The sequence below is a fragment of the Martes martes genome (genome assembly GCF_963455335.1).
Source record: "Martes martes genome assembly, chromosome: 15".
Lineage (NCBI taxonomy): Eukaryota > Metazoa > Chordata > Mammalia > Carnivora > Mustelidae > Martes > Martes martes.
This window is the reverse complement of record NC_137903.1, coordinates 25914234-25975181: the sequence shown is the minus strand read 5'-3', so window position 1 is coordinate 25975181 and position 60948 is coordinate 25914234. Positions and strand designations below refer to the sequence as shown.

General features: G+C 40.9%; 1 protein-coding gene across 4 annotated transcripts; it reads left to right on the top strand.

Moving 5' to 3' along the window:
* Window positions 1-6912: 6912 nt before the first annotated feature.
* On the top strand, window positions 6913-48047 carry MDM4 (MDM4 regulator of p53). 4 transcript variants are annotated; one of them, XM_080824368.1, is made up of 11 exons: window positions 6913-7055; window positions 25246-25358; window positions 26873-26947; window positions 30910-31043; window positions 32096-32151; window positions 36662-36729; window positions 37462-37555; window positions 39965-40125; window positions 41800-41949; window positions 43832-43912; window positions 45889-48047. In XM_080824368.1, exons 2-11 carry the CDS (start codon window positions 25281-25283, stop codon window positions 46462-46464), a joined length of 1473 nt encoding a protein of 490 aa, XP_080680494.1. In that variant the 5' UTR covers window positions 6913-7055; window positions 25246-25280; the 3' UTR covers window positions 46465-48047. The 4 variants fall into 4 exon arrangements, 2 of the variants coding, with proteins under 2 accessions (XP_080680494.1, XP_080680495.1); XR_013968018.1 differs by having other exon boundaries at window positions 6914-7055; window positions 36691-36729; XR_013968017.1 differs by lacking the exon at window positions 36662-36729.
* The last annotated feature ends 12901 nt before the right edge of the window (window positions 48048-60948 follow it).

Below are 60948 nucleotides of genomic sequence, written 5' to 3'. Positions count from 1 at the left end.
CTTCCACGCTTACTGTTTTCCTTCCCACTGTGCCTAGTTTACTGCTGTAGAAATAGTAGGTACCATATATCAATAGATCAATAGACGTTTGTTGAGTTAAATCATTCCTTCGTGTTGCATTTTGAGTCTGTTCCTTCTAATCTTATTCACAGTGGGAAAAGTAATAGCATGGTAAAACTTCCGATTTAGAAGGTATCTTACAGGTCAACCAATCAATTCCCTCATTTTATAGATGTGGAAACCCAGGCCTGCTCAGGGTCACATAATGTGTTGGTCTTCGTTTTAAAAGAATCAGACAATTGTAGGAAAGAAATCCCTCCAGCTGAGGCTGAGCTGTTTCGTTGTTCATTGTGTTCAGAAATCTCAAGTTCCCAGAAATAAAGAATGAATTCCCTTATCAGTTTTCAAAATTTCATAATCTCGTGTTCCACACCCTATGCGTCAGGGTTGATGAAACTGATTTTGGGAAAGACTAGGCTGATCTGGAGATATTTGTTCTTAATACTCCATGTTGCTCCCGCTGGTACACACTAATACTGTTTTAGGAGGGCTCATCTTGTGAGCCTGACTTGAAAACTGCGACTTGTCTGGAAGGCAAAACTCCGATCAAACCCTAAATGAAGAGTCTGAGCTCTTTTTCTCTCAATCTAAATTTGGACCCCCCTTCCCACTGTTACGTTTATTTTCTTCTATCAGCTCCTCTATTCATGAATCAAATGCATCTCTCCTTCTTTTGTGCTGAGGAATGCTAATCTAACAGCGGCATCATCTAGTGAATGGAAATGTATTTTTCATTATGGGGAAAGATACATTAATCTGGTTCTGTAGAGTCACTAAAATTAAGAGGTCCTATCAGCGATGTGATAGATGGAAGACAGAAGAATTGTAATAAAAAGGTTGCAACTCTATGTCTGAAAATTTAAAGTTGGTTGCCTCGTCTTGTAAGTTACTACTGTTTCCTTTCAGTTTTGTAGATATCGGCAATTGCGCAAACATGAATTATGAGAGAACTCGAAGAACACGTGTCTTAAGTAAATTGAGAAAAAGATAGGAAAGTGAATGTTTTCCCTCACTGTGCTGAAAGAATGAAAGGTATTTCGCCAGAGAAATAACTTATTAGAATTATATCAAGTAAATAGAAGAACAATTCCTCCCAAGAGCGCCCGGATAGCTCAGTCGGTAGAGCATCAGACTTTTAATCTGAGGGTCCAGGGTTCAAGTCCCTGTTCGGGCGTTTGTGGCTTTTGCCCCTCATTTACATTACCGAATATTACCATACGAAATTCTAGAGGTAAGACGTACTTCTACTTCAAAATGAATTCATTTTATCATTGCTTTTAGAATATGCAAGATAAATGTGTTCTCAGGGAAGAAAAAAATGACTATGCAAAATTACTTAATTTTTTAGCGAATATGGAGGTTTTTGTACAGTGGTTTCTCTTTGAGACGGAATTTGTGTTTCTCAGCTTGTTAAAAATTGAAGAAAAAAAAAAATACTAACGTTAAACAGAAGCGCCCGAACAGGGACTTGAACCCTGGACCCTCAGATTAAAAGTCTGATGCTCTACCGACTGAGCTATCCGGGCTCTCATGAGAGAAAGCTTCAACTACAATGCCTTACATAAGATTAAAGAACCTTGTGTAATTAATTTCTCAACCTGTGTTTTGTGAAACTGTTTTAAATCCAAGAAAGCTCTGGATTCCTACAAGAAAGAGAAACAGAAGACCTCAATCAGGCACTTTTCACCAGCATTAGCAGCTACTTTAGAATTGGGAGGTGTTTCTGCGCTCAATAACCATTATGACGTAGGTTTCTTTGATTTGTAACCTCTTTCCAGGATTAAGAGAACGAGAGGTGTATCACTTTCAAAGGGTTGTAGTGGCATCAGATCTATTTTACTGTTGATAATAGGGTGGATATCAGTTCTAAAACCGGCCTAACAACAGAAACGTAAATAAGAGAGTCTAGGAGAGAATATAAATACACTGCTCAGAAGCCGCTGGGTTGAACTGCGTCTTTTGGAGTGGGAGAAAGGACCCTGCAGAGGGATAGTGTGTTTGTCCTGTAAATCCCTTAAAGGCGTCCAAGTAATTTTTAAGTGACGCAAACCCGGGAGGAAGTCCCCAGCCGCGACCCTGGGGGCCGAAGCCCTGCAAGCCAGAGAGGCAGGAGAGCAGAGAGATTTCATGGATCCTAGCACGGAGGCTCTCCTCTTCCACGGCCATCGGCAATCTGAGCGCTGCCTTCTGCTACAGGGCTGGCCTTGAGAGTCACCCGCCATGGGGCTGAGGGTGGGACATAAAAGAGTTTCTGTTAGCTGATGTCGCTTTCCGTTCTTTGCATCTGCTTAATTCCAGCGCTTTAGAGGTGATTGTTCTGGCCCAGAAATTTCACATGTAGGCATCTCTCCCAAAGAAATCATCAGGGTTGTATACAAAGACTTGATTACAGGAAAGATCATCATGGCATATTAATTGGAAAATATTGCAAATGACATAACAGCTATACAAAGTGTGGTACAGCCTTCATGCATGGAATATTATGTAGCTATTAATAATCATGCCATAGGAGAATACAACTTGGGAAAATTGCAAAATACTGTTAAGTTAGGAAGTACTTCAAAGTAATTCATGTATTTCAAAAAATTCAAGTATTTCAAAAAATTCATGCATATATGTCCATTGAAAAACTGAAAGGATCACTATATTTCTACATAAAGCCTGGATTCTGAATTTAGGTGTCCCTGTCTGAAACCTTACTTCCAAAAAAAAAACAAAAACAAAAACAAACACCCCCCCCCCCCCAAAACCAACCAACCAACAAACAAAACTTAACACCATGTGTTCTTGAGCAAGCTACTTCTCTGTGTCTCCGGACAATAGAATAACCGTGAGAATTCCTAAGATAGTTTATATAAATTGTTTGGAATGGTGTCTGACAAGAAATGAGCAATCATGAAGTCACATAAAGACCGTAGCAAAGACGTAACAAGAACAGACTATAGATTCTGCTCTTTCTAGCATTCTAACACTATCTACACTTCAACCCAACATATTTTTAACAATTATTTTCTTATCGAATTAGTTTCAGGTGCACAACATAACGATTCTGTATTTGTAATCATTGCAAAATGATCACCACAGTAAGTCTAGTGAACGTGTCACCACACACAGTAACGAGTTTTTTTTTCTTATGGTGAGAACTTTGAAGATCTACTCTTTTAGCAACTTTCAAATATGCACTACAGCATTATTAACTATAGTGACCCTTTAACATATTTGACTGGATTAGGGGGAGATGTAGAGAATTTTGAAAGCTGACTATATTGAGTTAATTTCAGACAAAAAGAATCACTTTATCCCCTAAGTAAAGGGGAATTATTAAAAGTTTGGCTCATTTACGTTTCAATTTCCCCCTCAAAGGAGCACACATTAGATTTCATTCGTGCTACAATAAAAATGACAAGGACTACCCCATCAAATATTCTCTGTAAGAATCACATTGCCACGATTAATCATCTGCCTAGAGCTAATGGTAAAATGGTTTCTAAAATTGGCTGTGTGCAGACAGAATGCTTAGTCATTAAGTTAGGAATATTAGATGGCCTTTCCTTGGCTCAAAACTCTTTGATTCTCCCCATTACTTTACTGAGTAACACATGGAACTTTTTAGAGCAGCATTCAAAATCCTCCACAATCCGGCCCCAGCTTGCTTTGCTGGCATTCCACACCAGTCTCAATATAAATATAATGCAAACCACAATTGTTATTTAAAATTTTCTGGTAGCCACATTAAAAAAAGTAAAAAGAAATAGATGAAATTAATTTTAATTATATATTTGATTCAACCCAATATATCCAAAATATCATCATTTTGATATGTAATCAATATAAAACATTTTTTTAAAAAAAGATTTTACTTATTTATTTGACAGAGAGAGAGGGAACACAAGCCGGGGAGTGGGAGAGGGAGAAGCAGGCTTCCCGCTGAGCAAGGGAGCCCGATGTAGGGCTCCATCCCAGTACCCTGGGATCATGACCTGAGCTGAAGGCAGATGCTTAATGCCTGAGCCATCCAGGCACCCCTCAATATAAAGCATTAATAATGGGATAATTTACAGTATTTTTTCCTAAGTCTTTTTTCTTTTTTTTTTAATGGTAGCACGCTAGGACTTATTAAACTATGCAGGCACTGGGGTTCACCCATGGTGCTCTTGATGTATAAAGCCTGGATGTTCTGCTAATTCTTGAGCAATGATGCCAGGAAATTGACAGCTAAGTGAATGTTGTACATGAGCTCATCATCTGTCATCTTCCCGTGGCCAACGGTCACTGCCGGACACAGCACATTCTTCATCTGGAATTTTATATATAAATCCTAAAAATCTAAAGAGGTTGATGGCAGGGGTAAATAGTTCAGAATTCAGAATAGTTCTCAGAATTCAGAATTCAGAATATAATATTCAAATTCAGAAGAGTTCTCTTTGGAGTTGAAGGAGGGAGATGCCACAGGAGAATGGACTATGGAAGGCGGCTATGCTAACCACTATACCACCAACGCAAGAATGGACTATGGGAAACTTTTTTGTAATAGGTAAAATACAAAGGAAATAGTTAAATAGGAAATATTTACCTACAAAGGAAGAGTGGTGGGGAAAAGGAGATTATATTCTTCTTTATACCTTTTTCCATGTGTGAAATAGTTCATTGTAATTTTTTAGGAAAGGCTATAGATTAATAACATTTGACTTCTGGTTCCTTTAAAACTCCTAAGGGCTCTAGAAACATCATCTGATTTAGCCATTTTATTTACAGACTGGGAAACTAAAGAACTGTGTAACTTTCTGGTTTCTAGAAATAGCTAGACTAAACCCAGATTTCCCGTCTCTTTATTAAATAAACAGTTTTTGAGTATAATTCTTAAAGAAGGAAGTGGTGATCACTGAGTCAATTATGAGCTTGTTAAGCTAATTTCATTTTCTTTTTTGGTAAGTTCACTTGACACGAAGAAATGCTCTAGTTACAGTTTATTTCCACTACAGCAATTCATTTGATGAAGTTTTATGAAGTCCTTGGGAAAGGATAGCAAAATATTTCCAGATATTGACGACCATTAGGTAGGATCATTAGTGGTTTAAGAACAACATTTGGAGATGAATGATTAATCATGGATCAGCATCAACCATGAGGGGAAAAGCTCTATTCTTTTTCTTTTTCTTTTTTTTAAGATTTTTTATTTATTTATTTGACAGAGAGAGATCACAAGTAGGCAGAGAGGCAGGCAGAGAGAGAGAGGGAAGCAGGCTCCCTGCTGAGCAGAGAGCCCGATGTGGGACTTGATTCCAGGACCCAGAGATCATGACCTGAGCCGAAGGCAGCGGCTTAACCCACTGAGCCACCCAGGTGCCTGAAAAGCTCTATTCTTAACCATGTCCTATTCAACATATTTATCAAGACTTTCAATAAAGACGAATATGATGATCAAAATTTTGTAAAATGCCAAAGTAAAAGAGCTAATCTCTCTTGACCTTCCAGGCAAGGTTAACCGCACTTACCACATTCTCTTTATCTGGACTGTCTGAATCCTCCACTAGACAAGATTACAGGAGTTACTTGCTTTGGATTCTTCTAGGTTGGTGCTTGGCACACAGTAGGTGTTCAACAAATGTTTGTTGATCTTAAATAAAATGAGTTGCCAGACAGGATCATAATTCCAAGAGTCCAGGAGACAGAAGGAAGATACCTAAACTAACCAGATATTATTTAAAAGATATAAAGTACTGTTTGTAAATTTAAAAAAATACTAAAATTAATTGCAGAAAAAAGAGAGGAGAGGCAGTTGAGAGTGGTTCATCCAAAAGAAGCCCCTCCCTTCTATTTTTTGAGAGGTGGTTGCTGATTTCAATCTCTTTCAGAGCAACTGTGAAAAAGGAATTAATTCTTCAGCTCATTTACAGAAATCTGGATCTCCCAGTTATGCGGAAGTTTATGCCAGAAATAGAGCAAGGTGCAATGTGCCAATTAACGGAGGTCATTGCCCCATTTTCTCTAACATGGGTCTGTAACCAGTCCGGGGAGTCACATTTTAAACAGTACAAACAGGTACTTGTTCAGAATATGGTGACCAGGGTGGCTCGAAGCCGTGTCGATTAAGAAATAGCTGAAGGCGGTGAGGGGATTTTTAGCTTGCAGAAAAACAAGTTATAGGGTTAGGGATGGAACATGAGAACTGTCTTCAAATGACTGATTAGTAGTCATTTTATGAAGAATGACTCCTTACTCTGTTCCCCCAAGTGTATAACCGAAACCAATAGAAATGGCAAAGTAACATACTTCAGCCCAGAAAATCCTCTAACATTTAGAATCATCCCTAAATAAATGAAGTTATTTGGGTGGGATAATACCATTTGGCACCGGCAGAGGTGGAAGTCGGCCAACCTGAGAGGTCATCAGGTTGTATGATCCAAAGAAGCCCCACCTCCCGGTTTTTTGCACTCCTTTCAGCGTTTACCACGTGTCTTGAGTTAGTCGTGTATATTCTAGTCCTATCTCCCCCAATTAGCGACAACGCTAACATGCTCTTTGCCCTCTTCAGCCACCACTTCTGGGGAGTTAAGAGTGAATATTCAAGTCAACTGTGAGGAAAATGGTGGTTATTGGAAGAGCAAAAGGCTGTCCCTGACTATGCTATTAGGTTTCTCCCTTCTTGATTTTTTTCCTAGGACACGTCTGTAAATACCATCAGACCCTGCGAGCTCCTGAAACGTTTTTTCACAACTCAGTCGTCCAAGACCTGCGACTCTCTCTCTCTGGACCGGGGCTCTACTCTATGGCAGGGAGAGCTCAGCCTTTCTACCTCTCTAGCCCTCCGGGGAACCTCTATGGTTTCCGGAGGCCTCACCGGAAGCCCTTGTACGAGACGGGTTCAGGAGGCCGGAAATTGCGCTCTCTCTACTCGCCGTTTCAAAATGCTGCTGAGGCCTTAGGGCCTGTGACTGACGCCCCCTCCCCCCACCCGGGCTCGGCGGGGGAGCGACTCATGGAGCGGGCTTAAGGTGTGGCTCTTGGGTTTCGGCGGCCGGGTCCCCAGCGGCAGGGGGCCGGAGGTGGAGAGCGGGGAGCGGGCGGTGGCGCGGCCAGTTCGGCGGACCTCGGAGCTGGGGCGGCGGGCGGGTGGAGCTTGAAGCATGGGTGGCGGCGTTGGGACGGTCGTGCCGGGCGGAAGAAGGGCTGGTGGGGGAAGGGTTCTGCGCTGAGGCCCCGCGGAAGGTAAAAATGGAGGTGCAGTGACGTGCTTGCTGCCGTTCGGCCACCAGGTTACAAACCTCGACTCGAAGTGGTCGGTGGACGATGTTTAACTGGACGCAACATTGGAAACCTACTGAGGCCCTTTGGAGGAAATAGTGGCCACAGGGGGCTGGGGGGAAGAGGGACATTGATATGTCTCAAGATTTGAAGGTAGTCACTTTCAGGGCTGCGCACCATCTGTGTCCGAGGCGCTCGAGTGCCTGTTTGAAGAGGGCTCATTTCGGGACCACACCCAGACCCGCCCAAGCAGAACATCCGGAGTTGGGGCTGGGGAATACGTACTTTATAAACGGCCGAACGTCCAGTGGATCCCCCCCGGATTTCGATAAACCACTCTTAAAGCGTCATCTGCAGAACATGCTGTTGCTTTTCCCTGTCATCGGGGAAGCGCTGTGTTGGTTAGGCAGCTCCTCCACCCCGAACAGGTCACCTGTCAAAGGTACTTAGTACCTTGGCTGTTAAGTATTCCTACATCTCAGTTTAGGTTTTGTCTCCTCCCTCCTCATACTTTCCTGACACCAAAAGATAATCCAGTTTAAAAGTATTTATTTCAGAATATTTTGTTTCACACACTACTGGTGAGGATCACAAATTTTTGTAGTTTATTAAAAAAAAAAAACACAGAATACAGAAGTGTGTAAAGTTTAACTGTTCATTAACCCTAACCGGTTCTCTCCTCAGGCTAGCTGTTAACTGCTTGATAACGTCCTTCCTGACTTTTTGCTACAGTACTCACATTTTTAAACAACAGTGGGGTCATTTTGTATGCATTGTTATGCACCTTAAGTTTTTAAGATAACACCAGGGACAGCTTTCCATCAAATGTAGAGGTCATACTTTCTTTTAAACACATGTATAGTGTTGCTTTAGAGGGTTGTGCAACAGTTTCGTTAGCCAGTTCCCCACGGATGGAATTTTAGGTTGTTCCTGGCACATTGTTTTGCAAACTGTGCTGGAGTATACTCTTGCTACACATTTTACCTGCGTAGGTGTGTCATAGATTTGGTAAGAACTAAACATCTGAATAGTACAGTAGCGGTTTGTTTTTTTTTTTTTAAAGATTTTATTTATTTATTTGACAGAGATCACAAGTAGGCAGAGAGGCAGGCAGAGAGGGGGGAAGGGAAGCAGGCTACCTGCTGAGCAGAGAACCCGATGTAGGGCTCGATCCCAGGACCTTGGGATCATGACCTGAGTTGAAGGCAGAGGCTTTAACCCACTGAGCCACTGAGGCGCCCCTTTTTTAAGTTTTTATTACTCTCAAATATGTAGTTGAAAGAGAATCAGACAGTAGTGTTTAGTAGAGGTCCTTAGGGCTTTAAAGAATTACGAATGATTAATTCTGCTAAATTCTGACAAGTTTTTAATTGAATTAGTCTTAAAATCACAGTTGTCTTCAGAGGTGGAGATTTGAAGATGAGGTGGAGTCTGTTGGACTAAGTGCAGGGTAAAAACCACTCTTCCATCATCACCGGGAGATGAGTGAACTGCTCTCTGATTTCAGCCTAGTAGAGGACACAAATAAAAAATATAATGTGGTAAGTGGTAATAGAGGGGCTCTGGTGTCATCAGCTTCCCTTGGAGTGTCAGAAAGCCACTGCCGAGGAGGTGACTTTTGACCTAGGTAGAAGAATAAGAATTTTCAATAAAAAATATATCACAAAAGAGGAAAAAGGACAGGTGCCTGATAATATCTGAAATCCAAAGGCAGTGGATTTCAAACTTTTTAAACCATGACCCCCAGTAAAAATAAGTTTAATATTGTGACCCGGTACATATAGGAGGGGGAATGGTTAAGAACTCTGGCTCTGCTGCCAGAGTGGTTGGACTCTAAGACCATGATTTTTGGCAAGTTATCTTCTTCTCTGCCTCAGTTTCCCCTTTGAAAATGAGGACAATAATATATTTACCTGATAGGATCTCTGTAAGGATTGAATGAGTTGTTGCCAAAATAAAAAAAAGTTACTGCTTTAAAGAGTGCCGGATACAAAGGTGCTTAACTGTTTTGTGTTGGCTATTTTCAATAACAGAAACAGGTTCCACAGAACAAAACTTACCTTTGTTATTTACTTTTATTTTCTATTCTCTTCTATTTCATTAATGGAGGGGAGCAGTTAAAACTCAGTGGGTACAACTTGTAGTTTGAAAAACTCAGTACTAAAAACACCTAGGAGGTAAGTGTTAAAAGGACTTGACCCCATTGAAGAAACTGAGTTCATCATTCGTCATGGTGGGGATTGAATGGTGGAAGTGGAAACTTGGAGGAGAAGAGTACCAAGCAGGATTGGAGACAGTAAGTTGGAGACCAGTCACATAAGCTCATGCACACATACCCAGTGAGGGGAGTGAGAGTATGGAAATGGACTTGCCTCCTGAGTCAGTTCTACAGGCCCATGTGTCATAGTCCTTCACTCTTCAAATGCACTGAAAAAGAGGGTAGTTTGGCCTGCCCCAGGATATCCCTATTTCTGCTGTATTGTGGAATGAAGTGGTGGAATTGGATTGGCTTTTTTTTTTTTTTTAAGATTTTATTTATTTATTTCAGAGAGAGTGCGCAAAAGGGAAGGGCAGAGGAAGAGGGAGAAGCAGACTCCGCAGGGAGCCAGATGTGGGGCTGATCCCAGAACGCAGGGATCACGACCTGAGTTGAAGGCAGGTGCTTAACTGACTGAGCCACCCCGGTGCCCCATGGCTTCTCTGTCAATAAACCCATCTCTCTTGAGGAAGAGTCCTTTGGGTTATTTTATTTATTACTTTTTAAGTTGATACACAGTTAACACATGATGTCATGTTCATTTTAGGTGTACCTGTAGTGATTTGACAGCCCTATCCATTATGCTATTCTTACGCAAGTGCAGCTACTGTCACCACACAACCATTGTACAATACCATTGTCTAGATTCCCTGCATTGTACCTTTTATCCTTGTGACTTACTCATTCCATAACCTGTATTCCCACTCCCTTTCACCCATTTTTGCCTGTCCCTCCACCTCCTCCTCTCTGGCAACCATCAGTTTGTTCCAGGGAGGGTTTTCTTTTTTTTTTTTTTAAAGCAAGAAAACGGTACAAAGAACTTTCTTCCCTCATTCATTTAAAAGTAGGCAAGTTCTTTCCAGCTTTTTTTTTTTTTCTCTTTCCAGCTTTTCTAAAAGATTTTTAAATTTATTTGAGAGAGAGCAGAGCAAGAGAGAGCACAAGTGGGGGGGGGAGGGGCAGAGGGAGCAGCAGACTCCAGGGAGCCAGATGTAGGGCTTGATCCCAGGACCCTGCAGATCATGACCTGAGCCACAGGCCTACGCTTAACTAACTGAGCCACCCACGTGTCCTTCTTTTCAGCTATTTATTTATTTATCTATGTATGTATTTATTTGACAGAGACACAGCAAGAGCGGGAACACAAGCAAGGGGAGTGGGAGAGGGAGAAGCAGGCCCCTACTCTATGTAGGGCTTGATTTTAGGACCCTGGGATCATGACCCAAGCCAAAGGCAGACTCTCAAGGACTCTGCCACCCAGGCGCCCCTCTTTTTGTTTTTTTATACTTATCTCTAAGGTTTTTTTTTTTTTTTTTTTTAATTTATAAGTTTTTTTTTTTTTTAATATTTTATTTATTTGTCAGAGAGAGAGAGAGGGAGAGAGAGCGAGCAAGCACAGGCAGACAGAGTGGCAGGCAGAGGCAGAGGGAGAAGCAGGCTCCCTGCTGAGCAAGGAGCCTGATGTGGGACTCGATCCCAGGACGCTGGGATCATGACCTGAGCCGAAGGCAGCCGCTTAACCAACTGAGCCACCCAGGCGTCCCTCTCTAAGGTTTTATTAGCTGAAAGAAACATTTCCAGAGAGCCAAAGCAGCACCAGTTAATAATGTAGATTCTTTTTTGTAACTGGAGTATTTTCTGAGTACTAGTTTTTCAAGATGTAATAGGTAATGGAATTTTTGTGATTTTTTAAAAAAAGATTTTATTTAGTTATTTGACAGAGAAATCCCAAGTAGGCAGAGAGGCAGAGGGGGAAGCAGGCTCCCTGCTGAGCAAAGAGCCCTTATGCTGGGCTCTATCCCAGGACCCTGAGATCACGACCTGAGCCGAAGGCAGAGGCTTAACCCACTGAGCCACTCAGGCGCCCCTATTTTTCTTAATTTCTTAGTGAAATATTTTAAAGCATATCACACAGTGTCATTTTACCTTTAAATATGTTAGAATGTATCTGTCAGGTCAGGATTTTTTAAAAAATGGCCACAGTGCCTTTTTACTACAATTAACAGTTTCTTAATATCTTCTGCTTAGTACATAATTCAACATTTTATGATTGTTTAGGGAGAAATGGCATTTACAGATAGTTATCTTTGAGTCAGGACATGAATGAACAAGGTCTGCATGCTGTATTAAGGTTATGTTTTTTTAAGCCTAAATAATGGTCTCCCCACTTAACCATATCCCCCCACCCTCCCCGCCCCACCATCTGAGATCTTGTAGCATTTCCTGCATTCTGGGTTTGGCTAATTATTTGCTTTTGTTATTATTTATTCCTTTACCCTCTGTTTTTCCTATAAGCAGATGTAGAAGCTTGATTAGTTGGTTTTTGTTTTTGTTTTGTTTTGTTTTTTGTCAAGAATACTTCACAGGAGGTAGGAGGTTCTGGGTGCTTCCTCTTGCCTTCCATCAAGAAGTACATGATGCAAATGTCCGTCCTCTAGAGAGGTTTGTCAGTGGTCCAGTATTCTTGGCCTTCTCCCTGTGTTTTAAAGTTCCCCCTCCCCCAGCTTTTTACTTAAATGGTTTATCAGCTGTTAGTGATCGTTGAGGTAATATTTAACCTGAGACTAGAAGGTCTAGGATGAGTCAGTCTTCGTAGAATTCACAGTGCTACAAATGAAGGAACAATGTGTGCAAAGGCCCTCGAAGCAGGAAGTAAATGCTGTGAGAAACTAAAAGATCAGTGTGGGGAGGTGCAGGGAGCGTGGAGAACATGAGGTGCAAGAGGAAAGTTTGGCAAGACGGGCTAGATTTTGTGTTTATCTTTAGAGCAGTAGCAAGCTTTCAAGTAGGGCCTGGCACTGTAGCATTAGGTGTTTTGTTTTGTTTTTTTAATCCTTTTAGCTGTAGTGTGGAATTTGGTTTGGAGCGGGTTAGATCAGTGAAGTCTTTTTTAGTGATGCACAGAGGGAATAACACTTTTGGTTTGGGGAAATAGTCACGGAGATGAAAAGAAGGGGTGGTTTTGAAAGATTTAGAAGTTAAAATTGAGGGGCACCTGGGTGGCTCAGTGGGTTAAGCGTCTGCCTTGGGCTCGGGTCATGATCTCAGGGTCCCGGGATGGAACCCTGCATTGGACTGTCTGCTCAGCAGGGAGCCTGCCTCTCTGCCTACTTGTGATCTGTCAAATAAATAAATGAAATCTTTAAGAAAAAAAAAGTTAAAATTGATCAGGTTCGATGATGTGATAATGGGAAGAGAGAGATAAGAGGACTCTTAACTTTCTGGTTTTATTAATTTGTTTGTTTGTTTATTGGGACACCTGCATGGCTCAGTTGGTTAAGCGTCTGCCCTTGGCTCAGTCGTGATCCCAGGGTCCTGCGATCAAGTTCCACATTAGGCTCCCTGCTTGGCGGGAAGCCTGCTTCTCCCTCTGCCTGCTACTTCCCAGGCTTGCGTGCGTGCTCGCTCGCTCTCTCTGAGAAATAAATAAATAAAACCTATTTATCTTATCTAGAGAGAGCACACGCATGGGGTTGAGGTGGAGGGAGAGGGAGAGAGAATCCAAACAGGCTCCCTTCCCAGCGTGGAGCCTATTACAGAGCTCAGTCTCCCAACCCTGAGATATGACCTGAGCTGAAATTAAGAGATGCTTAACCCACTGAGCCACCCAGGTGCCCCCTACTTTCTGGTTTGAGCAACTGAATGTAACTGCTCACTGGTAGCATAGTGGGAAAGAATAGCTTTAGACTCAGGCAAGTTATTTGACTTTTAGGCTGCGTTTCCTCTTTTAAGGAGCAAGTAACAATACTTAAACCTTCTGTAATCAAAAGAGACTCCCAAATGGGAAAGGGACAAGATCTTGCTTTGGATTCAGAGCTTGTCAGCTGACTTCATTTCTCACATAAGTCTTGAACAGTACCTTTGCTCATGTCTTCCCCTCCCATTCTTTCCACTATTCTCTCATTTTAAAAATCTTTCCATTCCTGTCTCCATTCCCTCTCATTCCTCCTCTGCCTTGCAATCGGACTAATTTGTCCTGCTCTTAACTTCCATTGCTTTGAAAGCAGTGGGTTTTTTTGTTTTGTTTTTTAATGGCACAGTTTTCTTTTTTCTTTTTTTAAGATATTATTTATTTATTTAACAGAGAGAGAGATCACAAGTAGGCAGAGAGGCAGGCAGAGAGAGGGGAAGCGGGGCTCGATCCCAGCACCCTGGGTTCATGACCTGAGCTGAAGGCAGAGGCTTAACCCACTGAGCCACCCAGGCGCCCCAAATGGCACAAAGCAAAGTAGGAAAACCTTATTGATGTTTAAATTCTTCAGACCTGCCAAGTAGTCAGTTCCTGTTCCTACTGAGATGCTGAGTTAGTGTGACTGTTGGCTCCCAGAATCATCCCTATAGGAATGGTAATAGGAAAATGCTGTGAGAAACAGTCTGGTGATGTGGGCTGTTCTGAACTGTGTGTGTGTGTGTGTGTGTGTGTGTGTGTGTGTGTATGTATGGGGAGGCGGCTTTGGTCTGGGACAGGAGAATAAAACCATGGGGGAAGGAATGTTGGAATACTGCTCTAGTTTCTTCCTTGCCTCAATACCTTGGAATTACCTTTTTCTACGCTTGTGACCCAGAGCCCTAGTCCAGCTCTCCTCAGTGAATCAGGGCATTACAGAACCATATACTTGTGAGCAGCTGATGAAAAATAGGTGAAGACTGACCTCAGACAGCACTTCTCTTTTACCTTCTAAGTCCTTAGGTCTCCTCAAATCCTATCATAGTGCTGCTTCTCCTTGGGGAACAAAAGATGAGTCTTTTTTTTTTTTTAATATTTTTTAGAAGATTTTTTATTTATTTATTTGACAGAGATCACAAGTAGGCAGAGAGGCAGGCAGAGAGAGAGGAGGAAGCAGGCTCCCTGTCGAGCAGAGAGCCTGATGCAGGACTGGATCCCAGGACTCTGGGATCATGACCTGCGCCGAAAGCAGAGGCTTTAACCCACTGAGCCACCCAGGTTCCCAGGATGAGTCTTTGATCTGGGTAGTGAGTGAATGGGGTGAAGAGTGAGTGTGGTTTTCTGGTGCTTGGGTCTTTCTACTTTTGTACTTTGTATTTCTTGTTTTTTTTTGTTTTTGTTTTTTTGAACTTTATTTTTATTTTTTTATTTTTGAGTAATTTCCATACCTCCTATGGGGCCTGAATTTAACCCTGAGGTCAAGAGTCGCACTCTCTTCTGGCTGAGCCGTACTATTTTCTACCTTACTCCAGTTTGCTGCAGCTAATACGGGCTGGAATCTGGTCTTGCCCCATATTCTTTGCCTTTCAGAGTATCTCCTGCCCTCTAGGGAAGAATAACAAAGACAGTTGAAGAGCACAGGTATTTCAGGAGAAGAATAATGTATAAGTTTCATTGGAACAGAAATAATAGAATAGATGGACATAGAGTTTAAAGTTGGAATGGTAATTATCCTAAAAGGAATGGGGAACATCTTAACTTGCAGTAAGAATAAGCAGGGACAGAGAGAACCAGTCCAAAAATACTAGGGTTGAAAAAATGCAATGGTTGAAATAACAGAATGGATACAATTGAAGAATGAATTAGAACTCCAGATTGAGAAAATCTCCCAGAACTAAAAAAAAAAAAGGATAAAATCTAAAAGAAAAATCGAAAGGTAAGGATAATAGATGTAGAGGCACTCAAGTCTAAATAATAGGAATCTTTCTGTTAAATTTCATTTTTTAATTTTATTTTTAAGTAATCTCTACATTCCATGTGGGGCTTGAACTCACAACCCTGAGATGAGAAATTGCATGCTCTCCCAACGAGCCAGCCAGGTGCCCCTAAATAATAGGAATCTTATTTTATTTTTTAAAGCTTTTATTTATTGATTTGACAGAGAGGGACACAGCAAGAGGGGGAACACAAGCAGGGGGGAGTGGGAGAGGGAGGAGCAGGCCTCCCGCCGAGCAGGGAGCCTGAAGTGGGGCTAGCAGGACCCTTTTAGGCAGGAACCTAAAGACTGAGCCACCCAGGCGCTCCAGGAATCTTAAATAAAAATGAAAAGGAGGGGGTGCCTGACTGGTTCAGTTGGTGGAACATGCGACTCTTGATCTGATCATGAGATCAAACCCCATATTGGGCGTGGAGCCCGCGTTTAGGAAAAAAAAAAAAAAAAGATATGCTTGAAATAATGGGAAAAATAGTTCTCTTTTAGAATTAAAAAAAGGGGGTTCCTGGTGGCTTGGTTGGTTAAATATCTGAGTCTTGATTTCGGCTCAGGTCGTGATCTCAGGCTTATGAGATTGAGCCCTCTGCTGGATGGGGAGTCTGAGATTTTCTCTGCTTCCCTCTGCCCATCCCCCACACGCTCTTGTGCTTTCCTTAAAATAAATCTTAAAAAAAAAAAAAAAAAGTGAATGTCCTCAAAGGGAAAGTTTTCGTAGAATGCTGAAGATGAGTGATCAGGAAAAGTTTGCTTCCAGGAACATTATAGTGAAATTTAAGAATAACAAAGCAAAAGAAGCCTCAGAGAGAAAGAGCAGATTACTACAAGGAACAAAAATTAAACTGGCATCAGACTTGAACAGCATCACTAAATGCAGGAAAACAAGAGTGTTTGCAGAGTTTTGAAGAGAAACTTAGAATTTTATACCCAACCACATTCATTTAAATAAGATATAATAAAAATATTCTCAGGTGTATGAAGTCTTGGAAGCCTTGCCATACAAAGACCCATATTGAGCCCAGTTCTGGATGAAATACTAAGTGATTCAAATCCAGGACGTGTTAGATCTGTGAAGTAAAGGTGATTATAATTACTTGATATTCATTGTAAAGGGTAAGCCCCCTCACCCACCCAAAAAAAGTCTGTCAGAATTTAAAGTCCAGATGATACAATATTAAAGTTCCTATCTTTGGGGCACCTGTGTGGCTCAGTGGATTAAGCTTCTGCCTTCAGCTTGGGTCATGATCTCAGGGTCCTGGGATTGGAGCCCCACATCCGGCTCTCTGCTCGGTGAAGAGCTTGTTCTCTCCACCCCCCCCCCCCCCGCCCCGTCTGCCTGCCTGCCTACTTGGGATCTCTCTCTGTCAAATAAATAAATAAAATCTTAAAAAAAAAAAAAGTTCTTATCTTTTTAGCAGGGAGACATAGAATTTTTTAAAATTTATCTTTCTTTCAGTGATCCACGATTCATTGTTTATGCACCACACTCAGTGCTCCATGCAATATGTGCCCTTAATACCCAGCACCAGGCTCACTCAACCCCCCACCCCCCAGAATTATTATTTTTTTAAAATTTCATTTATTTATTTGACAGACTGTGAGAGAGGGAACACAAGCAGGGGGAGTGGGAGAGGGAGAAGCAGGCTCCCCACTGAGCAGGCAGCCCTATGCCAACGCAGGGCTCAATCCCAAGATGCTAGGATCATGACCTGAGCCAAAGGCAGTCTCTTAATGACTGAGCCACCCAGGCGCCCCGGAGATAGCATTTTTAAGAAAGTCAGTAACATTAAGCATAGGAAGAGTGGAACAAACTGGAATGCTAAGTCAGGATGGTAGAAACATCCATACATACTAATTAGAGTGAATGGACTGAATTTACTAGTTAAAGGTAAAAACTGGCAAACGATTGAAAAATCCGAAGTTCAGATACATTTTTTTTTTTTTTTTTACAAGGGACACACTAGAAGTTTAAGGGCATGTAAAAATAGAAAGTAAAAGATGGGGGAAATACATGCCTGGAATTTTTAAAGCTGGCATGACCTCCCTAATACTAGATAAAATGCGCTTTAGGACAGAATGTCTTAATTGGGATGGAAAGAATCACTATGTAATGACAATCACTATATAATAACCATATAATGATCGTAATATGTCAGTTCAGCAAGAAGATACAGCAATTTAAAGCACGTTTGCCTCTGATTAAAAGTCCTTAAAATAGATGATGTAGAATTGGTGGAACTACGTGGGATAAATGGACGAGTCCACCATTGTAGTGGGAGATTTCATTATATCTCTCTTAATTATTTGTAGGTCAGACTAACAAATTACTAGATATATAAGATTATAAAAAGCTAGCAAGCTTAACATAACACAGAGTTTTGCAAGCATACATTATAGAATTGATTGCCAACCAGACCAGGTGAAAGCCTTAATTTAAAAAGAACAGGTTTTACAGAGAGGAGGATATCTCCCCACAGTGCTGTTAAATTAGGAGTTAATCACAAAAACGTAAATTTAGAAAATACAGTATGCATAGGCATAGCTATCAAGCTCAGGGATTTAAAAAATTACGGAAATTGAAAAACACAGCTGAATGATAATGAAAGCTTTATATAGCAAAATCTGTGGGCTAACTTAAAAAATATTGCTAGGGTGGGAGGGGGAAGGAATTTGTAGCCTTAAATATATTATTTATATATTATATAAATATAAATTTATATTATATATAATATGTATAATATATAATACATATTATATAATTTGTATAATATAAGTTATATAAATATATATAAATTGTAAGTGAAGGAGTAAGCTAAATGTCCAACTTAAGAAACTGGGAAATGATCAACAAATTCTTTTTTTTTTTTTATTTGACAGAAAGAGATCACAAGTAAGCAGAGAGTCAGGGAAGCAGGCTCCCTGTTGAGCAGAGAGCCTGATGTGGGGCTCGATCCCAGGACGCCGGGATCATGACCTGAACCGAAGGCAAAGACTTAACCCACTGAGCCACCCGGGCGCCCCAACAGATTCTTTAAGAGTAGAAGAGGTAATAAGAAAAAATGTAATATCATGAATGGAAAGGAAGATGTGTCTGTACACAGATTAAAAGAATATACCAACTATATGCCAGTAATTTTGAAAACTTAGACAAATGGAAGAAGAAATAAAAAGCTTGAATAATTTAATATTTATTTAATTAAAATAGTGATTAAAAACCTTCCCAGAAAGAAAACACCGAGTTTTATGTTTCTTTCTTTTTTTTTTTTTTAAAGGTTTTATTTATTCACTTGACAGACACAGTGAGAGAGAGAACGCAAGCAGGGGGAGTGGGAGAGGGAGAAGGAGGCCTTCTGCCTGGCAGAGTGCTCCATGCAGGGCTTGATCCTGGGATCCTGGGACCCTGGGATCATGAACTGAGCCAAAGGGAAACACCCAGTGACTGAGCCACCCAGGCGCCCTGAGTTTTATGTTTCAAAGTTTAATTCTACCAATCTTTCAAGGACCGGAACATCTTTATTTTGCGAAAATTTTTTTCCCCTGGCAATAGAAAAATAGGCACTGTTCAACAATTGATTCTATTAAGCCTGCTAGCCCTGACATCCAAACTAGACAAAAACTTCATGGTGGAAAATTGTAGACCCATTTCATTCCCTAAGATAGACTTGACAACCTAAACAAAGTAGCAAATCAGAACCAGCAGTGTACAAAAAAGGATAATACTCCCAAACCAAGTTCGGTTTATGTCAGGTGTGTAAGGATTTAATTTTAGAAAGTCCAGAAATGAAATTCAGAAACACCACATCAATAGATTAATGGAAAAAATCATGATCATTTCAATAGATTCAGAAAGAATGTTGTTATAAAATATTCTTTCTGAATCTGTTGAAATGATTATGGTTTTTTATAAAAACCACTTTCCATGATATGTTTTTAGCTAATGAGGATGAAGAGAAACCCTTCTAAACTGATAGAGTAACTGTTAAAGAACAACAAACAGTTAAAAAAAAGTGTAGGGAAACATTAGAAGCACTTTCTTTAAAGTCAGAAACAAAGATGCCCAGGATCATGTGTATTTGACATTGTGCTGATAGTCCTAAGCAGTAAAGAAAGAAATCAGGAGCGTAAGAATTGGAAAGAAGGTGGTAAGATTTTATTATCTGCTGGTGGCATAATTATTTACATAGAAAAAAACATTCACAGATTATTAAAAATAGTTACTAGGTGACTGGATAGAAGATTATTGAAAGTCATTTGTATTTCTGTATATATGCAAAAGCTAAAAATCATAATGAAAGAGAAGCCATCACAGTAGTATTAGAATATCAACTTTAGAAATTATTTTAACAGATGTGTTAAATCTCCAAAGGGAAAATTTTACTTAAATAAGTCTTTAATAAATAGAGAAATGTATGATGTTGATGATTAGAAAACAGTTTGATCTGTATATAAAGTATAATTTCATTCAGAATCCCAACAGGGATTTTTATGGAACTTGGTAAAGATAATGCTACCATTTATGTGGAAGATACAAGGACCGGGAAGGCAAACTGATGCAGCCACTGTGGGAGATCGTATGGAGGTTTCCTCAAAAAGCATAAATAGAAGTACCCTATGATCCAGTAGTTGCACTACTGAGTATTTACCCCCAAAATACAAAGCACTAGCTCAAAGGGATACATGCATCCCTGTGTTCATTGCAGCATTATGTACAATAGCCAAATTATGGAAGCAGCCAAAGTGTCTATTGATAAATGGGTAAAGAAGGTTGGTGTATATGCTCATTATGTTGGAATATTATTCAGCTATAAGAGAGAAGAGAAATCTTGTCATTTGCAACAACATGGATGAAGCTAGAGAGTGTAGTGCAAAGCAAACTAAGAGGAAAACCAAATCTGATTTCACTCATGAGGTATTTAAGAAACAATACAAAGAGCAAAGGGAAAAAAAGGAGACAAACTAAGAGAACAAACTCACAGAGAACAAACTGATGGTTACCAGAAGAGAGGGAAAGTAGGTGGGGGTTGGGTGAAATAGGTGATGGAAATTAAAAAGTACACTTATAGTGAGCACTGAGAAATGTATAGAATTGTTGAATCAGGGACGCCTGGGTGGCTCAGTTGGTTGGGCGGCTGTCTTCGCCTCGAGTCATGATCCTGGAGTCCTGGGATTGAGTCCCGCATGGGGCTCCATGCTTGTTGGGGAGCCTGCTTCTCCCTCTGCCTCTGGCTGCCACTCTCTCTGCCTGTGCTCACTCACTGTGACCAAAAAAAAAAAAAAAGAAAGAAAAGAATTATTGAATCATTACATTGCACACCTGAAACTAATGTTAACTATATTGGAATTAAAATTGAAAACTTAAAAAGTTAAAAATTTTAAGAAGTTGGGGCCAAGAATAGCTGGTTACTTCTAAAAAAGAACATGGAGGAAAAGACTTGCTTTACTGGATAGGAATACTTATTATAAGATAGGAATTAAGACAGTGTTAAATTGAGAAAACAGAGAGAGATTGATCGATCAGTGGAATAGAATAGAGAACTCAAGCACCCATGTATGTAAGGAAAATTCAGTATACAAAAGAGGTGGCTGGCAGGAAAGAATGCATGTTCAGTAAACTGAGCTGGAAAAATGGCTATCTGTAGGGAAGAAGAGTAAAATTGATCTCTAAAAAGAAAAAAGTCAATTCCAGATTAAGAATTTAAAGGTCATAAAATGTCATCCTTTCACCACACACACTCACAAATTTTTAGTAGAAAGTATAGGTGAATATGAGACCTTGGGGAATAAAAGAGTGCTTAAATCAGAGGGGCCATTGACTAAAAAAGAGAAGATAAATATAAATTTGATTTTATTAAAATTAAGTTTTCATATAAGTACCTTCTAGGTATGGAAAAGACTTTATATGTTAGGATATTTGCAGGACACCCAATTGACATAGGGCTAATATTAACAATTTATAAAGAACTGTTATAAATTAAGTATAAGAAAATCAGGAAAATGTCTAGAAGACATGAGCTGATATTTCATAGAAGAGGAAACAAGGCTGCTAAGCATATGAAGAGATTTTGTATCATTATCATTAGTGAACAGAGAAAAAGCCCATACCTATTGGCAAAAGTTAAAAAGTTTTATGACATCAAATAATGGAGAGGAGATGGATTCACAGGATATCTTACAGATTCTTGTTGGGATTGTGGATTGGTGCAAACACTTTGAAAACACTTTGGTATCAGTTCCTAAAGTTCAGTATTCATGTATGCTATGAGTGAACAATTTCTTTTGTAGATATGCGTAAGAGACACCTTTGTTTTTTAAGAGACGCCTTTTTCGCACATGTACATGAATATTACTAGTAGCACTATTCATAATAGTGAAAACCTAGAAACAACCCAAATGTTCATCACACAGTGTAATATTATACAGCAGTAAAAATGAATGAAAAATAAGGTATGCTGTGACATGGATGTATCTTGAAAACATTATGCTAAGTGAAATAAGCCAGACACCAAAGGACAAATACTGTGATTTCACTTATATGAGTTATCTAGTATAGGCATATTCATAGAGACAGAAAGTAGGATTGTGATCACAAGGTCGTGGGGGGAGGAGGTCATTGGAGAGTTAATTGTTTAATGGGTGCAGAGTTTCGGTTTGGGTGATTAAGAAGTTCTGGAAATGGATAGTGTTGATGGTGTACAGTATTGTGAACGTACTTAATGTTACTAAATTGTACACTTAAAAATGGTAAATTTTATGTTATATTTAGTTTACAATAAAAATTAAAAAAAGAACTAAGGACTCTTAATTATAGGAAACAAGATTGCTGGAGGGCTGGGGTGTGGGGTAACTAGGTGATGGACATTAAGGAGGGCACATGATGTAATGAACACTGGGTATTATATATTACATATTTTTTTAAAGATTTTATTTATTTATTTGACAGAGGTCACAAGTAGGTAGAGAGGCAGGCAGAGAGAGGAGGAAGCTGGCTCCCTGCTGAGCAGAGAGCCTGATGTGGGGCTCCTTTCCAGGACCCTGGGACCATGACGTGAGCCGAAGGCAGAGACTTTAACCCACTGAGCCACCCAGGCACCCCAATAATACATTATATGTTAATAAAAAAGAAAACAAAAGTAAATAAAGTGACACAACAGTAGGAATTGTTAGTGAAACAAAAAATCTCAAAAATTACTATACCTGCTTCTTTTAAGTTAAAAGCAGCTAACCTAAAAATACTTACTTGTAGCATTCCATTTTGATGCACTAAAATGCATGAAAAGGAAGGAAAGAAAATCAAAACATGATAAGGATGATTGTTGGGGAGAGGCAGGGGAATGTGCTAGGGAAGGATATTACAGTTAAATGTAGGTGGTTGTCAGGAGTACTGCTTTGTGGATGTTTATTGCATCAGGAAGAATAAAGGAAAAGTGGGCCACGTGCTGATAAACAATGAGAGTCTCTTGAAAAAAAGGATTATGATTAATTCTGTATATTGAGGTCTAAGGGGCAAAAAAATATTACTAAGTGGGGACTTCAGAACTATTGAGTTTGAAATCTTGACTCCAGCAACTCACTGAATTGTATTATCTTGGGCAAATAACATCTCTATGCTTCTCTTGCCTTAGATGTAAAACAAAGAATAATGTTTATTATAGTCTTCTAATAATAATTATACTATAAGTAATTATTATACTATAAATAATAGTAATAATTCTGTTACCTACGTCATAGGATTATTTAAGTATTAAATGGGTTAATATGTGTGCCTGGTACTGAGTCTGCGCCTTTTGTTTTGATTATCTAGCGCTGTGTCATAAACCACCCAACAACTTAGTTAAAATAACAGCCATTTGATTTATTCCTATGATTTTGTGGGCTTAGTTGGATGGTTCTTGTCTGTCATGCAGCTCTGGTCAGGCGATAGCTGCTGTTGGAATGTCCTGTTGTATGTGGTGCTTTGGAGGGAGTGGCTAGAAGGCTGTGATCAGCTGGACAACTAATCCTCCCCACATGGCCCTTTTATTTGGTCTCTAGTAAAGCAGTCAGATTTTACCGGTCTCCAAGAGCACAAAAAATGTAGCCGCCAGGCTTGGAATTGGCACATTATCCCTTCCGCTGTATTCTGTTGATAAATGTCACAGAGCTACTTGGGAGATGCGTTCATTGAGGACCATTTTTGGAAACCATCCACGCTGTTATTTCTTTATTTTTAAGATTTTATTTTTGGTTAAGTGCAGACTGAACGTGGGGCTACAGTCCTGAGATCAAAAGTTGCATGCTCCGCCCACTAAGCCAGCCAGGAACCCAGCATCCACACTGTTACTGATACTTGTGTCCATCATGTTACTCTACAGTAACATGTATGTAATTGTCAGTTTCGGCACCAGGGACTGATTAATGAATAAATACAAATCTCTGCCCACTTGCTGCTTCTGTTTTACATGATAAGGAATTAGAGCGTATAGTATGTTGGTAATAAGGACGATGCAGAAAAATAATCTCCTTCCCTCCTGCAGGGAAGGAGATAGGGAATACTGGGGGTTGGGAGCTGCAGTTTTAAAAATGGGTAGTCACGGAAGGCCTCCTCGGTAAACTGACATTTGAGTAGACCAAAGGAGGAGGTTAGGAGCTCGAGGGGCAAGGGTAGGAGCAAGAAAACCTTAGGAGGGTAGTGTAGTTGAGAGGTAGGTGGTTTGGATTAGTGCAGTAATAGTGGAAGTGGTGAGAAATGGCTAGAGTTTGGATATATTTTGAAGATAACAGCTTGGTGTGGAATGTGAAAGAAAACGGGATCAGGGATGGCTTCAAGGTCGTTGACCTGAGTAGCTGGAAGGATGGAGTTGTTGATTGCTGAGGTGGGGAAGACTGCGGGACTGGCAGGTTTGGGGAGGTCTGGACTGGTGTTTTAGGTATAAGGTTTGAAATGCTAATTAAAAGCTAGCTGCTTTAAAATTGTAAATTATGCCTGTATCCTATTTGACTTCCTATTTTGTGGCAAGGGAAGCCGATGGGGGAGGGAGGAATTTGAATTGTGTTAGAGTCAGTAGGTATTCTCAGAAGATTGAGGCATCTTGTTAGTTTTATCCAGACTATTTGTCAGTTTTTCCAGGCCCCTTTCACCTTTTCCCTGATGTGGCTTGTTATCATAAATTTCACTGATCATTTATCACCTTTTTACTAGAAAAAGACCTGATGGTAAACTTTAACAAGTTTATTTAAAAATTTATTTTCCTTCTTAAAAAAATTTTTCGTTTTAAAGGAGAGATGGTAGAAGTTGAAAAATTTTAACTAAACCTTACTCTATTTCATTTCATGTTACAGCTTTCCTTGATGATAAATGTCCACCTTGGCTTAACCCATCTTGTAGGTATCGCTATCCTCTTTAGGTTTGGCACGCGTTATGTGCCCACCTTGGCTTAACCCATTTTATAGGTATTTAGTTGCTATACTCTTTGGGTTTGGCAGGTATTAAAAACTAACTGCCTTAACTGATACTGAGTAATTTGACTCTCACTTTCTTGCCATTGCTTGCCAAGACATGTTTCAACATGTTGCAGAGGTTTTTCTTGATGTGCCCTTGGAATCATAAATCTATTACTTAATCTTGGCAATTCCCCCTGCTCTATGATCTCTTGTCTTCCAGGGGGTGCTCTTGAGCACTGTTAAGAGGGGAGGAGTTACTGCAACCCTGATACCCGTTGGGGAGGTAATGATTGTAAATTTGACTTTCGGCTAAAGCAGTTTACTCATTATCATCACTGTGGAGGTTGGAGCATGCCTGAACCTGTTTCTGTTTCAGGCTTCACCTGAGGGAAGCATAGATGGCTCTGACTCTTAATTAAGCTCTTCAGTTTTTTGGAGGATCTGAATTTAGAAAGGGGTCAGAAGAGTATCAAGAACCATTTGTGTAGGGTCCTCTGATACACGTGTCTTTTTTTTTTTTAACCTTCTGCTGGCCGCTGTTTTGTAAATCTTAAAGTGAGAATTTTCTGCTTTAGAAGAGATTTCATAATTTTTTTTTCCTTGTAGATTTATCAGCAGACGGCAATTTCTTCACTGCCAAAATGACATCACTTTCCACCTCTACCCAGTGTTCAACTTCTGACAGTGCTTGCAGGATCTCTCCAGAACAGACCAATCAGGTAAATCATTTTTAGGCATTCCTAGTTTTCTGTAAGCTTTTAAAGAATTGAGTTGGAGCACGCAGGTAACTTTACTGACTAGGATTTTATGTAGAGCAGGAAGGATTATTTTTAAATGCCGCATTAGGGAAACTAATAAATAGTTTCACTGCTCAAAATTTGAATTGGTTAAATAAAGATGTGGAGGTTACACATTGCTTAAAATACAGTACATTTTGAAAATTTATGTTTTAGGGTATGGGTGGCTAGTGGAGAATTTGGGGCCAAGTTACCTGTTTGTTTTCCATCTCTCTCGCTTCATTTTAACAAGCTTGTTTTCTTTAAAAATTAATTTTAAATTGTAAATATAGCAAATGTATTCTTATAAAATTCAATTTTATAATGTGTTTACTTACAAAGTATTTATCTATAGAGATTCCTTGACCGTCTCTTCCCTTCTTTGCCCAAAATCCCCTCCCCCTAAGACAACACTATTATTAATTAGGTGTGTCTTGTTTCAGTTCTTTTCCTCTAACATATAAAAATACATAATTTTGTCACTTGTCTTCATAAACATTGCAAAATATATATAGTATTGTGTACCTTAGTGTATGATGAAGGTAGAATTTGGATTTGTTGGGGGAAAATGTGGCTTATATAATAGATGGTTTTGATATAATTGTCCATCTCTGGAAGAAAACAAATGAAGACCTCAAACTTTGTACAAAAACAAATTCCAGATAGATGAAGATTTAAATGTAAAAAGTGAAATAATATTAGAGGAAAATTTAGGAAATGCTTGTGAAACTTCAGGATGAGAGGGGCCTTAAATAAGACAAAACCAAAGAGGCTGTAAGACGAAGAGAGAGACAAATTTGACCATAAAAATTTTAAAGATAAAATTGTGTGGTTAAAGACAGACTCCACAGTCAGAGTCAAGAGATGTCAAAGTCACTATCCCTTGTGTGTTTACACCACATCTGGTTTATCTGCTCACCTGTTGGCGCTGTTTGGGTTGTTCCATCTTTTGGGTATTGTGAATCATGTTCCTGGGAACACTGGTGTACAAATACTTGTTTGAGTTCTACTTTCAGTTCTTTGGGCTATATACCTAGGAGGGGAACTGCTGTGTCATATGATAATTTTGTGTTTAACTTTCTGAGAAACTGCCAAACTATTTTCCATAGTAGCTGAACTATTTTATCTTCCCACCAGCAGTGCACGAGGGTTCCAGGTACTCCACACCCTTGCCAATGTTTATTTTTGTCTCCTTTTTTCTTTTATTTTGGCCGTCTTAGTAGGTGTGAATGTGTTGTCTTTTGAAAATGTCATTTTTTCAGAGAGGTAACAGGTAGTAGTCCGATTATCTGCTATTATTGTAGGTATTGGAAGATTGTATGTTATTAGATGGTAAGTATCTACCAGGGTTTGTTAAAAAATATATATATTTAAGGAGCTTTTTTTGTTCCCTAGGGTTTGAGAAACCAAGCTAGTTGGAATATAAATAACAGGTTTTTTTTTAATGTTTCTATCAGGTACGACCAAAACAGCCACTTTTGAAGATTTTGCAGGCAGCAGGTGCACAAGGAGAAATGTTCACTGTTAAAGAGGTAAGCTGTCAAAGATAATTCTCAGTTTTTGTTTTTGTTTTTTTTTTAAGATTTTATTTATTTATTTGACAGATCACAAGTAGGCAGAGAGGCAGGCAGAGAGAGAGAGAGAGAGAGAGGAGGAAGCAGCCTCCCCGCTGATGCGGGGCTCGGGGCTCGGGGCTCGATGCGGGGCTTGATGGGAGGCTTGATGCGGGGCTTGATCCCAGGACCCTGGGATCATGACCTGAGCTGAAGGCAGAGGCTTTAACCCACTGAACCACCCAGGCGCCCCGAGAATTCTCAGTTATAAGAACAGCTGAGAAGTAAACGCTGATGAAAAGAAAAAAAGTAGTAGCTGATGAATATATAGTTCTGACATGAGGCCCAAGAAAGGAAATTCTCTTCCTGAAGTACTAGAAGGGCAACTTTTGCTTGTTTTAAAGACTACTGAGCTAAACTGAACTTCATATTTCCTTTAAATTTCCTTTTGAAGTATGTTGTCAGCCAAACATAAAATTAACCGTGAATTCATTGATCTCCGAGTTAAAATGCAAAGCGTGTACAAGATTAAAAAATGACACTGTCGATGATTTATAGGATGTACTGCCAGGCAGGAATTAAATGCAGTAGTTTTTCATTATAAATGTGTCAGATACTCTTCCGAGCACTGTGAGTTATTTTAAACACTTATGCATTTAAATAACTTATTTAGCATCTAAAGGTTTTTTGTTTTGTTTTGTTTTTTAACAAAACCAAATTGAATTCCTTAAGTGGGAAAGACTCAATATTAAAATGTTAATCTCTCTGAACTGCTCGCATTTAGTAGGATAAAAATCTAACCCTTTCTAATGGGAAGAAACAAAATTATCAGGCTTTCTTTTTTTTTTTTTTTAATTTTCTGAAAAACTTAAGGAACACTGCACTCCTGAGCCATTATATCTTTCAAGGAAACAAATTGGGATCATTTTAGATTTTCTAGAATATTCATATTTACTTTATCATTTTAAATTAAGTACATCATTTTGGATTGTATCTTTAGAATTCTGAAACTATTATTGAAGTATGGATTTTTATTTTATTTTATTTTTATTTATTTATTTTTTTAATTAAATTTTTTTGGAGATTTTTTTATTATTTATTTATTTGACAGACAGAGATCACAAGTAGGCAGAGAGGCAGGCAGAGAGAGAGAGAGAGAGAGAGAGGAGGAAGCAGGCTCCCCGCTGAGCAGAGTCCGATGCGGGGCTCGATCCCAGGATCCCGGGATCATGACCCGCGCCGAAGGCAGAGGCTTTAACCCACTGAGTCACCCAGGCACCCCGGATTTTTATTTTTTATCTTTTTTTTATTAAAGATTTTATTTATTTACTTATTTGTCAGAGAGAGAGAGAGAGAGAGCGCGCACAAGCAGGGGGAGCAGCAGGCAGAGGGAGAAGCAGGCTCCCCGCAGAGCAAGGAGCCCCATGTGGGACTCAAACCCGGGACCCTGGGATCATGACCAAAGGCAGACACCCAACTGATTGACCCACCCAGGCGTCCCAAAGTATGAATTTAAAAAAAAAAATTATTTGGGAGAAAGAGTGCAGGGGCATATGCGTTGGGGGAGGGACAGAGGGAGAGAATTTTCAAGCAGCCTCTGTACTAAGTGTGGGACCTGGTGTGAGGCTCGATGATCTCATGACCCCCATAAGATTGTGACCTGAGCCAAAAACCACAAGTCAGTACTTAACTGACTTACCTGACTGAGCCACCCAGATGCCCTGATGTATGGAATTTTATATCAGTAAAGTTGTTACAATGAATTATGCTATCTCCTTCAGTCATGTGGTAGAGGTTTCCTGGGTTAAGAAGAAATTAAGTACATATTGGTCAGAAAGAATATTTTACTGGGGAAAAAATTGCAAAGAGTCAGTTTATATGAAGCTCTCTATTATGAATTTTGACCTTACCTGGTGCATAAAGAGGAATTTCCTACTTTTTTATTTTTAATTTATTTTTAAGATTTTATTATTATTATTTTTAAAAACATTTTATTTATTTATTTGTCAGAGAGAGAGAGCACAAGCAGGCAGAGTGGCAGGCAGAGGCAGAGAGAGAAGCAGGCTCCCTGGTGGACAAGGAGCCTGATACAGGATTCGATCCCATGACCCTGGGATCATGACCTGAGCTGAAGGCAGCGACTCAATCGACTGAGCCACCCAGGAGTCCCTAATTTTTTATTTTTAAATATTTGTTCTCAGTATGTGCATTGAGGGAGTATGGTATAATGAGAGTAATAATTTTGTATTCATTATTAATGTTTTATTTATGTGTTTTAGCTTAATGCATTTATTTTATTTTATAACTATTATTATTATTATTATTAAAGATTTACTTATTTGACAGAGAGATCACAAGTAGGCAGAGAGGCAGGCAGAGAGAGAGGGAAGCAGGCTCCCCACTGAGCAGAGAGCCTGATGCGGGGCTCAATCCCAGGATGCTGAGATCATGACCCGAGCTGAAGGCAGAGGCTTAACCCACTGAGCCACCCAGGCGCCCCTTATTTTATTATTTTTTAAGATTTTATTTTTAAGTGATCTCTACATCTAATGTGGGGCTTGAGCTCACAGCCCTGAGATCAGGGTTGCATGCTTTACTGACTGAGCCCGCCAGGTACCCCTGAGCACTTTTTCGCACCAGATGCTGGAATGGAAGCTTGCAGATCAGTTCAGTGGACTTGCAATAGTGTCCGATTTCATAGGTGCAGCAGTACCAGGACTATAACGATGAGGTTTCTTTACCCCTCCAGAAGAGGGCACACTCTTGCAAGTGGCTTTTTATAGTCAGTCACTTCTTCAGAGCTTTACCACCAGTTGATATTCGAGTGGCCTGCTTTGTGCAAGCCATAGTGTAGAGGTCTTACCTTCTCCCCCTTCTCCTTCAGCTGGAGCTCTGGGAGTTAGAGGGGTGATGGTGTGGCAGTGGCTGCAGACAATTATGTACACATTTATAGGGTAGATGATCTATATTGTCTTAGAAGATCTTATTTTGGATTTATTTCTTCCGGAAGTTGGACAGATAAAATATAAAACTTCCTCCTTTTTCTTCTAGTGGTTGTTCTTCCCTGTCTTACTTCCCCCTAGGTATTTGATTATCTGGGGCGAAATGTTGCTTGGTATAGAAGGGAGCTTAGGAGCATTATTGTACCAATATAATGGGGACAGTGTTGGAAACATCTTCTGTGCAGGTATCTAATAATTCCTGAGAAGTTGGGGCCTTAAGATACAGCTAGCCGCTTTGGTTTGCATGTGGTCTCTGACAGCAAAGTTCTTACTGTCATTAAGTGAACTTAATTATTAAGTAGTTTAAAAAAATCTGCATGGAGAAAACATTAGGAAAAAATAGATCACTTAAAACTTTTGAATCATGATCTTGTCTGAGTTCCTTCCATTTTTGTGAACTCTGTGAAAAAAGCCAGAGAGACTAAATTTTTATTTGATAGGCACTAGATTCTGTGTTTTATGCACTTACAGTGCTGATGGCTTAGTAACCATTGTACTTCATTTGCCACAAAAGAATTAAATGAATATGCATCAAAAACATCTTATAGTTATGTGTCCCTGGACTTGGAATATATTTTTATGGCCCAGGCACATATAAAATTTATTCTAGTCATGGAATAGGCCTCTTTATTTGGACTCGTGAGAAAATTTTTAGGGGGATACTAGGTAAATTCAGTACTCTTTCTCACTGTCAGACTGCTGCATTTCTGTTTTAAAAAATAAGTCTCTTGATGTCCAGCATGATGTCCAGCATGTCCAACTACTAGGCTGAACCTAGTAGTTGGGGACTTGTCATAGGACTCTTCACACAAGCACTGACAGTCATGCTCATACATGGTTTCTCTTTTTCTAACAAACTAATGTACCTTCCCTTCTCATAATTAACTTGTGTTTGGAGCATCTGGACAGACCTCTTCCTGTGGTTATATTGCCCTGCAGGTCATGCATTATCTCGGCCAGTACATAATGGTGAAGAAGCTTTATGATCAGCGGGAGCAGCATATGGTGTATTGTGGCGGAGATCTTTTAGGAGAACTGCTAGGACGTCAGAGCTTCTCCGTGAAAGATCCAAGGTAAGGAGGTTGAAGATTTGTTTATCTTTTTGGGTGCTTCTAACAACTCAGTCTCCATAGGATATTAGTGGTTATTTATCCCTTTAGTCAGTCAATATTTAAGGGTCTCCTATGAGGCTCTGAGAACGTGTTCGTGAACAGTGATCTCAGATTCTATGGAGTTTAAGGAGCGGTGAGACAGTTGATGCTCTTCCCCGTCTTCATCAGGTTATTACACCGCACGTAGTAAATTATGCTGTGAGTGTTAGAGACAAGAGGTACATGAAGCTGCGTTGCAGTGGGATTTAGGGTCTTATTGGCCGGGGTACGTACGGTTCCTTGAGGAAGTGCTGTTTGAGCAGAGAGCTGCGGGATGAGTGAGGAGTGGGAGTGCTCTGGGAGAGGGTTGGAGAACTGGCAGATTGCAAAGGCCTGGGTAGGAGGAGCTTGGTGTGGCTAGGTTAGAATTTTGTGAAGCAGCTATTACAGAGAGGAAGACTGAGCTGATGAGCGAAATGTAGCATCACTGGCCAGTTTGAGGTCGAAGATGGGCTTCATAAGAATCACAGTAGAACTTCTCTGACCTGTTGTGCAACTTTCTCCAGCTACATGGGGCCGTGTATGGTTGTTACAGAGTGAAAAGCTGATTAGTAATTAAGAAGCCATTGTTTTCTTTCTATAGCTTTGTGGTGACTGTGTCTTCTGCGCCCCTTTTGTCTTACTGTGGTTAGACTTCCTTCCACCCCTTCCCCAATTAAAATTGTAAAACTTAATTCCTCGTGGGAAGGAATGGTCTCCAAAGGAAATCTTGTGTTACTGTTAGCTAATTAAATAAAATGTAAATTAATTAGTGTCTTAATGGGGCAGAGTAACACAAGCACTTGGACATGAGTATCTTGACATTTAAATAATTACAAACAAATCTATTCTGGGGAAAACATTCTGCTTCTCCATGTGTCACAGAGAAAGTTGAAAGATCATGTACCAAATAGACATGTAACATTTTAATGGAAAACCATGGGGTTATTAAGTTTTTGTTTTTGTGTGTTGTTTTTTTTTTTTGTCTCTGACAGCCCTCTCTATGATATGCTAAGAAAGAATCTTATCACTTTAGCCTCTGCTACTACAGGTACGTCACATCCTCTTTCTTCAACCTGTATCACAGCTTTGAGCTCAAGGGGGCAAATGATGGGAAAACAAGGAGGATTAAGATGGAAATGAAATGCTGTGTTGGCATGATTGGGAGGGACACCTGTCATACAGAATGTTATTAGGATGTTAACTTCATTGTGGAAAATTTCAAATATACTAAATAGAGTAGTGTAATGCCCATCTCTTAGACTTAGTAGTTGTTAACATTTTGCCACGTTTGCTTCATATGGACATTTTTTTTCTTAATTTTATTTATTTTTTCCATCTGGATATACTTTTAAAATCTCGAACAGATAAGGACTATTTTCCTTTAAACAGAACTGCAGTGTCATTCTAACACCCAAGAAATTTTATTAATAATAAAATAAATAATAACTCCATAATATTATCCGGTAGCCAGTATGTGTATAGTTTACCCCCAGTTATCCCAGAAAGGCCTTTTACATTTGGCTTGTTGAAATCAAGATCCAGACCAAGTCCACACATTGCGTTTGGTTGATATGCCTGTAAGTATCTTTATAAAACAATCCTCCTTTTATTTTTATGTCATTTATTTGTTGAAGAAATGGATCATTTGTCCTATAGAATTTCCCACATTCTAGAGGTTGCAAGATTGTATCCTTGTGATGTCGTTTAATGTGTTTGTCTGTTTCTTTTATTTCCGTTAAACTAGTAACGCTCAAATAGTTTCAAGTTTAAATTTTTTGCTGAGAATTCATAGGTGGTGCTTTGTACATCTTTTGCATCACATCTGAGCCGTGTAAAGGTCGACTTGTCCCTCTTTCAGTGATGTTGATTCCGTGGGCCCACGTGCTGTGACTCTGACCCATCTGTTATCAGGGGGCCCCAGGAACCTTTCACCTAATGGTTTTAGCTTTCTGTTATATGAATGCCAATTTGTCTGATACCCTTTGCTTGATTCCATATCTTTTAAAGGTTTTATTTATTTATTTGACAGAAAGAGAGATCACAAGTAGGCAGAGAGACAGGCAGAGAGAGAGGAAGGGAAGCAGGGTCCCTGCCTAGCAGAGAGCCTGATGTGGGGCTCGATCCCTGGACCCTGGGATCATGACCTGAGCCAAAGGCAGAGGCCTTAACTCACTGAGCCACCCAGGCACCCCAATTCTGTATCTTTTAAATACTGTCCTCTGGGTTTAATTTATTCCGTATGTGCAAGAAGCGGACTGCTCTGGGGTCTGAAGTGTAGTGTGTTAGAGATCAGTGAAAACTGGATATAACTGAAATGTAACCCTATTTGTTACTCCTTTCCAAATAATGAAACTTTTTCCCCCCCATTTCTCTGTGAAGCCCTTTTGTGAGTTTCAAATTAGATTTTAGGTAACCTTATCCTTTAAAGAAAGCCAAGTTTGTGATTCTTTTAGATTGGTTATCTTACAGTAGTTTAGTGAAACAAATAATTGAAAAGAATCCATTCCTAATAAAGATTTATGATTTAACGTGAGAGCAGAGAGACTGCTTTCGTAGTGAAATGTGTCTTTGAACTTGCATTGAATTTTGGAGCCTGTTGTCTTCATTGAGCCATTTGCCCACTTCACCCAGCTGTAAATTTCTGTTGAGAGGGAAGGCCTTGCAAATAATATAGCGCTTTATTGAAATTCAGTCACTTGTGAAATAGTAGGGCTTTCCTGGGATGTTCACTGCAGGCTTGACCTACACAGAGGATTTTATATTTGCTGATCTACTCTTTCAGTAGAATTTGTTTTCTGATTGTTCTCTGGATAACTTAAGTGGGTCTAATTCTCACTTTTCCTCTCTCTTTCTCTTGCACTTGGAGCATTTAACATGCCATCTATTAAAATGAACATTTAGATAATATTTCAGTTGATCCTCACAACAACCCTGTGAGGAAGGTCTGGAGATGATGAAACAGAGGGGTTTTTTATTTTGTTTGTTTGTGTTTTTGATTTGTGCTTTAAAAAAAAAAAAGGTTTTATTTTATTTATTTATTTTTAAAAGATTTTATTTATTTATTTGCCAGAAAGAGACACAGCGAGAGAGGGAACACAAGCAGGAGGAGTGGGAGAGGGAGAAGCAGGCTCCCCACTGAGCCCGATGTGGGACTCAATCCCAGGACCCTGGGATCATGAACCGAGCCGAAGGCAGTTGCTTAACAACTGAGCCACCCAGATGTCCCGATTTTATTTATTTGTTTGACAGAGAGAGACACAGCGAGAGAGGATAACACAGGCAGGGGGAGTGGGAGAGGGAGAAGCAGGTTTCCCTGCCAAGCAGGGAGCCCTATGCGGGGCTCGATTCTAGGACCTTGGAATTATGACCTGAGCCCAAGACAGATGCTTAACGATTGAGCCACCCAGGCACCCCTTTGATTTTTGCTCTTAAAAGAATAAATGATTTGTCCAAGATTAGGTGCCACTGATAATTGGTAGAATGGATATTTCTGACTGACTGGTTCTTGGGCTTTTCATTGTGCCAGACATTGATGTCATAACAGAGTTTGCCCCAATTAATTTTTCTTAACACATTTCTCTCTGAACATGAAATGTTTAAAAGATTTTGTTTGTTCTTGTCACTTTGAAATGATTTTAGTTAGAAAAAAGTAATAAAAGTATAATAAAGGGTTCTAAATATTCTTTACCCGGATTCCCCAAATGATAACTAATATCTTGTATAACCATAGTACGATGTTCAAAACCAGAATATTGCCCCAAAGTACTTTTGATTGTCTGCTCTTGACTTGCCCTTGCTTTGGTGCTTGTGGTTGGTTATCGCTGTTGATCTGAATGAATTGGGTTGCTTGTGTTTTATTTAAAAGGACAATTGAGAAAAATGTTTTTTTATATCACCTGTTGTACACCTTTGCAAGTGGGTTAAACCTTTTATTTTGATGGTTGAGAAAATGTCATTGTTTAGAGGTGGTTCTTTTATGAGGCATTTGTCCAAATCTCCACATGTATACCAACAAAATGACAAATAAATGACAGGCTTTATTTATTTTAAAATTCCTTTGTACGTTGTAGTTTTCCCAGGTAATTTCTTTTTGCTTATAAATTTTCATTTATTTTTTAAAAGATCTTATTTATTTGAGAGAGGGCGTTTGAGAGAGAGCGAGAGAGCACTCACTAGTTGGGGGGAGGGGCAGGAGAAGAGGGAGAAGCAGATTCTCCACTGAGCAGGGGGCCTGACTTAGGGCTCAGTCCCAGGACCTTGTGATCATGACCTTAGTCGAAGGCAGATGCCCAACGGACTGAGCCACGCAGGCGCCCTGCTTCTAAATGTTTTAACCTGAGGAAGATAACAGGAAGGCGTTAGAACTATAAATGACGGTATCAAGTTGCTTTAGTAAAGAAATGCTTTATCTGCATTGTCTCGTTATTTGATCTTTGAAGACCACTGGGGTCAGAAAATGCTGTCTCTTGAACTTCTGAGTATTCTCCGTTGACCTATAAAAATGCTTGTAGAAATCACGCTCTTTAGGATTATAGTTCTGAAATTGTTTGCTTTGTGCAAACTAACTGAATTATCAAACCACTTGGAGGATCCATATTCTTTCCCTGGCAGTCTCTATGACGTGAGGATGAACTTCTCCATAAATGTCTTATCTCTGGACCTGATAGTAGCTAATGAACCCAAACCTTGGTAGACTTACTTGGGAACATTTCAGTTACATATAACCTCATATAATGAGCGGTCTAGGTTACTAAATTCTCTGCAGTTTGTCGTTTTCCTGTAGCTGAGTTTTCATCTTCTGTTCTGCTTGAAAAATTTCCAAGTCCTCGAAATACATTTCTCTCAGACTATCTGAGAATTTCTCTCAGTTTATTGTTTTTTTTGCTTTTCACTGGCTTTGAGAAAAACTTTATCTGCTCTCCTTTCTTTCTTAGGAAATGTTTATAGTAACTGGGAAAAATAAAACTTTTTTTTAAAGTAAAACTTGTTAATTAAAAAAACTACTGCATATTCATGTAATGGGAATTCATGTAAAGGAAATCATCACTGACCCTTTAGAATGTAAGTTTGCATGAGGTGCTATTGTGTTACGAAGCAAGTGAGGAAAATTCCAGGTTTTCAGATTTCTTAACCCCGTATAACTTTAACAGTTGAAAGTAAAAATTAAAGACCAAACTTTTTTGCTGTTGTTTACAAGTTAGGCAGATTTGATAATAAACATCTGTGGGAAGAGATAATAAAAAATACTCCATTATTTCTTGGTTGGAATCACTTTTATATAAAAATTTGAAAGTTTGCCATGAACATTTTTTAGTTATTTTTCATTTTCTCCCAGATTACATTTTGGTGATACATTTTGAACAAAGCCTGTCTTGGTCTTTGCCATTTTTATCAGTTTTGATTTTTCCCTTTTGGATGAGAGCTTTGCCCAGCCAACATGGAGAAGTACATCTTTAGGGAGCAAACCTGGCTCCAGGGTTGTTTGCTGAGGTCCTTTTTATGTGGAAAGAATGGTTATTACCAGGGAAGGTTTTCCTTTTGTTTTACTTGCTATCCAGATGCTGCTCAGACTCTCGCTCTCGCACAGGATCACAGTATGGATATTCCAAGTCAAGACCAACTGAAGGTAAAATCACCACACGGTGACTTCTTTTGTTGTACAGAGTGGCCCCTTCTCTGTACCTATGGATCTTGGACTCCCAAGACCTTTCTCTGAATGTGGTAAGAATTTAATAAGAAAGGTTCTTGGGAGTTCACAGACCAGGGACAGAGTGAAACTTCTCTGTTCTGCCCATAACAGAGTTCCAGTCTCTGAATTTTTCTTTGGGATGTAGCACTTCTGATCTTCAGTTCCTCCAGTTGCATTTTCTTTGGGGTTTGTGTATGCCTGTGTGTGTGATGGTGTCCATATATAGGTGTTTGAGAAAACTGCTTTATTAGATTTTAGCAGGCTTTTTGCAATTAAGTTCGTGTCAGGCCATTCTTAAAGCTTCTTCAGACCTGGGAAAACTTTATGATCATCTTGGTATATGCTGAGGGTTTCTCATGTTTTCTGAATTATGCCTAATTTTGTAGTCTAGAGGCTTTTCATTGATAGCCTGTTTTTAACAGTAGATTTTGGCCTTTTGTGCAGAGATTTTTTATCCCCCTAGGTTTGGGATTCTCTTAGTGCTGCTCACAGTGAGTTAAGGAGAGGTGTTGCCTTTATTTGATGACTATTGCGAACTCCAGAGATCTCTTTCTTGTGCGTAACCCATTGTGCCGCACGCTGACTGGTGAGCCAGGACGGAACTGCTACATCCCCGGGTCTCAGTCATTTTTACAGCACTGACAGACATCTTTCCCTTTTTTTTTCCAGCAAAGTGCAGAAGAAAGTTCCAGGAAAAGAACGGAAGAAGGCAATATTCCTGCACTGCCTACCTCACATCATAAATGCAGAAGTTCTAGAGAAGGTAAGTTTTGGGTTAAGGCTATACATTTTTTACTTTTTCTTTTTTTTTTTTTTCCTTTTGTTGATGACTTCTAGAAATGGGATTTATTCAACATTTAGCACTGGCTGTAATTGAGACCATTCTATAGACAACTCAAAAAATAATAATGCAAAAAAAAAAATAATAATAATGCACTTTCTTTGTATATGAAGTAGGAGGGGCATATTTCATCCTTACTTCTCATTCTTTTCCAAAAACTTTTTCTTTACCCTAGTGACTGTTGTTAACTTTGAAGATGGTAGTGCTCTTTTAGCAACCTGTGTTTACTGCGGTGAACTGGTGGGGGTGACACCTGTCCTTTGGCTACATACTAATAGAAGATCACTACAGATAAATAATTTTGCCACCTAGTCAGCTGCCTTGGCCTTTTAAATCTTGACATACTTGTATATATTCAGTCCGGTTAGGCTTCTTATTTTGATTTATCTGCTTCAGGTGAAGGCTAATTTTTGTAGAGTTTTGAAGTTTGCAAAGACGATGTATACATAGTTTGTCAGAGCCAAGAATGAGCCCTCAGGAGCTTAGTAGGTCCTTCCTTTGCCCTTGGATGATAGTCCTCAGATCTTTGCCATCTGTACTGGATATGCTATGGTCAGGTTAAATGAGTTAATTGGTATTTTGAAAGTTTTCCCCAAACTCTGCTTAATAAAGTATCCCCTAAAATGTTTCCTGTACAGATGTATAAAATCATAAATTATTCAAGCCTTTTATGACATGATAGTTTCTAGTTTAGGTACTGGCTCATACTTGGAGCAATGGCAGGTTAGACCTCTGGCAACATCCCAGAACGTGATGCTGCTCTAATTGTTTTAAATGTTAAAAATTGAATCCATTTATCATACAACCGAATTTTGAGCCACCTAGTCACCTGGGAGCCTATTCCTGTCTGTATGGTATTAAGTGTGTAATTTTTTCTTTAAATGTAGGTCTTTGGTTACTTGCTACTCAAAAGGCTATTTGAAATGTAAGAATAGCCAATTTAAGAGACTGTGTGTAGTTTGTGCTGTAAATTTTGAGAATAAAGAGCTTAGTATTTTCAGAAAAGTGTGTAGGTAGAAAGGTCAGACTTTGTACATGTGGAAATGATATTTCTGTTGCCCTAACGGGATGTTAGAGAGCTTGAAGAGACGAGGATAACTTTAATATGGCATCATCTCAGGAATTTGGGTTTTGATTATCTGGTAATAAGTAAGTAAAAAGCTAAATTTCCCCCTGAACTTAATGGGCAGGGTTCAACATAATTTGTAAGTAGATAAGGTAATCCTTTGTTCTGACAGGGACCAATTTATTGCAAGTTTTCAAGCACGGGCACCGCAACACATTTTAACACCCATGGTTGCTATGGAAATGGCTGGTGCCATTCTTCTACCGGGAAGAGGTAGAGGAGAGTGAGAACGTAGGAACAGAGGAGAGCACAACAAAAAAAAGATTGGATGATGGGATGTTGTGGTAGCAACAAATTTATGTTAGTAACCACCTCAAATGTCACTTGGATATACAACACGAGATCTTTTACTTGGAATATGTGACCCCTTCTTATGTTTGGGGTTTGCAGTATTTCTAGATCTTAGATAACCTCAAAAGAGCCCATTGATCCAGAAAGGACATTGGTGTTTTATAATGGTTGTTAGCCATCCGAACATGAACTCGTGAGAAACATCCCTAAATATGTAGCAGTGAGATGGCCTTGACAACCTTGTGAGTGCCCATTCGGTCTGGACTTCCTTGCTTCTGTCTTCAGGTTCGGCCACTCTGCTACCACTGTTGCAGTCCATGGATCAAGCCACCATCAGGCGTCATGTACTAGAGCAAGTCTCTCTTTGGTTATTGCCGTGGCCTTAATGTTTAACATGGCGCTAAATAACCATTTTGAAATCCTCCTAGAACAGTGTCATTGTTTGGGTGTTTTCAGAGTTTAGATTTCTTTTTTTTTTTTTTTTAAAGATTTTATTTATTTATTTGACGGAGAGAAATCACAAGTAGGCAGAGAGGCAGGCAGAGAGAGAGGGGGAAGCAGGCTCCCTGCTGAGCAGAGAGCCCGATGCGGGGCTCGATCCCAGGACCCTGAGGTCGTGACCTGAGCCAAAGGTAGAGGCTTAACCCACTGAGCCACCCAGGCGCCCCGGAGTTTAGATTTCTTGATAAATGATCATCTGCTTCTAGTATCATTACTAGTTAATGAATGACGCCTGAATTTGAGAGGAGATCCAGGCTCTGTGACTGTAATATTTGATTTCTGTTTCTTTCAATATATTGGCTGTAGAAATTTCTTTTGACCTGTCTTATAAAGAGATTCTAAGTGTTACAAAGCGAGTTTTGATTCTTAGTGTTATGTACATAGTTACTGTCCTTTCCGTTTGACCACTGTAGATGAAGACTTCATAAAAAACTTAACCCAAGATGAGACATCTAAGCTGGACCTTGGGTTTGAGGAGTGGGATGTAGCTGGGCTGCCTTGGTGGTTTTTAGGAAACCTGAGGAGCAACTATACACCTAGAAGTAATGGCTCGACTGATTTACAGACAAATCAGGTAAATATCACATTGGAAGAGGAACTTTCTGTTTTTTTTTTTTTTTTTTTTTTAAGATTTTATTTATTTATTTATTTGACAGAGAGAGAGACACAGCGAGAGAGGGAACACAAGCAGGGGGAGTGGGAGAGGGAGGAGCAAGCTTCCTGCTGAGCAGGGAGCCGGATGCGGGACTCGATCCCAGGACTCTGGGATCATGACCCAAGCTGAAGGCAGACGCCCAACGACTGAGTCACCCAGGCGCCCCTGTTTTGTTTTTGAAAGAGTAACATTCTTGGTTACTCTTCACCACACATTGCATTCTATAAGAATTCTCACTCAGTGCCATCTGTGTGTGTCTGCTGCTCAAATCTGTATCTGCAGCCCTGACCTCTTCTCTAAATGCCCAGCTTCTGTGCTCAGCTGCCGCATCACCTCCGCTTAGATGATTGGACATTGAATGTGTTCAAACCAGAGCTCTGGGTTTTATTTTTAATTTTTTCTAAACATTCCTGTACAGCCTTTCCTTTTTCATGAATCTCCCTTCTATCCAGTCCTTCCAGACAAATCTAAAGGGATGGTATCAATTTCTTTCTCTGTCATATGCCACATTCAGGTTTTTAGCTCTTTATCCAAAACCTATCCAGACTCTTAACGACTCTTATTACTTCTGGTGTGATACCCTAATTCAAACCATAAACGTTCTGTTCCTTTGTCTTACTTGTAGTCTTCTTTTTTACTTCTCACTTTGAAAACCTGTTATTCTATTTTGTTTATGTATCTCTTGCCTTTTTACCCCTACTGAAATGTAAGTCCAAGGCTTTCTCATTATTCATCACTCTATTACCTAGTACCTAGAACAGTATCTGACACGTAATAGGAGTTCAGTGAGTATTTGCTCAGTAAATGAATGGATATAAAATAGTGGCAAAACAGTAAGTTTTCTCTTAGGAATAGTGTAGAAAAGCATGTCATAAAATATCCATAGACGGATGTGAAAGAAAGTCATATTTAAAGTCATTTAGGAATTCAGAAAGAGTCAGGACAGGAGATTTTAGTTACCATCAGTATTTCTTATATTTCAATAAACATTATTTTTTTAAAGATTTTATTTATTTATTTATTTAGAGAGAGCAAGTGAGCAGAGGGAGAGGGAGAGAGAGATCTCAAGCAGACTCTGTGCTGAGTGCAGAACCTGACATGGGGCTCAGTCTCACGATCTTGAGATCATGCCCTGAGCCAAAATCCAGAGTCGGATGCTTAACTGACTGAGCCACCCAGGGATCCCTCAGTAAACATTGTTTGACCATAAAGGAAGTAATATATTACAATTAATAGAATTGTTTTCTAGGTTCTCAGAGTGCCACCTTTGGAAAGGAAATTTTAGGGAATGGATTCTGTTTAGTTGAGCAACTGTGAGTCTTTAGCTTTTAAGCTTTCGGTACTGTTTCTTAGGCGTTATACCCGATTTACTGTTAAAATAGAAAATTTCTTGCCAGGCTCCCTATATCCGCTCATTAGTTCATACGTAGTAGGTGCCAAGTAGATATCTGTTGAATGAATAGATATCTGCCGAAGAAAGGCTAGCTGTTCTTTGGAGGTGTGTGAAGATAGAGTTTTGGGTTCATTTCTGTTGGTTCAATGTCACCGATAAGCCTCTGACTACAAAAACTCACATTTGTTTTTTTCTACTAGGATATAGGTACTGCCATTGTTTCAGACACCACAGATGACTTGTGGTTTTTGAATGAGTCTGTATCAGAGCAGTTTGGTGTGGGAATAAAAGTTGAAGCTGCAGACACTGAAGAAACAAGTGAAGAAGTAGGGAAAGTGAGAGACAAAAGGGTATGTTTGGAAAATTTCACATTGGTTGTATTTATGTGCACATAGTCTAATCTGTTCAGATCTGGTGTCCTGTCCCTTGGTACCACAGATGAGTCACATAATCCTCCCTTTTTATTTTCTAATGTTTTTCTCTATCCGGTTTTCAGGTTCATATTACATTAACCAACACTCTCTTAAAAATAGGATAGGACTGCATGGGTAAAACTCCTTCCTTAGAAGCAAGAAGCTGCCCTTTTCTCCTTGTCTAATCTCTCACTGAGGATTTTTTGCTTCTGAAGACCTTGCTTTGCTAACAACGCAAAGTTCTAAGTGGCCATGGAAGTCTGCAGGGAAAAAATTCTTGCTTTTTGGATGTCTCAATGTCTTCCACAGTCATTCATATCTAAATGGAAGTAGGCAGGTGAGCTCTTCTTACATAGTTGGAGTTTAAATAAGAGGGAAGAAGAAAGAGAGTTAGAACTCTGAATACACACAGCGTGAGCACACCAAGAGTCATAAAGGCATGTGTTCAAGTCTCAAAAGAGATTGGACTGCAGATCCAATGCCTGGCACCAACAGGATTCTCAGTAAATATCTATTGAGTAAATATAACAAAACACAGATCTAAATAGAGTCATCTTTTTAATTTGAGGGATTTTCATAGAAATTTGGATTCCTGAAGGATATCCTGGTATATTTATAGGCAGATCGACGCTTGGGTCCTGCTAGACTAGTTGTATGCTTAGCATCAGAAGGGACTGTAAGTGGCTGGAATGAAGACAAAGGTGACATTTGGAAACTTCCATTGAGAGACATGGAACTTAAAATACTTGAACTTGTGTGAGAAAGTTGCCTTACGGAGGTTCCTAATTATATCATAACTGATTTTATTCCATTTACTAGATCACAAAATAGGGTTTTAATTTTTTTTTTAGGGTTTTAATTTTTAAAATTTTATTTTTTAAAAGATTTTATTTATTTGACAGAGAGACAACAGGAGAAGGGAACACAAGCAGAGGGAGTGGGAGAGGGAGAAGCAGGCTTCCTGTTGAGCTGCCCGATATGGGGCTCAAACCCAGGACCCTGGGATCATGACCTGAGCCAAAGGCAGACACTTAATGACTGAGCCACCCAGGTGCCCCAATTTTTAGGATTTTCAATTCTGAATTTGAAAATTTAGAGGACACTTCCCACATTTCTTGACTTTCTTTTTCCTGGTCCATGGGCAATTTTTTTTTAAAGATTTTTTATTTATTAATTAGAGCAAGAGAGAGCACAGCAGGGTGAGGGGCAGAGGGAGAAGCAGGCTCCTCACGGAGCAGGGGGCCTGATGCGGAGCTCAGTCCCAGGACTCTGGGATCATGACCTAAGCCGAAGGCAGACGTTTAACTGACTGAGCTACTCAGGTGCCCCAACAGGCATGTTTTTATAGGACAACCAGAGTGCACATAACTAGTTTTACTTTTGAATACAAAATTTACTTTTCATAAACTACTTTTTCATTCTTCACATCTCATTTCCTTATTTTATGTAGTGCTTTTCACTTCATTTTCCCATGCAGTCCTTACTCTTGTAAATGTCTGCCTAAATTTCCAAGATAAAAAATTTCCACATTTAATGATTTGTAGCTTTTCTGCTCTGATCCTATTTATTTTCATTAAAGTCATACAATTCGGTGCCCTCTTGTATTTGGTGGCCCTTCTGGGCACTTTCCAGTCATTCCTTCTACTGAGCTGCTTGCTGGGCATGCACAGAGTCATAGTAAGCTGTTTTCTTTTCAAGTGGTAGTGATGGAGGCAGAATGTGAGCTTTAAATCAAAGCTCTTCTGTCTCTCTTGCTCTCGGATTATAGCCTCATCTAAACTAGGTAAACCTTACTAATGAGATGTCTTTGCCCTCGCAGGTGATTGAAGTGGGAAAAAATGATGACCTTGAGGACTCTAAGTCCCTAAGTGACGATACTGATGTAGAAGTTACCTCTGAGGTATGAGTAGCTAGTAAAAAAGCTGTTTCCTGCCACCTGCAGCTTTCAGTGTGAATGTTCAGCAGTGCCCTTGTGTTGAAGAAGGCCATTTCCCCCGTTTCTGTCTTGCTTTCCTTGGTGTTAAGACATGTTGGCTTCTTTATATCTTGTTAGAGGTTTTTATTGGAATTTGGAGAAGAGGAGGATGAGTTGACCTAATCCTCTCCCTACCTTGAAAGGGGTGACTTAAATGCCCGTCTCTGTGCCTTTCTTCCTGCTAACAAAATTCTTTGGATACGATACAGTGGATACACAGGAGTTATTTAAAATACTCCTACACTACTTTCCCCACTAAACAGCCCTCCGTAATCCTGAAGCTAGACCTGTAAGCTATCTTAAATTCCTTGTCAAGAATAAAGATCACATTTTCACTATTTTCTTAAAAACAAACCAATGGAAAATGGCCCAATTTCCACCTACGTTTACACTAACAAGGGCTAGTAAATGCAGATAGAGTATTAAGCTGTTAGGTATTAGGTGTGGATTTGTCACCAAATGCGACAGCCGAGGTGTAGAATCAGACATAATTTTGTTTTTCTCTTTTCATGCTAGTTCCCCATTTTTCTTCCAGTGCTACACTCAGCTCACCTGCTGGGAAGAAGGGTGGTGGGGGAAGGAGAGGGGAGGGGATTTTATAGTTTGCTGCTTGGGGATGGAAAAGTTGGAGGTTGTCTCTGGTATTGAGGCTCCCCCAACTCCCAGCCTGCCACTGTTGACCATTATGATAATGCATTGCAAATTATCTGTCTGTGCGTAGCTAAGTAATAAAGTGGAATATATTGGTGCATTAAGTGTTCTTGACCATAATACAAATAGCAGAGATAAGTGTTTCCATCTTAATCAGACTTCTGTGTCTACTTGGGCCCAGAAAACCTATTAAGCAAATAGACTGTATTTCATCAAATCAAAGATGCCATTTAATTTAATAAGCCCTATTATTTTATGTACTACTAAAGAAAAAGTGATGCCAATTAGATTATGACACACCATCAGTTATGAATTCCAAGTGTTTATGAGGTCCCTCTGAGATTCTGTATAGCATTTTAGATGAGATCTGAGGATCTTAAACCGGCAAGAATGTTTTGACGCTCTCTGAAGACCACCCAGTTTAACAAATGGTCATGTCCCTGCCTCTTGGCTTAGGCAGTTGAATTATGCCTTCTAAATGTGAAGTGTACGGCCTTCATTCTGAAAGTAATCAAGATTGCCTGTGTCAAATCATTGATCCTGTCAAAGCCAGGCAATTATCCACATTAAATACTCTTGACTTGTTCCAAGTAGCTACCTTTGCATTAAGCAAGGCATTTAAAATTCATTGAACTCTAGTATCTTCTAATTTGAATATGGAGAAGTAGGAAAAAAGTTACCAGCATTCAAGGATGAGAACATTCATTTTTCAGAGGGTAGGGTTTAGGCATACGGTAAACAACCTCTAATCCTGAGACCAGGGAGAGAGCATGAGTAATATAGTAATTTTCAAACCTCATTTTAATTTAAGCTTCCTTTTTGCCAGATTTTATAACATTTCTTAATTGGTGGGAAGGAATGCAAGTGTTATTTTTTCTTCATTCTTAGCCTCTTGTTCAATAAAAGAGTAAGTTGTACAATGAGAAATGAACTTAAAAGAAGGCAGCAGGGAAAACCAAGCAATGTAAATTCCACCCAGACTAGAGAGAATGCCAAAATAATGAATTAACTTTCTTAAAGATAGCTGTATCAAATTCTGACTCGAAATGCCAATTGCGTCACCATCATCGCAAAACTTCTGTAGACTTTCTTATGTGTGGATGTGGAATGTGTTCAGGTGTGAGGCTAGACCGCTCACGTGGAATGTCTCCCTGGCTTGGTGAGATGATGAGATGTGGCTCACTCTCCCTTTTTCTGAGCTGCATGTTCGCTACTGCGTGAGTATTAATTGGCCGCACTTGTCGTTGTAGGATGAGTGGCAGTGTACTGAGTGCAAGAAATTTAATTCTCCAAGCAAGAGGTACTGTTTTCGTTGCTGGGCGTTGAGGAAGGATTGGTATTCGGATTGTTCTAAGTTAACCCATTCTCTCTCCACGTCTGATATCACTGCCATACCTGAAAAGAAGGAAAATGAAGGAATTGATGTCCCCGATTGCCGAAGAACCATATCAGCTCCGGTTGTGAGACCTAAAGATGTATGTACAAAGGAAGAAAAAAACCCCAGACTTTTTGATCCCTGCAACTCGGTGGAATTCTTGGATTTGGCCCACAGTTCTGAAAGCCAAGAAACAATATCAAGCATGGGAGAGCAATCTGATAACCTTTTTGAACAGAGAACAGACACAGAAAACACGGAGGATTGCCGGAATCTCTTGAAGCCATGTAGTCTGTGTGAGAAGAGACCACGAGACGGGAACATTATTCATGGGAGGACAGGGCATCTTGTCACTTGTTTTCACTGTGCCAGAAGATTAAAGAAGGCTGGGGCTTCCTGCCCTATATGCAAGAAAGAGATTCAGTTGGTTATTAAGGTTTTCATAGCGTAGCTGACTCAGTGAATTGGAGAGAAATATTAACAGGGCCAGGTGTGTATCAAAATGTCAGTATTGAGCATCTCTACTCAGCATAACCCTCTGTATCTGTTTATTTATTTATGTAAACATCTCTGTGTCACATTTTTGCTTCTACACGTAGAGGGAATTTGACAGTGAGTTCTTTAGAACTAGATTATCAATTTGGGGGACGGACTCCCATTAACATGAAAAGATGCGTTAACCACTTCATTCTCTCTCTAAAGATGAGGATCTGGGAGAAGCAACTGCCAGTACAAACAAAAGTACTTTAATTCATTCACTTACTGAGTTACTTGAAGGTTTACTCTTTCTTCAGTTAATTTTATTCCCTAGCCTTTTTTTCTCTTAGGGAATGGTTTTAGGCACCCAGATCCAAGGTGGCTGCTAGAAAAGTATTAGAGCTAACAGTGAAAAAAGAAAACCAAGTAATTTGATTAGTCTGGTTGTGAAATGCTGTAAATCGCTTTATGGTTGCGATCAGGCCACGCAGTTTAGAGAAGCCCAAAGAAAAGTCTTGAAAAACAAGAGATTTCTTCCATGTGTGCCTAGAACGCTGAGCATTTTTCCTAACATACCCCTGAAAGAATTTCAAAAAACTATATGTAACCTTTTGCACATTTTACACCTTAGGATATGATTAGCAAACAGAGTGTTCCCTTCTGGTGAGTTGTAGACACCTGAGTACCCAACCTAAAACAGGCTACACCAAGGGGACGGTTTCTGTCCCTTGTAACCTTTCCCAGCCATTTTCTCCTCCATTTCATGGCTCTCATTCTAGGGTAGTTTTTCTTTTGCACATGTTTAATGTGACATCTAAATTTTAAAAATAAATTTAAGTACTTTACAAAGGATACCCTATCCAGTATATTGTATATGTGCCTTAAAAATATTTTTCTCTAAGTCTTGGAGTTGTAGATATAGCTGATTAAATTTATAGGAAAAGTCCTGTCATATAAAGTAGCAAAGCCTACTCTCATTTTAAAACTCACCAGCCAAATCAGATTCCATTTTCAGTCAGAAGATGTTTGACTTTAATTCAAATAAAAGCATTAACACATTTCTGGCACAACCTTCTCAATTACAGTTCTAAGGTAGATGAAGTACAGGGTTTTTAATCTAAGGTCTCTTTGCTTTACTCTGTCCTCATTGTCCCTTGAAATTTCTCTGGCTTTTTTTTTTTTTTTTTTCCTTATTGATGCCTCTAGAGGTTTTTTACAATCTGAGGCAATGCCCAGTAGTAAGATTCTAGATGGGTGCGAGTCAGCCTTTCTTTTGGAAATACAGAGTATGGCAGTTGTGAAAATGAAAATAATTAAAAATGTTAGGTCTGAAGGAGCATTATATGAGCACATAAATCTTGGGGCAATGCATATGGAAATTGAAGATCTTTAAGCTGATGTTCTTATATATATCCCTGTCTGCCTTCCCCATTGAAAAAATCTCGATGTATGCTCAGGGGTTTGCATGTGAGATTTTGAAGACCATAGCCTACTGGAATTAACAAATTTATGGATCATAAAAATCACCTGGGTTGCTTGTTAAGAAAAACCCAAGTCAAAAAAAAAAAGAAAAAGAAAAAAAAAACAAAAACCTGAATTCAAACAGTAGCACCGTTTCCCCTCCACGAAGGGGTTTCTTTCCACTAGAACGTGTGTTCTGGAAGCTGGTTAAGTGGTCCACAGACCACACTTTGGGAAGCCCTGTCCTAGAAAAGGGTTTTCCCAGTTACAAGAAGTACAACAAACAAGATCGCTTTTAGCATCTTATTTGATTTCTTGAGGGGGAGTTTTGTTAAAAGTTCTAGAAGTTTAAAACTAGAATGCACTCTTAAACCCAGCGCCTATTATTTTGCACTTGAGGCTAAAAGGTTAAACGACAGCCGAGAGTCAAAGCTATTGATGCCTCTGTTACTAGAACCCAAGCCACTTGTAGTTAAGTCCCAAAACCATGCTCACTTTCTTCTCATTATTTGTTAAAATATTTGAAGGGTGATGCTTGTGGAATTTGGATTCATGGTGCTAATCATTGAAATCTTGAAGAATATGACTTGCAGCCAAACTAAGACTTCCCTATTAACACTTTCTTCCCAAAGAGAAAAGGCCAATTAAATATCAACCTTTCTTTCTTTCTTTCTTTTTTTAAGTTAACATATAGTGTATTATTTGCCCCAGGAAATGTCAGTCTTTCTTATATAATCAGATAAGTTACTCCTCTCACAGGGAGAGGACAAATGAAGGTGCAGAGGAACCTGAACCGCTTTCTCCAGTGTTGTTGCTTGAAAAGGGAAGGAAGCCCGGGTCTCTTGCTCTCTCTAAGTATCAGGGACAAGGGTTTTCCCCTCGAAGCAGAATGGGTCCTTGGACCGCATTGTTTTGTTAGGCCATAGTGAATGAACAAGTTAAATGTCTGTCTTCCCTATGTTCTCCCTAAGTGCTCCTCTCTTCAGAATAGTGTGATGGCCCTCAATTTTGTCTGATTTTTGCCAGTTAGGAGCTTTTGCAGGTGATGACCTAAAAGAGGGACAGGGAGAGTAGGGGATGTGCACTTGCGCCCTCTGATGCTTCTTACATAAAGCTGCAGGGTTTTTTTTGTTTTTTTTAGAAAACTTAAGAAAAAATTTTAAAAATTTTATTTGCCTCTGTAGATATTTGATGCTAATTTTGGGACATCCTCTCCTGTCACAGCTTTCCTTCCCCTGCCCCCCCTTGCTCACCTGAGTTTCTTACTGTCCCTGTTACCACTAAATTTTTTGCTTAGGAGATCCCAAGCTGCGTGTTTGAGCTGCGAATTTAGAATGAACCAATACTTGGGTTTACTGTCCCTCTAGCAAGAGCCCTGTGAGTGACTGCAGCTGTTACAGAGAAAGAGCTGATAGTCCTTTGCTTATCTGAGGCCCAGGCCAGGCTGCCGCAGCCGCAGCACGTTGTTCTCCTTCACCCAGGATCCTTCCTTCGTGTCTCCTGGGAGTGTAGGACAGCAAGGAGGATTCTGCATTTCTTGCGGTCAAATGGGTCGAGGATCCTACAAAGAGCCAAATAGTGCTATCAGAGCAATTCTTTACCTGCAAGAGACTTTACACCATCTTGATTCCTCTTTGATTTTGTTCTTTTTCAAGGCCACTGCGGTACGGATGTATTTTACTCACTGCCATGAAAGCAACCCATGATTTGTATGTGAAGCCTTCATAGTTTTACTTCTGCGAGATAAACTCTTGCTTTCTGCACACTACCGTTACCTTTTAGTTGTAATCAGAGTGAACCAGGGCTCTGGTTTCTGGAGACGGTGCGAGTTTGCCCCTCTTTTCCAGCGGCCGTCTGATCTGTCTCCTTTTCTCTTTCATTCTCAGCTGCTTGAGTTGAAATCTTGATCGTGAGGAAAGGCTCCGTTCAAATAGGTACCCGAAGAGTTGACTGTTTCTGCTGTATCATGCTATAGACTTAGGATTAAGGAGCTCATCCCACATTAGTGCTAGATTCTTCACTTTTCTTTCTTTCTTTCTTTTTTTAAGTTATCTCAACGCTCAACATGGGGTTTGAGATCAGGTGTCGCACACTCTATACTGACTGAGCCAGCCAGGTGCCCCAGTGCGCAATTTCTTATTTTAATTATCCTTTAATATTTATGATCATGTTATCCTGGACAAAAAGTTCACTGCAAGAACAGTGAACATATCCTCAGAAACCGTGAATTTCTAGGTTACAGATCAGAATGTCTCCTGTCTCATTAACTCACTGTTCTTGCACCATACTTAGAATATTTGCTGTGTTTTTGTATCAGATATTTAAATCATACTTATAAAAATCTTAAGACCAAGGCTTCAGATGCTGTTTCCCCAGAGTCCACCTATGGAATGTCAAAGGGTAGCAATCCTAGGCTTGAACAATGGATCAGTGTCAGCCGGGCCAGCCTACAAACTGCCATGAACTTTGCTAATACAAGGTGGGATCACTGCCAAGCACTTGAAATACGTGATTGTGTTTTAATAATAATTTATGTATATTTAGGTGTATATAATGCTTTGTGGGTAATTTGTTTGTAAAAATGTTATTTTTAAAGGTCAGGATAATCTGTGGCATTTAAAAAAAATGTCAATTCAGTGCGTCGTTGACTCCTTTAAACAGTCTTTGATTAGAAATTGGTTAGAATGTTAGAAATTGGTGAATGTTAGATCTTGGGTTCTACAGAGCTGTTGGAGTGTTATCTCTTGGTTCTCTTCAGAGAGGAGGACATTTGTTAACCAGATATTTGGGTTTTTTCCCCCCACACAGAGTCATATGACCTGAAAGTATGCCTTTAGATACTGTGAAGCCATTGTTTTCCATTTAGCTAAGTATCTACTTAAATTGTTGATGGGTGTCCTCAAGAATTTAGTTTGACGGTTCTCTCCATTCATGGGTGTATATGTATGTACATAGAGTATTAAGACTGCCAATGCCTTTGCTGAAAGTGGATACAGAATAGGAACTCGCTGTGTTTCGAATCTTCACTTCAGAGATAAAGAACTTATAAGCTCTCCCCTGTGCCAAAAGCGAAACGTACAATGTTTACAAATGTCTGGAATTTTGCACTGCCATAGGCTATGCTGAGCATCTCCCAGAGGGTGATGAGGGGAGTCGTAGGTTAGCATCTGAGGAGAGAGACTGAGGACCTTTAGGTCCTCAGAGGAAGTGAGGTCTGAGGTAGTGGTTGAGGTGACTCCCTGACCCAGTCTGGGCACAGTTTTTCCAGGTTGCTTTGCGACATCCTGTCCGTGGACGGCGCTTTCCTCAGTCTCCATGGCTACATTCTTCCTTTATAGGAGCCACCGATCTCTTCTCTCCTGTGGGAGAGTGTCCCCCAAGCATCCTGAGATCTTTGGGTAGGAGTGTGCAATCCCAAGTAGTGCCATTATTGGCGGGTGTAGCATTGTCAAAGGAAAACCGTGGGGTTTACGGTCCCTCTGTCAGAGGCTTTTGTATGACTGAAAATGTGGCAGGTTTGTGTGTCTGCAGACAATGGTAGCTGATCCTTGTTGTTTGCTTATCTGAGGTCCAGGCTGCCGCTGCTGCTGCACGTGGTTCTCCTCTACCCAGGATCCTTTGCTCGTGTCTTCTGGGAGCATAGGACAGCGGGCAAGAGTCCTCATTTCTTGGGCGAGAATGGGTCAAGAATTTTAAAAAGGGTCGAACAGTGCTGTCAGAGCAATTCTTTTCTCAGAGTTCTTGCTATGATTTGGCACACGCTCTTTTGAAAATGGACATTATCACTATGATACTGACAATTTATTAGAGCACCTGATGTCTTTTTTTTTTTTAATTTTTTTTTTTTAATTTTTTATTTATTTTCAGCGTAACAGTATTCATTGTTTTTTCACCACACCCAGTGCTCCATGCAATCTGTGCCCTCCCTAATACCCACCACCTGGTTCCCCCACCCTCCCACCCCGCCCCTTCAAAACCCTCAGGTTGTTTTTCAGAGTCCAGATATGGACCCTCAACTCTATGGTCAAATAATCTTTGACAAAACAGGAAAAAATATCCAGTGGAAAAAAGACAGTCTCTTCAGTAAATGGTGCTGGGAAAACTGGACAGCTATATGTAGAAGAATGAAACTTGACCATTCTCTTACACCGTACACAAAGATAAACTCGAAATGGATAAAAGACCTCAACGTGAGACAGGAATCCATCAGAATCCTCGAGGAGAACATAGGGAGTAACCTCTTTGATATCAGCCACAGCAACTTCTTTCAAGATATGTCTCCAAAGGCGAAGGAAACAAAGGCAAAGATGAACTTCTGGGACTTCATCAAGATAAAAAGCTAGAGCACCTGATGTCTTATCTCAAGGCATTTTTTTTTTAACAGTAGCTACTTTGATGTCATACCTTTCTCCTTCCTTCTTCCCTTACTGTTGCTTTTTTTTCCTCAGAGTTCAAAGTGGTCTACTTTGGGATATTGCTTTTATACCAAAGGCTTTCTGTATCACCCCCCAGACGGTTGGAACGACTGTATATTTAGATAAGGTTCCTCTTTTCCCGTCAGTTCTGGGGAATATTTCTTCGCCAGGGGTAGGTGGTGGATTCTAGCAGTAAGGAAGGGAAGCTGTGAAATCAGAGCTACTGTCCAATAAAAAACTTGTAGTCGGGGCGCCTGGGTGGCTCAGTGGGTTAAGCTTCTGCCTTCGGCTCAGGTCATGATCCCAGGGTCCTGGGATGGAGCCCAGCGTTGGGCTCTCTGCTCAGCAGGGAGCCTGCTTCCTCCTCCCTCCTCTCTGCCTGCCTCTCTGCCTACTTGTGATCTCTCTGTCAAATAAATAAAAATAAAATCTTTAAAAAAAAACCAAAAAACCAAAAAAAAACTTGTAGTTGAGACTTGCAGTTGCCACTTCCTTTGTGTTCATGATGGGGCAGCAGGGGAATGAGCTCTCCTGTTGTCTCAGCACTAAGAAACTGAGGCCAGCCTTCCCCCTATGATTTGCCTCGTTTTTTCGCTTCCTTTCAAAATAATCAAAACATCTCCTTTCGTTTTTTTCTTTCCTCCTTTAAGAAATAAGAGAAAATGTTTTGAAAGGGGAATGAAATGTTTCTGGCCTCCTCGGTACTTGGCAAGGTAGTGGTTGTGAGCAGCCTCTGGGTAGGACTCTGTCCTCAGTGTATAGGCAAGCACTGGTAAGTGCTTTTGGGATAGAGATCAGGAGTAAGATCCTTCACCAGCTGCAGTCCCAATTGTCCCCTTTTTAAGCCTCATTTTTTTCATCTGTTAACACACATACTACCCTTTCTACCTCATAGTTTGTTACGGAGATTAAGGATGCTAGAGCAGCTCAACCTAGATACATTGCCTTGAACGACGTGTTGGAAAGGTTAGACCACTCTCTGGGGTATATATTCAGAATACCTCATGTCCCGGAAGCTGAGCACAAGCTCCCCTTAGTGTCTGCCTAGCAGAGCCTACGTGGCCTCCTCGTACGTACGCCTGTGACTCATCCAGCCCTTTCCTTGGTCGGAAGCTCCTGACTAGGAAAGAGTTCTGTCTCTAGGTTCTGAGAGAAGTGTGTGTGAATTTGGAGAGTAGATACAGCTGCTCTGTGGCCTGGAGGGACAGAAATGTTCTACTTGCACTTGAGTAGGTGGCCTAAAATGCACTGCCAATACACAGAAAACAGGAGATTTTCCAAATAACATATCTGGTCAGGTAAGCGTAATCAACATGTAGCAAATGTGGTTTCATAAAGTGGTCAGAAAAAAGCAATGTTGGGTAACCTTTTGAATAGTGGCCCAGCTCAATAAAGGAGGAAAGGAGACATTTTCATGTGTTTTTTTTTTTGCCTAATCCTTTTAAGCACCAATAAGTTAATGGCTATGTATCTTTCTGGGTTTTGCACTATGTAATGCTTTTAATACCTTTTGATTCTGTTGTGCTTTTTTGTGTATTAAATATTTTTCATTTTGCCATCTTGTGTCATGATTGGAGAAATTTGTATATCGCAAAATCTCACTTTCTGTTTTTATGTATAATCTGTAGTCTGGTTTGGGGACAGAGAATAGATTTTGCAAAAGAAGTTACGTACTTAAAATCAACAGCAACTTTTGATATTTTCCTCCAGTCACCTGTTAGAGTGTTGTATTTCATTTCTAGGTTCTCAGTCCTTGAAGGGGACCTCAAGATTTCGCAGAGTGTGTTTTAACCTTGAGCTAGCTAGGTAGGCCAAGTGGAATTTCCCCAACTAGAGCACTTGAGAATTAGAGACTATCATACGTGCATGTCTAGAGTGATTTAAGACAAGCCTTCTTTCTAGGCACAAGTCTGTACTGAACTCTTTGGAGCCCACACGGCTATCACTTTGTTCACCTTTGTTGCTGGAGAGACTTCAAAGGGTGAGATGACAGATTTGCCTCTGTTGAGCTGACACAGAGCTGCTAGGTGCAGGGTTCTAGTTTGTGTTTTAAATTGGGTCTAGTTCACGGGGGACTGAGGGTTTGTCACAAAGTACACGTTAATCACTTACCTGCCTCACATCTGCTGAGGCCTCTAGCAGTGGTTCTTAAATTGGGAGGAGGATGACAGCCTTCCCCGAAAAACTCATGAGCTTACCAAATCTACAAAAGCACAACATTGTACATTCGCTCTGACGAGCCTCATGGCAGCCGCTGGTCTGTGGCCCTCAGGTTCTGTTCCTTGGAGGGATACTGAAGAAACCTTGGCCACAAAGAGCTTGCTAGCCCACATTTTCAAAAGGTCAGGTCCTTACAGCTAAGGCCGTTCAGGTGAGTGAACAATTGAGCTCGAGGTCCCTGCAGGGCAGGTGCAGACTGGGCCACACTGTGCGACTTTTGGGGGCACAATGCGCGACTTTTGGGGGCACACTGCATAGGCTGTCTGATCCAGAGGTGTGTTGTATACACCTGAATGAGGAGCTCCTGGGGTGTGTGTGTGTGTGTGTGTGTGTGTGTGTGACATAGAAATACCAGGGATAGCATTTTAAAATGAAAACAAAACAAGAGGAGCCTTAGAGCCAAAGGTGAAGCCAGTTTCTGTGTCCACACAACCCTTGACACGTTTTGTGACCTCTTTAAGGTACTTTGTAATGATTCCAGCCGCATCACATGTTTGGTTTTCTGGGTTTTGCACCCTACTCATCTTGAGTCCTGGTCTTGTAGCTTCATCATTGTTGAATGTAGTCTTTTTTTTTTTTTTTTAAAGATTTTATTTATTTATTTGACAGAGATCACAAGTAGGCAGAGAGACAGGCAGAGGGAGAGGAGGAAGCAGGCTCCCTGCTGAGCAGAGAGCCCAATGCGGGGCTCAATCCCAGGACCCTGGGATCATGACCTGAGCTGAAGGCAGAGGCTTTAACCCACTGAGCCACCCAGGCACCCTGTTGTTGAATGTAGTCTTGAGGCCAGAGGAAGGCGAGCTGAATGTAGCAACTGATTTAAATTGTCATGAGCAGACAAAGGCCTAGTTGGTGCTTTTTTGCCAGAATGTGTACAAATCCGTTCCCTAAAACGTATTTTAAAAATTAGTGCTGTTAGGAAGATTTCAGGTCATTACAGAATTTGGGATATGGGGATCATCTCACGACATACCTTCCCAACCCGAAGCTCATTTGCTTTCTTACCTCTTTGAAATAAAGTATGGGAGTTCCTTTCAGTATGGCTCATTACTTATTTGGTGTTCCTGTGAGCCAGATCCTGCTCGGTACCGGGACCAGCACGGTGAATTAGGAAGCTCCCTCAAGTTGCCTATAGTCTTTTTTTTTTTTTTTAATTTTTTTTTTATTTCTTTATTTGACAGACATAGATCACAAGTAGGCAGAGAGGCAGGCAGAGAGAGAGAGGGGAGGAACCAGGCTCCCCGCTGAGCAGAGAGCCCGATGCGGGGCTCGATGCGGGGCTCGATCCCAGGACCCTGGGATCATGACCTGAGCCGAAGGCAGAGGCTTTAACCCACTGAGCCACCCAGGCGCCCCATGTTGCCTATAGTCTTAACAGTGGACTTGGGAACATCTGGCAGTTTCCACACGGACCTAGGAAGCAGCAGTGAGAGAACTACCTGTGAGAGCCCGGCTTGTTTGTGACCGTTCCGTTGTTCTGTGCGACTGGAGCAAGGGGTGTGGCCCGAGAAGGGACGAGAAGGCACTGGAGTGTCAGAGGGGCTAGAGGATGAAGGTGTGCTGTGCCAAGCCAGGGAGTTCGAGCCTTATCCTGAAGGCAGTGGAGAGCCATCAGAGGATTTTAAGCAGGTGGGGGATGTGATCTCATTTACATTTTTGGAAGATTCTGGCCGCATGCATTGTTAGACTAGAGTGCTGGCCAGACTAGAAGCAAGGATAACAGGTTGTGGCAGCAATCTGGGCTAAAAACAATGATATTCCTGAGGCGATGGCAGTGGGCCTGGAAAAAATAATAGTAGATAACATTGACTAAACACTTAGTAGGTGCTGACCTGGCATTTATTATCCCATGGGGTATTTAAGGCTTAGAGGAACTAAATAACATGTCCAAGGGAATTAAGAGTCACAGAATCAGTCACTAGCTAAAACTATTGTGTCTGAGACAAAAGCCCAAAAGAGGTGCATGGATTTGGGGCGCCTGAGTGGCTCAGTCATTCAGCGTCTGCCTTTGGCTCAGGTCATGATCCCAGGGTCTTGGGATTGAGCCCCGCATCGGCCTCCCTGCTTCTCCCTCTCCCACTCCCCCTGCTTGTGTTCCCTCTCTCGCTGTGTCTCTGTCAAATAAATGGATAAAATCTGAAAAAAAAAAAAAAAAAAGTGCATGGATTTGAGGGAAACCCAGGCAGAAGGGACTCACTTTCTGAATGAGTCAGTGGGGGTGTGAGGGAAGGGGAGGAGTCAGGGGTGGCTGGGGCAGTTGGTGGATGGCTGTGCCATTCACTGAGATAAAAATTATGTGTAAAAGGGTAGGTTTGTGCCAGTGGTGGTGAGGTAGGAAAAAAATGATGAGTTTTCTTTGGGTTATGTTGACTCTGCGCATATGAGAAGATCCAAATGGAAATAGGCCTGTGGGAATATTCTGTATCTTACACTTCGTAGGTCCCCGGGATACTGTGGTGAAGATGAGGAAGGCGGTCCTCGCTCTCGTGGCTTAGGGAAACTGGCCAGTTTAAACACATAGTATTAGTGTGGTGCGTGTTCTGTTAGGATGTGCCGCTGTGGGAAATGGAGAAGAGGGGCACGATCCAGTCAAGGGTTGACCGACCAGCCTCCTCGAAGAGACGAGAAGCTGAAACTCAAGGGAGGCTGGGAGTTGGGAGAGAGGGAGCGTCCAGATAAGAGCTGGTGTGCGAGGGCTTTTAGGTGAGGAGCTCATGGCATCTGGAAGACTGGAAAGTTCAGTGTCGTTGAAAGCAGGGAGGGAGAGAGTGGAGTCTGAGGGAGGAGGCAGTTGGGATGAGAGTTTGAAGAGAATGGAGAGGGTCCGAAGTGGGAACTCTGGGGAACAGGAGAGAACGGACCAGGGAAACCTGCAAGGCCACTGCCGGACACGCCCCACCCTGTCCCTGGCCTGGGGTTCCTCAGCCTCAGCACTATTGACATTGGGGACTGGGAAATTTTCTGTTGGGGGGGCGGGGAGTTTCCTGCGCACTGTGACATCCCTGGCCTCTACTCAAGATGACAGAAATATCTGCAGCCTCTGCCAAATGTCACTTAGGAGAGACTCCCCTCTGGTTGAGACCCGATAGGCGCAGCTGCCAAGTGTTTTGGGACGTAACTCACACCTCGTGCAGATGCTGTTACCACGCATTCATGTCCCCAGCCGGGGCTCGTGATTCTACCTGGTTCTCCTTTGTTCCCCTGATAGTTGAAGTGATGGTTCTAACCTAGAGGACAGGAAGAAGGAAGTGAAGACAGGTTATTTAGCTTCTCTAAGGCACAAATCTGTCCTGGGCTGATAGAGGTCAAATCAGCGTCTACGAAGTGTTCAGTAAAGCTTTTCTGTCACTGTTATTTCTGGGGAGGGGCTGATGGGAAATGGGAAACCTGAACGAAATGGGAAGAATGGTATGGTAAGGAGGGACTGAGAGCAGAAGGGACAGGCTGCTGTGTTCTGAGATGGACTGATGCTCTAATAAAGACTTCAAAGACTGGGGGAGATCCAATTGTCAAAATGTGCCACTTCTCTCTGCCATCCTTTGGAGAGGATTACGCTCCCTGCCCCAGTGACACCAGGCTTGTCAATGAAATGTGAGTGGGAATGAGGTGCACTACTTTTTTATTTTTATTTTTTAAGATTTTAAAAATTTGTTTGACAGAGATCACAGAGAGAGAGAGAGAGAGAGAGAGAGGAGGAAGCAGGCTCCCTGCTGAGCAGAGAGCCCGATATGGGGCTCGATCCCAGGACCCTGGGATCATGACCTGAGCCAAAGGCAGAGGCTTAACCCACTGAGCCACCAAGGCGCCCCTATTTTTTTTTTTTTTTTTGAGAGGGGAGGTGGGGCAGAGGGAGAAGGAGAGAGAAGGAGCCCAACGTGGGGTTCGATCTCACAACCCTGAGATCATGACTTGAGCTGAAATAAGAGTCAGACGCTTCAGTGACTGAGCCACCCAGACACCCTGACTGTACTACTTCTGAGGTTTAGGGACTATTGTGGGATTCAGTGGGTGCTCCTTCCCCCTAGCATGGGGCCATCGCACTCCAGAATGGGGGCTGCTCCTTTAGTCTGGCTCCAGGATTGACGAGAAATGGGAGCAGAGCTGTCCTGCCGTGGGCAGAGAAGCAAACATTTTATGGGTAGCCGCTGAGATTTGGGGGTGTGTTACTGCACTGACTTCGTTTGAGCGGATGGTGCAAAGGTGAGCCATCCCAGGTGAGGGGAAGTCCCACATGGCACAGAGTGAGCGGTTCAGGTGTCGAGGTCGGGAAATTTCTTCATGTTGAGGTGCTCAATGTGGGAGGCTCCTGTGAGGCTGGGGTGTTGGAGGGGGCATTCATATGACATTGATCCCACCCAGGATCATGGCAGGATTGTAGGAACCCAAAGTCTACAGTGAATGAGCAAAATATCTGGAAGGTAAGCAGATGACACAAAAAGGAGGGGCCTGAGTCTCAAAAGAGCAGAGATTTCTGTGCGGAGGGATAATGGTCTGCGGACAGTGCAGGGAGGCCCATCTCCTGTACTGAAGATACAAGGGGTATGGGAAAATGACCACAGGATTTCTTTGCAAAAGATTTTATTTTTATTTATGTGACAGAGCAAGCGCACAAGCAGGGGGAGTGGCAGAGGGAGAGGAAGAAGCAGATTCCCCGCTGAGCAGGGAGCCCGTTGTGGGGCTCCATCCCAGGACCCTGGGATCATGACCTGAGCTGAAGGCAGACGCTTAACCGACTGAGCCACCCAGGTGCCCCTGACCACAAGATTCTTTGGGGGAAAGCCAGGTGTCTTAAGGAAAAGAAACAGGAAAATGAAGAGTTTGTGGGTGCAGGCAGGGGGATATCTACCATGTAGCAATTCCTAGAATAGTAGTTCATAACTTGTTCGGGATCAAAAGGTGTCTGCTCTGGGCCCCCTCCACAGACAAAGGATACATTTGTAAAATTTTATATGCAAACCCAAGGAAGGTTTAGACCCCTTAAAACTTCCTCCGGATCCTAGGTTAAGAACCGTGTTCTAGAACAGTAGCTCTCAGACCTCAGCAAGCACAGACCCACCGGAAGGGTTCGCCCAGATTGCTGGGCCGCAGGTTCCTTCAGTAGGCCCACACTTCTGCCAGGTGCCCAAGGGATGCTGGTGTTGCTGGTTCGGGAAGCACGTTCTGAGAATTACTGCTATAGTCTAAAACTGTGATTGAGATTTGGGGGAGGGAGAGGCAGAGTGGGGAATTGTGAGGGATGGGTTTTTGTTCTCCTGGAATTCTGGATCTCAAGCAGGTACTCGAACGTTTCTGCCACCCACGCAAAGACTCTCGGGTAGGGAAAAGAAGGGAGAAAGGAGCGAGGACTCATTTCAGGTTTAGGGCCAGGTGTGCAAAAAATTCTCCTTTTAGGTCCTTTTAGGTTAATCGTCTTTGGAGATCATTTTCTTTAACACGCTGAGCGGAAGTGGCAATAAGCAGGGCCTGACTGATGAACGCATGTGGTGTGGGGAACCCCATCTTGCCTCCTCACATTCTGGGACTCTTTCCCCTTCATCGTTAACCTTTAGAAGAGTCACTGGTGGAAATACAACCATGCATTTGAGTCAAGTTAAAGAAATGTGAAACTTCTAATGCCCTGAATTGGGAAATTTTAACTCAATAACTCCAGCTTTATACGGCTCAAAACTGGGTAAAGTTGCTACCTAAATAAGGGACACATTTTGGAAATGTGTCCCTTACTGAAGATGCTTTCTTCTTTCTGTGTGTGTGTGAGAGAGAGAGAGAGAATGAGAGAGAAAAAGAGACACTTGGAAGCATCAGGAGTTCTGGAATCCGCGGCCCTGAATCCGAGCTGCCCATTTGCTACCTGGGTCAGTCACTTAATGTCTCTAAGCCTCAGCTCACGGATCTGGAAAACAGCGTGATGGACACATGGGCTACCGCATGTGAGGTGCACAGCCCCTGACACCCCCTCTTCCTCTTGCTTGCGTGGGAGCAGGGGCAGCGGCTTCCTAATCCCACGCGCCCAATCGCACCTCGGCCTCTCACCTGCAGCTGTAACCTATATCGTCCACCAGAGGGCGCCAGTAACCTGTAAATCTGAGAGGAAGGGTCCTCTGCCCTTAAAACCGTTGATTCATCCTGAGGATAATCCCCTCAGGTTCAAGTCTTTATTTAAATATTCTTCCTCCTGGTGCTTGAAGGAATCATTTGCAAGATTCCTCTAAAATCCAGGAGGGAAATCTGCAGTAAGAAGTTTAACGTAAATGGAGCTCTTACTCCACATCAGCCGTCAAGAGAACGATATTTCCGTTTTTTTTATCTTGTCCATTTCCACCACCCGTTCTCTGTCTCTTCAGACTGCCTGTAACCTAGTTACA

Bases quoted from the DNA above. Each gene is read 5' to 3' on its own strand.
- MDM4 (XM_080824369.1), top strand. From the start codon at position 25,281: ATGACATCACTTTCCACCTCTACCCAGTGTTCAACTTCTGACAGTGCT. The intron at 40,126-41,799 runs GTAAATATCACA...TTTTTCTACTAG, and splicing joins CTGATTTACAGACAAATCAG to GATATAGGTACTGCCATTGT. The intron at 43,913-45,888 runs GTATGAGTAGCT...TTGTCGTTGTAG, and splicing joins ATGTAGAAGTTACCTCTGAG to GATGAGTGGCAGTGTACTGA.